The following is a 72,089-nucleotide window of genomic DNA, read 5'->3' as shown; positions in this document are numbered from 1 at the left end:
TTCTTCCCCCTTTTTTTCTCTTTATATATCATTATATATATGTCTACTTTTTATGCTTTTTCTTTTCTGACTTCTGTATATAATGTTCTTTTCTTACATTTTTTTCATAATATTAACCCTTCAAGTTCACCCCTGCATTATTATTCTCTCTATTATTCTCTATTCTTTGCTCTTGCTTTAACCACCGATTTCAGGTTGCCATACACAGTGGTGGAATCCTTTTCCTTGCGCGCGCGCAGAGCCGTCAGTAATACATTTGTTTTTGTACTCTTCGGCTTTTTCCCGGATCTATTCGTTAGCGCATGCGCACTTCCTTTAGCACTGCGTCTGCGCACTTTCTTTCTTTCTTCCCCCCTCTCGTTCGTTTCTTTCCGGCAGTACTCAGCTGCCTTGTATCACATGATGCACCCGGAAGTGAGCAGCGGACTAAGCGACTATGGCGCTTAAAAAGGGCTTCCTCCAGCACAGCGTGCACTTCTCATCACACCGGAACTGGTGCACATCACAATTGCCGATTCCCCTACTTACAGGTATAGTGGTTGGCAGTTTTCGTTATTATTTTATAGCTTTGCGATCTCTAGGATTAGTATTAGGGTTGTAGCCGATAGATTAATGTCACGCTTTATCATTACTCTCTGGCACCTGTCTCTGACGAGTGGTGTTTAGTCTTCTCCCCTGTCATTTGAAGAGATAATTTGTCATATCTTCCTTCTTTTCCTTTGGCCTGTTGGAAATCCTCTGTTAATGTACTGGCTTTTTAATGAGGATAAGTTTGTTTTTTTTACTTTAGGTGAATTCACAAGCAAGTATGTTATGTGTTTTTTTTCCATTGGTTTTTGCCGTATGTATAACATAATGATGTCATATTACTATCTGATGGATTTATATAATCTGCATATTTATGTTTTTATGTAGAAAAATACCCTTGAAAAAGGCCAGAAGTAGGTCGAAACGTTGGGAAAAGTTTTTTTCTGTTATTATTATTGGCTGTGAATTCTGTTAATAAAGAAATTCTTCACGGATGAGTGCTTAAGGTTACGTTTATGCAGATCACATACATAGCCAGCAGCTTCTGTTTTGGCTAAAAGATTTTTTTAAGCCACCACCACGACTAGGTAGACTCTTTTGGCCAGGTCCTACTCTACTCTAACCTATTAAATATTTGCTAAAATAGCCTGTACTCTTTTGAAGTATATTTTTATCAAGGGAATGAGTCACATGCAATATTTAAAATGAACAATAATACCATATATAATGGACAAATACTGTCACACCTGTCATGATTCCCAATGGCAGGGACTTAGGCAAAAAACGGACAAGCTCTAGGAAGGATGGTATCTTAGGTAACCGCGATACTGAACCTAACACGCAACTAAAAGTAGCCAGGGGGTGTGCCTACGTTGTCTCTAGACACCTCGCACCAGCCGGAGATCTAACTACCCCTATTAGAGGAATACACAGACCTGGCTTGCCTCCAGGGAAACCCCAAAGATTATAGTAGCCCCCCACATATAATAACGGTTAGGTAAGAGAAAAACACAAACGCAGTATGAATATAGATTCAGCAAAGCGAGGCCCTCTGACTAGATAGCGGAATATACAAAAGAGGACTTCGCGGTCACCTCAAAACCCTAAACAGCCATCCTGGAATTACCTTAACTCCGTTGTCAACTCATGACACGGGAGTGGCAATTCCAGATCACTAGAGCTTCCAGCAGCACAAGAAATGTAAATGCATGCTGGACAAAACAAACACAAAAGCCAAAGATTCAACTTAGCTGAATTGCAGACTTGGAGCAGGAAGCAAGCAACAAGGTGCTCTGATAACATTGATTGCCGGCACTACAATGACTGAGAAGCCAGACTAAATAGGAGACTCCCAGTTTCCTAATGGAAACAGGTGCACTGGAAAAAACAAGACACCAGTCAACCAGTACCACCAGTAACCACCAGAGGGAGCCCAAAAACAGAATTCACAACAGTACCCCCCCCCTTAAGGAGGGGGCACCGAACCCTCATGAGAACCACCAGGGCGATCTGGATGCGCCCTATGAAAGGCGCGAACCAAATCAGAGGCATGAACATCAGAGGCAGTCACCCAAGAATTATCCTCCTGACCGTATCCCTTCCATTTAACCAAATACTGAAGTCTCCGTCTGGAAATACGAGAGTCCAAAATCTTCTCCACAACATACTCCAATTCACCCTCCACCAGCACAGGAGCAGGAGGCTCAACAGAAGGAACAACCGGTACCTCGTACCTCCGCAACAACGACCGATGGAAGACATTATGAATGGTGAAAGATGCTGGTAGATCCAAACGAAAAGATACAGGATTAAGAATCTCCAATATCTTATAAGGACCTATAAACCGAGGCTTAAACTTAGGAGAGGAGACCTTCATAGGGACAAAACGAGAAGACAACCACACCAAGTCCCCAACACGGAGATGATGACCCACACGACGATGACGATTAGCAAACTGCTGAGTCTTCTCCTGAGACAGCTTCAAATTGTCCACCACATGACTCCAAATCTGGTGCAGTCTATCCACCACAGTGTCCACTCCAGGACAATCCGAAGATTCCACCTGGCCAGATGAAAAACGAGGGTGAAACCCTGAATTGCAAAAGAAAGGAGAAACCAGAGTGGCAGAACTGGCCCGATTATTGAGGGCAAACTCTGCCAACAGCAAAAAGGCGACCCAATCATCCTGATCAGCAGACACAAAACACCTCAAATAAGTCTCCAAGGTCTGATTAGTTCGCTCCATCTGGCCATTAGTCTGGGGATGGAACGCGGACGAAAAAGACAAATCAATGCCCATCCTGGCACAGAACGCTCGCCAGAACCTGGACACAAATTGAGATCCCCTGTCAGAAACGATGTTTTCCGGGATACCATGTAAACGAACCACATTCTGAAAAAACAAAGGAACCAACTCCGATGAAGAAGGCAATTTGGGCAAGGGTACCAAATGAACCATCTTAGAAAAACGGTCACACACCACCCAAATGACAGACATTTTCTGAGAAACCGGGAGATCCGAGATAAAGTCCATAGAGATGTGCGTCCACGGCCTCTTCGGAATAGGCAAGGACAACAACAATCCACTAGCCCGAGAACAGCAAGGCTTGGCCCGAGCACAAACATCACAAGACTGCACAAAGGTACGCACATCCCGAGACAGGGAAGGCCACCAGAAGGATCTGGCCACCAAATCTCTGGTACCAAAAATTCCAGGGTGGCCTGCCAACACAGAAGAATGAACCTCCGAGATGACTCTACTGGTCCACTCATCTGGAACGAACAATCTCCCAGGCGGACAACGATCAGGCCTATCAGTCTGAAACTCCTGCAAAGCACGCCGCGAATCTGGGGAGACAGCAGACAAAATCACTCCATCCTTAAGGATACCCGTAGGCTCAGAATCACCAGAGGAGTCAGGCTCAAAACTCCTAGAAAGAGCATCTGCCTTCACATTTTTGGAGCCCGGCAAGTATGAAACCACAAAATTAAACCGGGAGAAAAACAAAGACCAGCGCGCCTGTCTAGGATTCAGACGCCTGGCAGACTCAAGGTAAATCAGATTCTTGTGATCAGTCAAGACCACCACCTGATGTCTAGCACCCTCAAGCCAATGACGCCACTCCTCAAATGCCCACTTCATAGCCAAGAGCTCCCGATTACCGACATCATAATTTCGCTCGGCGGGCGAAAACTTTCGAGAGAAGAATGCACATGGTCTCATCACTGAGCAATCGGGACCTTTCTGCGACAAAACCGCCCCTGCTCCAATCTCGGAAGCATCAACCTCAACCTGAAAAGGGAGCGAAACATCAGGCTGACGCAACACAGGGGCAGAAGAAAAGCGGCGCTTAAGCTCCCGAAAGGCCTCCACAGCCGCAGAGGACCAATTGGCAACATCAGCACCCTTCTTAGTCAAATCAGTCAAAGGTCTAGCCACACTTGAAAACCCAGTTATAAATCGACGATAGAAATTAGCAAAGCCCAAGAACTTCTGAAGACTCTTCAGGGAAGTAGGCTGTGTCCAATCACAAATAGCCCGAACCTTGACAGGATCCATCTCAACAGAAGAAGGGGAAAAAATATACCCCAAAAAGGAGATCTTCTGAACCCCAAAAATGCACTTTGAACCCTTTACAAACAAAGAATTGGACCGCAAAACCTGAAAAACCTTCCTAACCTGTTGAACATGCGACTCCCAGTCATCCGAAAAAATCAAAATATCATCCAAATACACAATCATAAATTTATCCAGGTATTTACGGAAAATATCGTGCATAAAGGACTGAAAGACTGAAGGAGCATTAGAAAGACCAAAAGGCATTACCAAATACTCAAAATGGCCCTCGGGCGTATTAAATGCAGTTTTCCACTCATCACCCTGCTTAATCCGCACCAAATTATACGCACCCCGAAGATCAACCTTAGAGAACCACCTTGCCCCTTTAATACGAGCAAATAAATCAGTCAAAAGTGGCAAAGGATACTGATATTTGACTGTAATCTTATTCAACAAGCGATAATCAATACAGAGCCTCAGGGAGCCATCTTTTTTACCCACGAAAAAAAAACCTGCTCCTAAAGGGGATGAGGATGGACGGATATGTCCCTTTTCCAAGGACTCCTTAATATACTCTCACATAGCAGCATGCTCAGGCACAGACAGATTGAACAAACGACCCTTGGGAAACTTGCTGCCAGGAATCAATTCTATAGCGCAATCACACTCCCGGTGAGGGGGAAGAGAACCAAGTTTAGGCTCCTCAAAAACATCACAAAAATCAGACAAAAATGCCGGAATTTCAGAGGGAGTAGATGAAGCAATGGAAACCAAAGGAACTTCCCCATGAGCCCCCCGACATCCCCAGCTTAACACAGACATTGTTTTCCAGTCGAGGACTGGATTATGAGTTTGCAACCATGGCAATCCAAGCACTAAGACATCATGCAAGTTATGCAACACAAGGAAGCCAATCACCTCCCGATGGTCAGGAGTCATACACATAGTCACTTGTGCCCAGAATTGTGGTTTATTCCTAGCCAAAGGTGTGGAATCGATACCCTTCAGAGGGATAGGAACTTCCAAAGGCTCTAGGCTAAACCCACAGCGTCTGGCAAAGGACCAATCCATAAGACTCAAGGAAGCGCCAGAATCCACATAGGCATCCACAGTGATAGATGACAATGAACAAATCAAAGTTACAGACAAAATAAACTTAGATTGTAAGGTGCCAATTGAAAAAGACTTATCAACCTTTTTTGTGCGTTTAGAGCATGCTGATATAACATGAGCAGAATCACCACAGTAGAAGCACAACCCATTTTTGCGCCTATAATTCTGCCGTTCACCCCTGGACAGAATTCTATCACATTGCATAATCTCTGGTGCCTGCTCAAAAGACACCGCCAAATGGTGCACAGGTTTGCGCTCCCGTAAACGCCGATCAATCTGAATAGCCATAGTCATGGATTCATTCAGACCTGTGGGCGTAGGAAACCCCACCAAGACATCTTTAACGGCGTCAGAGAGACCTTCTCTGAAATTCGCCGCCAGGGCGCACTCATTCCACTGAGTAAGCACAGACCATTTTCGAAATTTTTGACAATATATTTCAGCTTCATCATGCCCTTGAGAGAGGGCTATCAAGGCCTTTTCAGCCTGAATCTCCAAATTAGGTTCCTCATAGAGCAACCCCAGTGCCAAAAAAAACGCATCCACACTGAGCAGCGCAGGATCCCCTGGTGCCAATGCAAATGCCCAATTCTGGGGGTCACCCCGCAACAAGGAAATAACAATTTTAACCTGCTGAGCGGAATCTCCAGCGGAGCGAGATCTCAGAGAAAGATATAATTTACAATTGTGCTTAAAATTCAAAAAACGAGATCTATCTCCAGAAAAGAACTCGGGTATAGGGATCTTGGGTTCAGACACAGGAGCATGCATAACATAGTCTTGGATATTTTGAACCTTAGAAGCGAGAGCATTTAGGTTAGAAGCTAAACTCTGGATATCCATTTTTCAATAGCAGAGATCTGAGCCATTCAGGGGTTAAGAGGAGAGAAAAAAAAAAAAAAAAAAAAAAAACAGCAGACTGCAATTATGGCTAGACAGAACTTCTGAGTAAAAAAAAAAAAAAAAAAAAAGTGTCAGAGACTTCCCTTTTCTCTCTTTCTTCAGCCAATACTCTTATTACATTAGGCCGGCAATACTGTCATGATTCCCAATGGCAGGGACTTAGGCAAAAAACGGACAAGCTCTAGGAAGGATGGTATCTTAGGTAACCGCGATACTGAACCTAACACGCAACTAAAAGTAGTCAGGGGGTGTGTCTACGTTGTCTCTAGACACCTCGCACCAGCCGGAGATCTAACTACCCCTATTAAAGGAATACACAGACCTGGCTTGCCTCCAGGGAAACCCCAAAGATTATAGTAGCCCCCCACATATAATAACGGTTAGGTAAGAGGAAAACACAAACGCAGTATGAATATAGATTCAGCAAAGCAAGGCCCTCTGACTAGATAGCGGAATATACAAAAGAGGACTTCGCGGTCACCTCAAAACCCTAAACAGCCATCCTGGAATTACCTTAACTCCGTTGTCAACTCATGACACCGGAGTGGCAATTCCAGATCACTAGAGCTTCCAGCAGCACAAGAAATGTAAATGCATGCTGGACAAAACAAACACAAAAGCCAAAGATTCAACTTAGCTGAATTGCAGACTTGGAGCAGGAAGCAAGCAACAAGGTGCTCTGATAACATTGATTGCCGGCACTACAATGACTGAGAAGCCAGACTAAATAGGAGACTCCCAGTTTCCTAATGGAAACAGGTGCACTGGAAAAAACAAGACACCAGTCAACCAGTACCACCAGTAACCACCAGAGGGAGCCCAAAAACAGAATTCACAACACACACCATGACCAGAGCACATATTACCACCACATAGTGACCCATAATACCACATGCAAGGCATAAATACCATCACACCATGGCCGGACCACATATTACCTGTCATGAAGTGATTGTCTTACTGTGACACGACCGACAAATGGACAGTCACCAAACGGCGAAACACACAAGGGTACACCAGGGACACTTTAACCCCTTCCCGACCTGTGACACAGCGTATGCATCATGAAAGTCGGTGCCAATCCGACATGTGATGCAAATGCTGTGTCACAGAATGATCGCGCTCCTGCAGATCGGGTGAAAGGGTTAACTGTAATTTCACCTGACCTGCAGGGACAGGGGGAGTGGTACTTCAGCCCAGGGGGGGTGGCTTTGCCCCCCCCGTGGCTACGATCGCTCTGATTGGCTGTTGAAAGTGACGTTTCACTTTCAATCAGAGCAATCGTAATATTTCACCAATGAAAATTGGTGAAATATTACAATCCAGCCATGGCGATGCTGCAATTGGCCATGGCTGGAGACCACGATCTGCCCCTGCCACCGATCCACCGCCCCCATCCTCCATCCTGTCTTCTGCTGTCCTTCGCTCCCCTCCGTCCTCCTGTCTGCTCCCCCCGCAACCCGATCTCACCCCCTGTGGTCTGATCCCACCCCCACATATTTACCGAGCTCCGGTGTCCCTCCCGGTGTCCGTCCGTCTTTTCTATGGGCACCTCCATCTTCCAAAATGGTGGGCACATGCACAGTGCGCCCGCCGAATCTGCTGGCCGGCAGATTAATTCCAGATACATTTTGATTGCTGTGATAGAACCTATCACAGTGATCAAAATAAAAATAAATAAATACCCCCCTTTATCACCCCCATAGGTGAGGAACAGAATAAAATAAAGAAAATATATTTGCTTTTAATTTTCCACTAGGGTTAGGGTTAGAACTAGGGTTAGGGTTAGAACTAGGGTAAGGGTTAGAACTAGGGTTAGGGTTGCAATTAGGGTTAGGGTTGCAATTAGGGTTGGGGTTGCAGTTAGGGTTAGGGTTGTAATTAGAATTAGGGTTAGAATTAGGGTTAGGGTTGCAATTAGGGTTAGAATTAGGGATAGAATTAGGCTATGTGCACACGGTGCGGATTTGGCTGCGGATCCGCAGCGGTTTGGCCACTGCGTTTTCATAGCAGTTTTCCATCACATCACATGTCAATTCTTTGTGCGGATTTTGCAGCGTTTTACACTTGTTCCTCAATAGAAATCCGCAAGTGAAATCTGCACAAAAAACACTGGAAATCCAAGGTAAATCCGCAGGTAAAACGCAGTGCATTTTACCTGCGGATTTTTCAAAAACTGTGTGGAAAAATCCTCACACGAATCTGCAACGTGGGCACATAGCCTTAGGGTTGGAATTAGAGTTAGGGTTGGAATTAGGGTTAGGGTTGGAAATAGGGTTAAAATTAGGGTTAGGGGTGCAATTAGGGTTGGGGTTGCAGTTAGGGTTAGGGTTGTAATTAGAATTAGGGTTAGAATTAGGGTTAGGGTTGCAATTAGGGTTAGAATTAGGGATAGAATTAGGCTATGTGCACACGGTGCGGATTTGGCTGCGGATCCGCAGCGGTTTGGCCACTGCGTTTTCATAGCAGTTTTCCATCACATTTACAGTACCATGTAAACCTATGGAAAACAAAATCCGCAGTGCCCATGGTGTGGAAAATACCGCGCAGAAATGCTGCGTTGTATTTTCCGCAGCATGTCAATTATTTGTGTGGATTTTACAGCGTTTTACACTTGTTCCTCAATAGAAATCCGCAAGTGAAATCTGCACAAAAAACACTGGAAATCCAAGGTAAATCCGCAGGTAAAACGCAGTGCATTTTACCTGCGGATTTTTCAAAAACTGTGTGGAAAAATCCTCACACGAATCTGCAACGTGGGCACATAGCCTTAGGGTTGGAAATAGAGTTAGGGTTGGAATTAGGGTTAGGGTTGGAAATAGGGTTAAAATTAGGGTTAGGGGTGCAATTAGGGTTGGGGTTGCAGTTAGGGTTAGGGTTGTAATTAGAATTAGGGTTAGAATTAGGGTTAGGGTTGCAATTAGGGTTAGAATTAGGGATAGAATTAGGCTATGTGCACACGGTGCGGATTTGGCTGCGGATCCGCAGCGGTTTGGCCACTGCGTTTTCATAGTAGTTTTCCATCACATTTACAGTACCATGTAAACCTATGGAAAACAAAATCCGCAGTGCCCATGGTGTGGAAAATACCGCGCAGAAATGCTGCGTTGTATTTTCCGCAGCATGTCAATTCTTTGTGCGGATTTTGCAGCGTTTTACACTTGTTCCTCAATAGAAATCCGCAAGTGAAATCTGCACAAAAAACACTGGAAATCCAAGGTAAATCCGCAGGTAAAACGCAGTGCATTTTACCTGCGGATTTTTCAAAAACTGTGTGGAAAAATCCTCACACGAATCTGCAACGTGGGCACATAGCCTTAGGGTTGGAATTAGAGTTAGGGTTGGAATTAGGGTTAGGGTTGGAAATAGGGTTAAAATTAGGGTTAGGGTTGTGTTGGGGTTAGGGTTAGGCTTGTGGTTAGGGTTATGGTTAGGGTTGGGATTAGGATTAGGGGTGTGTTGGGGTTAGGGTTGTGGTTAGGGTTAGGGGTGTGTTGGGGTTAGTGTTGTGGTTAGGGTTTTGTTGGGGTTAGGGTTGTGATTAGGGTTATGGCTAGAGTTGGGATTATGGTAGGGGTGTGTTGAGATTAGTGTTGGAGTTAGAATTGAGGGGTTTCCACTATTTAGGCACATCAGGGGTCTCCAAACTCAACATGGCGCCACCATTGATTCCAGCCCCAAATGGTGCTCCCTCCCTTCCGAGCCCCGACGTGCACCCAAACATGGTTTACCCAAACATATGGGTCATAAGCATACTCAGGAAAAATTGCACAACAATTTTGGGGACTAATTTCTCCTGTTACCTTTGGGAAAATAACAAAATGGGGGCTAAAAACTTATTTTTGTGGGAAATAATATGATTTTTTATTTTCACGGCTCTGTGTTATAAATTTCTGTGAAGCACTTGGGGGTTCAAAGTGCTCGTGGTCGATTCGTGGTGAATCTAGATAAGTTCCTTGGGGGGTCTAGTTTCCAAAATGGGGTCACTTGTCAGGGGTTTCTACTGTTTAGGCACATCAGGGGCTCTGCAAAGCAACGTGATGCCCGCAGACCATTCCATCAAAGTCTGCATTTCAAAACGGGTTTCAAAGTGCTCATCGCACATCTAGATTAGTTCCTTGGGGGGTCTAGTTTCCAAAATGGAGTCACTTGCGGGGGAGCTCAAATGTTTAGGCACACAGGGCTCTCCAAACGCGACATGGTGTCCGCTAACGATTGGAGTTAATTTTTCATTCAAAAGTCAAATGGCACTCCATTCCTTCCGAGCCCTGCTGTGCGCCCAAACAGTGGTTTCTGACCTTATATGAGGTATCGTTGTACTCAGGAAAAATTGCCCAAGAAATTTTAACATCCATTTTATCCTGTTGTCTATGTAAAAATGAAAAAATTGAGGCTAAAATAAATTTTTTGTGAAAAAAAAGTACTTTTTCATTTTTACGGATCAATTTGTGAACCACCTGGGGGTTCGAAGTGCTCACTATGCATCTAGATAAGTTCTTTGGGGGTCTAGTTTCCAAAATGGGGTCACTTGTGGGGGGAGCTCCAATATTTAGGCACACAGGAGCTCTCCAAACGCGACATGGTGTCCACTAAAGATTGGAGCCAATTTTTCATTCAAAAAATCAAATGGCGCTCCTTCCCTTCTGAGCTCTGTCGTGCGCCCAAACAGTGGTTCCCCCCCACATATGGGGGATCAGCGTACTCAGGACAAATTGGACAACAATTTTCGTGGTCAAGTTTCTCCTTTTACCGTTGGGAAAATAAAAAATTGTTGCTAAAAGTTCATTTTTGTGACTAAAAAGTGAAATGTTCATTTTTTCCATCCATGTTTCTTCTGCTGCTGTGAAGCACCTGAAGGCTTAATAAACTTCTTGAATGTGATTTAGAGCACCTTGAGGGGTGCAGTTTTTAGAATGGTGTCACTTTTGGGTATTTTCAGCCATATAGACCCCTCAAACTAACTTCAAATGTGAGGTGGTCCCTAAAAAAATGGTTTTGTAAATTTTGTTATAAAAGTGAGAAATCGCTGGTCAAATTTTAACCCTTATAACTTCCTAACAAAAAAAATTAGTTTCCAAAATTGTGCTGATGTAAAGTAGACATGTGGGTTATGTTATTTATTAACTATTTTGTGTCACATAACTCTCTGGTTTAACAGAATAAAAATTAAAAATTTGAAAATTGCGAAATTTTCAAAATTTTCTCCAAACTTCTGATTTTTTCACAAATAAACGCAAAAATTATCGACCTAAATTTACTAGTAACATGAAGCCCAATATGTCACGAAAAAACATCCGTTGAAGTTTTCCTGAGTTATTACCGCATAAAAGGACACTGGTCAGAATTGCAAAAAATGGCCAGGTCATTAAGGTCAAAATAGGCTGTGTCATGAAGGGGTTAACAATGGTGGGCCCTGCGATAGGGAATGGGGAAATGGACACCTCCTGCACTCTCCTAAGGATGTGCCCTGGTCTCCCTGGCATCCCTATACAGGTTTTTTCAACCTGTTGCTGAGCAGGATATCTAAGCCCTCGCTTGCCCTGCACCTATCCCTATGTAAGGAACTGGCAGGTGAGAGCACTGGTCCCACCACTGCACTAATACAACACAGGGGAAGATACAGACAAAAAAGTGGCAAAGAAACAATAACACCACACTTAGCTTTCTATGCTGCAATGCACCGCACAGCAGAGTAAGGCACCAGATAAAAATTCAGCTGAAGAACAACAGCACTCAGCAAGCTCCTTCTCCAGCCAGGTTGGTCTCCAAAAGGACCTGTATAACCAACAGAGAGCTGATGCATCAGGTGACCTTTTGAAGGATGGTGGGAGTGGTCACCACCTGCATCACCAGACTAGGCAGCAATGTAATTACACCAGCGGCCTCCAGGGGGAAAACTGAATTAACCCCCGATGACCTGAAAGGAAAAAGGTTTTAACCAAAAAACCAGATCTGCCACAGATCCCAACAAGGATCATGACAGTAACCCCCTTTCAATGAGGGGACTCTGGACACTCAACACCAGACCTCACCAGGTAGCAACCTACGGTAAGGATGCCTCAATCCACAGAGTTCATCTCGGCAGTCACCTGTCTTTCAAATTTATGCTAACGTGGCCTGATGAAAATGCCAACAACGTAGGCTCTGGAGGCGCCATAAATCTCCAGAGCGCCAACCTGGGGAATGAGTTGTGTACATGCATAACTGGGGGTGACTCCAACTGAAAAGTCCCTGGGCTGAGAATGGCCGACACCCGATATGGTCCAATCACCCTGGAATTCCAAGTCCCAGTTGCACACTTCCACCTGATGTTTTTGGTGGACACCCATACAAACTCATTTACACACAGGTCTGGATCTGAACGTTTATTTCCATGCAAACGTTTGCCACAAGACGGTGAATTCTTTGAGGAGTTGACAACAGAGGTGTCCCCCTGGGTCACCACACTCACACCCCCACAATGCTCAGGGGGAACCACCACCCTCCCCTGACCCCTCTTCCTAAGAAGACTCAGACACTCAAGGTTAGCATGTGGAGAGGGTTGAGTCCTGCCCCTACTCACTGACAGCACCTCTGCTGCCCCCACTGGAGAAGAAGGGGTAGGTTGTAGAAGGACGGCAGAGACAGTTGCCCCTGGGCAGCAGCCCTCACAGGCTGATCCCAGATGACCATTTCCCTTGACCGCCAATCTATGACCGGGTTTTGTTTTTTTTCAACCAAGGGAAGGGAGTCCTAAAACGATGGGTGTTGGTTCCCCCCAAGAAGTAGCATGACAGGGACTCCTCATGACAAGTCCCTATACGAAGGTGTATAACATCCACTATATGGGTCACCCACCCCTGGTTGAGTGGTACGGAGTCAATGGCCTGGACACTTAGAGGTTTAGTTAGTGTCCTACAACTCAGGCCATGGCAAACAGATATACACAAACAGCCACTGAAAAACAGCATAATTAATGTAAATTTAGATTATAGTTGTATATCCATAAACATGTATTCCATGGCCAGAATATGCGACTAGTAAAGGACCCACTGACATCAATATGAAAATCACCACAGACAAACTTTCAGTGGAAAAAAGTCCAAAACAAGATCATAACTATATGCAAAAAATATTTATTCATACCAAAAAGATCAATAGACAGAGGACATGGTTAAAAGGTGACCGGCAATACCGCACAAACATAGGCGGTGACCGACAGCATGATGTCCATGGCTGTTGAATAATACTGGTAATGGATCACCAAACAATAGTGACAACAACAGTTAATCAAAAAAGCATCCATAGCTATTCAATGGCACGGATAGTGGATCCATAAATAGTAATAACAGCAACGTCACAGTAAAGATAACATACATAGTGATATGTGGCAAGGACACATGCAATCTCCCGCCCTCCCCGACGCGCGTTTCGGAAGTCTTCCTTCCTCAGGGGCCATGGGTCTGGACAAAATGAGCATTCACCAGACTGACACCTGCTCCACTGTCCAAAAGCACTGGTATACACTCAGTTACCCTGCCTACCACTACTTCAGCTGACAGGGTACACTGAGGAGAAGAAATGGAGGAAATATACACTCCCTGGTCGCATCGCTCCACACATCCAGGGGGACACGGCTTCTTAGGTGGTACAGGTATTTTGGCGTGAGCTGGGCAGACACCGATAAAATGACCATCAGAGTCAAAACAAAAGAAAATCAAAACCGCACCCTTTCATATATAAATTGAAGGTCTCAGCAGACACAAGGGTGCACATCCAAAACCAGGGAGCCGATCCCGGACAGTACCAAGACCACAAAGAACAAAAAGACAGCGCCACAATGGATGGTGAAAAAATAGGAGTTTACATTTTTTCTGCCTCCTGTAGCGACGTTTCGGGCAACAGGCCTTTATCAAGCACGATGAAATGACCAGTCTGCCCACAGTAAAAACATGCCCCCACACCATGGCGAACTGCAGGCAACCCTGTTTGGGAACCAACTCCTCCCACCTGCATGGGTTTGTCCGCCTGCTCAGTTGTGTCCCCCTCCCTAGCAAGGACTACCGGGAGCATATCTGGTGTATGTCTCTCCCTCAAGCATCTATCTACCCGGATGGCAGGTGAAATTGTGGCCTCCAATGACCTGGGGGCGGCGTACTGCACAAGAGTATCCTGCCACCTTGGAGACAGACCCTGCCTAAAATGGCTCCTAAGGGCAGGGTCATTCCACTGTGTGCCAGTGGCCCACCTCCTGAACTGCGAGCAGTACTCCTCAGCCGGCCGACCCCCCTGCTTGATTTTACGCAGTCGGGATTCCGCTAGGGAGATGCCATCAGGATCCCCATATGCCGCAGAAAACTCGTCCACCGACCGTAAAGATGGAGAACCGTCTGGCAAGGAGAAAGCCCAGGAATGGGGATTACCCTTAAGAAGGGAGATTATAATCCCCACACGCTGTTCCTCACTCCCTGATGAACGAGGGCGGAGCCTGAAGTATATCTTGCAGGCCTCCTGAATAACCAAAAATGTATCTCTCCCTCCAGAGAACCTGTCAGGAAGAGATATCTTGGGTTCTGGTTGAACCTGCACCTGGGACGAAGCCCAAAACCCCACAAACGGCTGCAGCTGCTGCACCACCTCGCCACGCAGCACCTTAAACTCCTCGGTGAGGTTCTGAAGCGGTTGGGCAAAGGTCTGCTTTTTAGCCATGGCTCACCAGAAAAAATGGGTTGGTTGGTTATAATGTCACGAAGTGACTGTCCTAACGTGACACGACCTGACAAATGGACGGTCACCAAACGGCAAAATACACAATGGTACACCGGGGACACTTTAACAATGGTGGGCCCTGCGATAGGAAACAGGGAAATGGATACCTCCTGCACTCTCCAAAGGATGTGCCCTGATCTCCCTGGCATCCTTATACAGGTTTTTTCAACCTGTTGCCGAGAAGGATACCTAAGCACTCGCTTGCCCTGCACCTATCCCTAAGTAGAGAACTGGCAGGTGAGAGCACTGGTCCCATCGCTGCGCTAATACAACAGAGGGGAAGATACAGATAAAAAAGGGACAAAGAAACAACACCACACTTAGCTTTCTATGCTGTAATGCACCGCGCAGCATATAAGGCACCAGATAAAAATTCAGCTGAAGAACAACAGCACTCAGCAAGCTCCTTCTCCAGCCAGGTTGGTCTCCAAAAGGACCTGCATAACCAACCGTCAGTTGATGCATCAGGCGACCTTTTGAAGGATGGTGGGAGTGGTCTCCACCCGCATCAGCAGACTAGGCAGCAATGTAATTAAACCAGCGGCCACCAGGGGGGGGAAACTGCATTAACCCCTGATGACCTGAAAGGAAAAAGGTTTTAATCTGAGGGAAACCAGATCTGCCACAGATCCAAAAAAGGATTGTGACATTACCACCACATAGTTACCAAATAATGCCACATACAAGGGACAAATACGGCCACACCATGGCCGGATCACATATTACAACCACATAGTGACCGAATGCTACAATATTGATCATTAATTAAAAAAAACAACTAATTTTACCATAAATTTCATTATACACAGGAGCTTTGTATATAGTACACAGTGTTTAGTGTCAGTGTACACGTAATATAGTGGTCACCGGTGACATTATACACGGTAACTCTGTGTATAGTATATAGTGTACAGGTAATACTGTGATCACCGATGACATACACCGGAGCTCTGTATATAGTGTCAGTGTACAGGTAATGCATAGATCACCAGTGACATTATACACAGGAGCACTGTATATTGCATATACAAGTAATAAAATGTTCACCAATTACATTATACACAGGAGCTCTACATACAGTGTGGGGAAATAAGTATTTGATCCCTTGCTGATTTTGTAAGTTTGCCCACTGACAAAGACATGAACAATCTATCAATTTAAGGGTAGGTTAAATTTATCACTGAGAGATAGAATATCAAAAATCAAATCCAGAAAATCACATTATATAAACTATATAAATTTATTAGCTTTTTGCAGTGAGAAATAAGTATTTGATCCCCTACCAACCTTAAAGAGCTCTGGCTCCTACAGACCAGTTAGACGCTCCTAATTAACTCGTTATCTGCATTAAAGACAGCTGTCTTACATAGTCATCTTTATAAAAGACTCCTGTCCACAGACTCAATTAATCAGGCAGACTCTAACCTCTACAACATGGGCAAGACCAAATAGCTTTATAAGGATGTCAGGGACAAGATCAGACCTGCACAAAGCTGGAATGGGCTATAAAACCATAAGTAAGACACTGGGTGAGAAGGAGACAACTGTTGGTGCAATAGTAAGAAAATGGAAGAATTACAAAATGACTGTCAATCGACATCAGTCTGGGGCACCATGCAATATATAACCGAGTGGGGTATCCTTGACCATGAGGAAGGTGAGAGATCAGCCTAAAACTACACAGGGGGAACTTGCTAATGATCTCAAGGCAGCTGGAACCACATTCACCAAGAAAACCATTGGTATCACATTACACCATAAAGGTTTAAAATCCTGCAGTGCCCGCAAGGTCCCCCTGCTCAAGAAGGCACATGTGCAGGTCCATCTGAAGTTTGTCAATGAACACCTGGAAGATTCTGTGAGTTATTGGAAGAAGGTGTTGTGGTCAGATTTGACAAAAATTTAGGTCTTTGGCATTAACTCAACTTGCCATGTTTGGAGGAAGAGAAATGCTGCCTATGACCCAAAGAACACAGTCCCCACTGTCAAGCATGGAGGTGGAAACATTATATTTTGGGGGTGTTTCTATGCTAAGGGCAAAGGACTACTTCACCGCATCAATGGGAAAATGGATGGAGCCATGTACTGTAAAATCCTGAGTGACAACCTCCTTCCCTCTGCCAGGACATTAAAAATGGGTTGTGGCTAGGTCTTTCAGCAAGACAGTGACCCAAAACTTACAGCCAAGGCAACAAAGGAGTGACTCAATAAGAAGAACATTAAGGTCCTGGAGTGGCCTAAACAATTTCCAGACTTTAATCCCACAGAAAACTTATGGAGGGAGTTGAAGCTCTGAGTTGCCAAGCGACAGCCTCAAAATCTTAATGATTTAGAGATGATCTGCAAAGAGGAGTGAACCAAAAGTACTCCTGACATGTGTGTAAACCTCATCATCAACTACAAAAAAGTCTGACTGCTGTGCTTGCCAACAAAGGTTTTGCCACCAAGTGTTAAGTCTTGTTTGCCAGAGGGATCAAATACTTATTTCTCACTGTAAAATTCAAATCTAATATATAAAGCTGAATGTGTGTGTGTGTGTGTGTGTGTGTATGTGTGTGTGTATGTCCGGGATTGGCATCTGCACCGTCGCAGCTACAGCCACAAAATTTTGCACAGTCACATGTCTGGACCCCGAGAGTGTCACAGGCTATGTTGTGAGGCAAAATTTTAACCCCGCGCGTTCCAATTCACCAAACAATTTTGCCCCTATCTACATAATGGGGAAAAAGTGAAAGGAAAAGTGTTGGAGGCAAATTGACAGCTGCCAGATGTGAACAAGGGAGACTTAAAGAGTGAGAGCGATGGCGCCAAAGAGTATATACCGTACAGTTGCTAAGGTGGGGCCCCGACATGAGATACTCACCACACACGGGGATATGAACACACACACAAAATGCGCCACACACTACCACGTGCTTGAACACATATCACCCTCAGCACACATTTCACCACACATACACCAACCTCGCCACATAAAAGTCGAAACACAAAAGTCGCCGCTCAAAACTCGCCATGTGCAAAACTCACCACATGCAAAACTAGGCTCACGCAAAACTCGCCACACGTGCAAAACTCACCTCATGGAAAACTCGCCACACGCAAAACTTGCACACATGGAAAAATTGCCACATGCACAAAAGTTGCAACACATGCAAGAGTTGCCTCACACAAAACTTGCACATACTCAAAACGCACCACACATAAAACTCGCCATGCGCAAAACTCGCCATGCGCAAAACTTGCTGCACACAACTTGCTACACTAACCTGTCACATGCAACTCGACACACAAAAAGTTGCTACACGCATGTCGCCACACAAAACTCATCTCACAAAAGTCACTACATGCATGTAGCCACATGCAACTCAACACACACAACGTGACACATGAAACTCGCCCTAAAACACACACAAGTCTGGTATTATCCTTCAAAAATAAAAATCTGATTAATAAGCAGACAAACTACAAGAGCAACAAATGTACCATATAGGAAATACGGCAGCTGTCAGTCACATGACCTGTATATTATGTGTATGTGTGAGCTAATATATACTGCCAGGGGGAGGGCTTCCTCTTGGCTGGGGATTTATCAGGCTGCCAGTTTAGCTTACAAATACTGAGGTAAAAATACTGACCAAATAACGTGTGAACGAGGTCTAATACAGGAGGAGATGACACAGATATATACTATATACAGGGGAGATGACACATAGGTATATACTATATACAGGGGAGATGACACAAGTATATACTATATGCAGGAGGAGATGACACAGGTATATACTATATACAGGGGAGATGATACACAGGTATATACTATATACAGGAGGAGATGACACACGTATATACTGTATACAGGAGGAGATGACATACAGGTATATACTATATACAGGAGGAGATGACACACAGGTATATACTATATACAGGGGAGATGACACACAGGTATATACTATATACAGGGGAGATGACACACACGTATATACTATATACAGGAGGAGATGACACACGTATATACTATATACAGGAGATGACACACAGGTATATACTATATACAGGAGGAGATGACACACTGGTATATACTATATACAGGGGAGATGACATACAGGTACATACTATATACAGGGGAGATGACACACAGGTATATACTATATACAGGGGAGATGACATACAGGTATATACTATATACAGGGGAGATGACATACAGGTATATACTATATACAGGGGAGATGACACACAGGTATATACTATATATAGGGGAGATGACACACAGGTATATACTATATACAGGAGGAGATGACACACAGGTATATACTATATACAGGAGGAGATGAGACACAGGTACATATTAGATACAGGAGGAGATGACATACAGGTATATACTATATACAGGGGAGATGACACACAGATATATACTATACAGGAGGAGATGACACACAGGTATATACTATATACAGGGGAGATGACACACGTATATACTATATACAGGAGGAGATGACACACAGGTATATTCTATATACAGGAGGAGATGACACACAGGTACATATGAGATACAGGAGGAGATGACATACAGGTACATAATATATACAGGGGAGATGACACACAGATATATACTATACAGGAGGAGATGACACACAGGTATATACTATATACAGGGGAGATGACACACGTATATACTATATACAGGAGGAGATGACACACAGATATATACTATATACAGGAGCAGATGACACACAGGTATATACTATATACAGGAGGAGATGACTTACATGTATATACTATATACAGGAGGAGATGACACACGTATATACTATATACAGGAGGAGATGACATACAGGTATATACTATATAAAAGAGGAGATGACACAGGTATATATAGGAGGAGATGACATACAGCAGGTATATACTATATACAGGGGAGATGACATGCAAGTATATACTATATACAGGAGATGACATACAGGTATATACTATATATAGGAGGATATGACATACAGGTATATAGTATATACAGAAGAGATGACAAACAGGTATATACTATATACAGGAGCAGATGACACATAGGTATATACAATATTCAGGAGGAGATGACACAGCAGGTATATACTATTTACAGGGGAGATGACATACAGGTATATACTATATACAGGAGATGACATACAGGTGTATACTATATATAAGGGAGATGACAAACATGTATTTACTGAGGGGAAAATGAGAGGTGTGAGGTGAAAATGAGGGGTGTGAGGTGAAAATGAAAAGGTGTGAGTGCAAAATGAGAGGAGTGAGGGAAAATAGTGGAGTGATCGGAAAATGACAGATGTGAGGTCGAAATGACAAGTGTTAGGGGGGAATGAGAGGAGTGAGGGGGAAAATAAGAGGAGTGAGGGAGAAAATGAGAGATGTGAGGGGGAAAATGAGAGGCGTGATGGGAAAATAAGAAAAGCAAGGTGCTATAACTAACCACAGATATTTACTATGCCCAGGCAACGCCGGGCTCTTCAGCTAGTATATCTATATAATTTATACAATGTGATTTTCAGGATTTTGTTTTTGATATTCTATCTCTCAATGTTAAAATTAACCAACCCTTAAAATTATAGACTGTTTATGTCTTTGTCATTGGGCAAATTTACAAAATCAGCAAGGAATCAAATACTTATTTCCCCCACTGTAGTGTACAGATAATACAGTGCTCACCAGTGACATTATACACAGGAGCTCTGAATATAGTGTCAGTGTACAGGTAATACAATCTTTACCAATGACATTATAGAAGCTCTGTATATACAGTAGTGTCGGTGTACAGGAAATATACAGTGATCACCAGTGATATTATACACAGGAGGTCTGTATATATTGTCACTACACAGATAATGCAGTGATCACTGGTAACATTATACACAGGGCCTCGGTATATAGTATACAGTGTATAGTGTCAGTGTACAGTTAACACACTGAATCACCGGTGACGTCTCTAGTTGAAGTCCTTCATCTTCACTTTTCATCTTCATCCAGCGCACAGTGACATCACTTCCTCCAGCCAGGACTCGTCTCTGCAGAAAATAATACAGTTATCTAGAGCACATTCCCCAATTTTTCTCCAACCTCTACAATATGCCAGATGAAGAAAAAAAGTGATCGTGACAGCCTGCATAGTAACAGAACGTCCCCCCCCCACAGAAAACAGTATCCTCAAAAATAATATCCTTTAATTAGCCCCTACAGTAATAACATCCCACATTTTGGACCCCAGGTGTCCTCCCATTCTCCCTCATGTCTCTCCATATTGCTCCCATAGTCATTCATAATAGTATAATGCATCCCATAGTCATTTATAGTTGTATAATGCACCCCCATAGTAGTATAATGCACCCCCATAGTCATATATAGTAGTATAATGCACCCCCATAGTAGTATAATGCACCCCCATAGAAGTATAATACATCCCCAGTCATATACAGTACAATGCACCCCCATACCAGTATAATGCACCCCATAATAGAATTATGCCCCACCATAGCAGTGCAATGCGCCCCCATAGCAGTATAAGTCACCCCTATAGGAGTATAATGCAGCCCCATAGCAGTATAACGCACTCCCAATAGTAATATAATGCACCCCCATAATAATGTAATGCAGCCCCATAGCAGTATGATGCACCCTCATAGCTGTATAATACACCCCATAGTAGTATAATGCACCCCCATAGCATTATAATGCACCCCCATACCAGTATAATGCAGCTCCATACCAGAATAATGCACCCCTATAACAGTACAATGCACCCCCATACCAGTATAATGCAGCCTCATACCAGTATAATGCACCCCCATAGCAGTATAATGCAGCCCCATAGCAGTGTAATGCACCCCTGTAATAGTATAATGCACACTCATGCCAGTATAATGCAAGCCCATACCAGTATAATGCACCGGCATACCAGTATAATGGAAGCTTATACCAGTATAATACAGTCCCATAGCAGTATAATGCACCGCCATAATAGTATAATGTACCCCCATACCAGTATAATACAGCCCCATAGTAGCATAATGCACCCCCATACCAGTATAATGCACCCCCATACCAATATAATGCAGCCCTATACTGCGGCTTTACAAAAAAAAGGTTTCTCCTTACCTGGCTGAGGACCAGCGGTGTCCTCTGCTACGATTCAGCTTAGAATTGCACCGTCGTTACAGCTTATGACCATGATGTTATACGTCAGCGACATGCATGCTGATGTCATCTGCCGGCCTGTGATTGGCTGGCAGCTTTTAACTGTTGCCATGCGGAGGAATCTTAACTCATCATGCGTCTGAGGATGCACGATCAGTTACTGAAGCTGGGGCCTAGTGAGCAGAACAGAGGGGGCCCGCTTACCAGCTATTGGATCTCTACAGTATACACATATAGATGCTACTGCGCAGGCGTGGCGGGCGCCATTTTCAAATTGATTTTTTGTTATTTTTATAATTGAACATAACATCAAGAATACTTATTAACTGGACACTAAACATGCGACTATGCTGCAGCGCAGGTGACACGGCCGACTCCTGCCTGCAAAAGTGATTTTAGCTTTTTCTTCAGTACAGATATTCATCATGCAAACTAGGGGGCAGATCAGTGAGGGCTCAGTGACTTGCCAGCAGTCTGTATTATGAATACCTAATCTGAACACCACATGAAGACCCCCAGAGCACAGGCAATATCATTAATACAAAACTGAAAATAAAGATTAAACAACAACCACAAGACAGATTTCATCAACCAAGGTATCAGTTTAATCAGTATAACGGCGCCGACCTGACACTGTGTAAGGGGGACGATGAGACAGCAGGTACCTACGTGCCGGGTCCGGCACTACTGTAGAGAGGCTGCATCCACTGTTTCCAGGGGGAAGCTTTAGTAAGGTGGACCTTCCCCTGCTGCCTAAGGGAAGCGCTAGTGAGGGGCACCTTCCTGCTGACCGAGGGGGAGGAGAAAGAGAAAAAAGAAAAGCGCGCAGCAGAGATATTTGATGCGAACAGAGGGCTCCCAGTTCCGACACAGAGTACTGGCGCTGTGACAGGCCGTACTGTAGCAGACCAGAAGGACAGGGACTACTGCATGGAGGGAAGCAGTGTGCCCAGTAGCAATCAAGAGATAGGGACCGCTGCAGAGTGCGCAGAGCCAGGTGTGTGCAGAGCCAGGTGTGTGCAGCAGCAGCCAGGAAGAGAAGTGCTCTGTCCCAGGAGCATCAGCATTACACAGGCCTGCGTCCATACAGCAGCCCCACCACCAGCAGCGGGGACCAGAGAGAGAGAGGGACGTGCAGTGTGTGCCCGGTGGCTAATCAGGAGAAAGGCACCACACGCTAAATGTCCGTGAGCAGGGCCGCCATCAGGGCATGACAGCCATTACTGCTGTATGGGGCCCGGTCAGCAGCAGTGCACAGAGGGGCCCGCAGATCCGGGGCCCCACTGTTGTGGTTCTACTGATCGGGCCCCATCGTGCACTAAAATACTGTGCACTGCGGCGCACATGTCGGTGCTGGGGCCCGGGAGCCGTCTTGGAGCTGTGCACGGCCGTCTTATAGTCGGCTGCGCAGCTCCTGCTCGGCTGTAGCTAGAATGTATGGGCTCCCTGCAGGTCCTGACTACAGCCCATCCATTCTAGCCAGTAGCGTAGGGGGGGGGGGCATCGCCCCGGGCCCTGTCACATGAAGGGGCCCACGGGGAGCCAGGGCAGGGCCACTTCTGTGACTTCTGTGACGAGGCAGAACACATAGGAGCAGAGCAGTATAACGTCTGCTCCCGTCTGACAAGCTGCACGCTGGCTACTAGCACAGTGGCCGGCTGCAGAGTCTCCCCCCTGCAGTGAATGGTTTCGCCCGTCTGACCTGATCATGAAGCTTTTCCTGGCTGCAGTTTTCTTCACTTTGTGTGTGCACGCTGGGATTGGCTCAGGCACGCTGGGTCCTAGTGCCCACCCTGCATTTCACTCACACTTCCTGGTCCTGCAGTGCAAACGTTATCAGTAAGTGCTGGGGATGGGACATTTTAGGTTTATTAAATTCAGGTATGTCACTAGTAGACCGTTGGCGTATTGTGGGGGCTGAAAGTGAGTGAGGGGGGACAGGGTACTGGGGGGTGAATGTGAGCCCATGGGGGTATTGTGGGGGAGGGGAGACAGGGCACTGGGGGGTGAATGTGAGACCATGGGGGTGTTGTGGGGGCTGAAGGTGGGTGAGGTGGGACAGGGCACTGAGGGGTGGATGTGAGACGATGGGGGTATTGTGGGGGAGGGGGACAGGTCACTGGGGGCTGAATATTATGTTATGTTATGATAGTATATGTACGGGGAGGCTGGAGATGGGGGGTAGGGGGCCTTTGATACGTACCACCTGGATATTTTATGAGTGTTAGTATAAGGAGCCCCCATACAGTAACCTAGAGCTGCATCACATTTACAGCACCACTTCCAGGTGCTGACAATCCCCGTCCCCTGCCCCCTGTCTGATACTCACCTTCTGGCGCTTTCATCTGTTTTTGTCTCTGCTCGGCTCCGTCTCCTGCAGTTTGTGACCTGTCCGAGGCTCCAGTGTTTCATGGAGCAGCGCACAGGTCACTAATCAGTGTGAGTCTATGGGAGCCTCATTCTGGCCTCATTCTCACTCTCACGCTATGTGCACACGGTGCGGATTGGCCGCTGCGGATCTGCAGCAGTTTTCCATCTGGTTTACAGTACCATTTAAACCTATGGAAAACCAAATCCACAGTGCACATGGTGCGGAAACGCTGCATTGTATTTTCTGCAGCATGTCAGTTCTATTTGCAGATTCCGCAGCATTTTACACCTGCTCCTGTATAGGATTCCGCAGGTGGTAAAACGCAGGTGAAATCTGCACAAAAAACACAGGAAATCCGCAGTAAATCCGCAACAAAGTGCACATAGCCTCATAGTCTTACATTGGGCGCTTGTGACATAGCTTCTCACTTCTGGCCAGTCAGAAGCTGCGCTCACAAGTTTGAGCAGCGGCACTGCAGCAGTGCCACAAAATACTGAATACGCCGGAGGATGAGTAAATGTCCATCATACTGTGTATACGGGAGCTGCAGGTCCATCATACTGTGTATAGAGGAGCTGCAGGCCCATCACACTGTGTATAAGGGAGCTGTGGTCCCATCATACTGTGTATACAGGAGCTGCGGCCCTATCATACTGTGTATAAGGGAGCTGGGGGTCCATCATACTGTGTATACGGGAGCTGTGAATCCATCATACTATGTATACGGGAGCTGCGGGCCCATCATACTATGTATAAGGGAGCTGTGGGCCCATCATACTGTGTATAAGGGAGCTGGGGGTCAATCATACTGTGTATACGGCCCGGAGCTGCGGGCCCATCATACTCTGTATAAGGGAGCTGGGGTCCATCATACTGTGTATACGGGAGCTGCGGGCCCATCATACTGTGTATAAGGGAGCTGTGGGCCCATCTTACTGTGTATATGGGAGCTGCGGGTCCATCATACTGTGTATACGGGAGCTGCGGGTCCATCATACTGTGTATACGGGAGCTGCGGGCCCATCATACTGTGTATAAGGAAGCTGTGGGCCCATCATACTGTGTATAAGGGAGCTGCGGGCCCATCATACTGTATATATGGGAGCTGCGGGCCCATCATACTACATATAAGGGAGCTGTGGGCCCATCATACTGTGTATAAGGGAGCTGCGGGCCCATCATACTGTATATATGGGAGCTGCGGGCCCATCATACTACATATAAGGGAGCTGTGGGCCCATCATACTGTGTATACGGGAGCTGCGGGCCCATCATACTGTGTATAAGGAAGCTGTGGGCCCATCATACTGTGTATAAGGAAGCTGTGGGCCCATCATACTGTGTACAGGAGAACTGTGAGGGACATCATACTGTTTGACGGGAGCTGCCGGCCCATCATACTGGGTATAGGAAACTGTGAAGGCATATTGTGCATATGGGAGCTGTTGGCCCATTACACTGTATATAGGGGAGCTCTGGGGGGCATTCTGCTTTCTATAGTGGAGTTCTGTCAGCATTATACTGTGTATAGGGGAGCATTGGGCTCATTATCTATAGGGGAGCAGTGGGAACATCATACTGTGTAAATAGGGGAGAAGTGAGAACATCATACGGTGTATGGGGGAGTTATAGAATCATTATACTGTGTATAGGGGAGCTGTGGGGGCCTTATACAGTGTATATGGAAGCTTTAAGCTCACCATACTGTGTATAATGGAGCAGTACAAGGGGGAACTTAGGGGACATTATTAAATGTTAAGTGGGCACTTAAGCATCATTGTTATAGGGGCACTCGGAGTATTGTGACCATCAAAGTTGCATATTATCACAATATGGCGGTAAAATCAATGTTCGTTTTTGTATAGAGATTTATTTTCAATAACAGTAGGGTCATATTCTGAGGTTCCCCTATATTCACAATAAGTGCTCAACCGTAGCTGTAATCAGGGTTAGCTGGTTAGGGGCCCACTCAGATGTTTCGCCCCCCCCTAAGTTGAAACCCTAGCTACGCCTCTGATTCTAGCAGTCTCAGTAGTGAATGTGCTAGAATGTAGGGGCTCCTCCTGTCAGGTCCTCTCAGCAGCCCATACATTCTAGCTGCTGCTTCACTGCTGGAAACACTAGACGCCCCGGAACGACTGAGGTAAGTATAAAAAACATTTTTATTTTTGTTTTTTTAAATGGGTGAGGTGGGGGGAGAGTGAGACTGCAGATGATGAAGTGTGTTTGAGGGGGTACTGCACATGATGAAATGATAGGGGGCTGCAGATGATGAAGTGTGTTTGAGGGGGTACTGCACATGATGAAATGATAGGGGGCTGCAGATGATGAAGTGTGGTTGAGGGGGCACTGCTCATGATCAAATGATAGGGGGCTGCAGATGATGAAGTGTGTTTGAGGGGGCACTGTGCATGATGAAATGATAGGGAGCTGCAGATGATGAAGTGTGTTTGAGGGGGCACTGCGCATGATGAAATGATAGGGGGCTTCAGATGATGAAGTGTGTTTGAGGGGGCACTGCGCAAGATGAAATGATAGGGGGCTGCAGATGATGAAGTGTGGTTGAGGGGGCTCTGCACATGATGAAATGATAGGGGGCTGCAGATGATGAAGTGTGCTTGAGGGGGCACTGCGCATGATGAAATTATAGTGGGCTGCAGATGATGAAGTGTGTTTAAGGGGGCACTGCGCATGATGAAATGATAGGGGGCTGCAAATGATGAAGTGTGGTTGACGGGGCACTGCACATGATGAAATGATAGGGGGCTGCAGATGATGAAGTGTGTTTGAGGGGGTACTGCACATAATGAAATGATAGAGGGCTGCAAATGATGAAGTGGGGGTGATGGGGACTGCAGATGATGAAGTGGGGGTGATGGGGACTGGAAATGATGAATTGTGTTTGAGGGGGTACTGCACATGATGAAATGATAGGGGGCTGCAGATGATGAAGTGTGCTTGAGGGGGCACTGCGCATGATGAAATTATAGTGGGCTGCAGATGATGAAGTGTGTTTAAGGGGGCACTGCGCATGATGAAATGATAGGGGGCTGCAAATGATGAAGTGTGGTTGACGGGGCACTGCACATGATGAAATGATAGGGGGCTGCAGATGATGAAGTGTGTTTGAGGGGGTACTGCACATAATGAAATGATAGAGGGCTGCAAATGATGAAGTGGGGGTGATGGGGACTGCAGATGATGAAGTGGGGGTGATGGGGACTGGAAATGATGAATTGTGTTTGAGGGGGTACTGCACATGATGAAATGATAGGGGGCTGCAAATGATAAAGTAAGGGTGATGGGGACTGCATGCACATCAAGTGAGTGTGAGGGACGGTGGACAGCAATTGATTTGTAGGTGGGGGTGGGGAGAGCCAATGGTATATTGAAGGTAGGGAGAGCAAATAATGAATTTTGAGGGTGGGGAAGAGCAGTTGATAATGAATAGAGGGTGGGAGAGAGAGAAGACATGACAATGAATTGAGGCAGAAGGGGCATGTAACTATAATGAATCGGAGTTAGGGTTAGAGCGGGAGGTGCATAGTGGGATCGTTGAGGATAAAGTGACTGGAAATAAATTGGGAGAAAGAGTACAGGTGCTAATTAATTTATATATTAAATGGGGAAAGTGGCTATGTATAGCTAGAAGGGGCTCAGTGGCGTATTATAATTTATATTTGGAATGGTGGGTTGCATAATAACCAATTACAGTATATATTAATGGTGGGTGAATGTCTGTATTCAGATGGGTAGTGTAGAAGAAAGGAAAAAAGTGGGGAATGTGCTCTGAAAGCGGTGCTCTAGATAACTGTGTTATTTTATGCAGAGACGAGTCCTGGCTGAAAGAAGTGATGGCGGTCTGCGCTGGATTAAAAAGAAACGCAAAGATGAAGGACTTCAGCTAGAGACATCACTGGTGAGTCAGTATGTTACCTGTACACTGACACCATACGCTATATACTGTATACAGAGCTCCTGTGTATCATGTCACTAGTGATCCCTGTATTACCTATACACTGACACCATATACTGTATACAGAGCTCCTGTGTATAATGTCACTGGTGATCACTATATTATCTGTACACTAAACACTATATACAGAGCTCCTGTGTATAATGTCACTAGTGATCACTGTATTACATGTACACTGACACTATATATAGAGCTCCTGTGTATAATGTCACTGGTGATCCCTGTATTACCTGTACACTGACACTATATATAGAGCTCCTGTGTATAATGGCATCGGTGACCACTGTATTACCTGTACACAGACACTGCATACTAAGTACAGATCTCCTATGTATAATAGCACTTATGGTGATAGTATTTTTTTTTTATTAATGATCAGTATTGTACTATTCAGTCACAATGTGGTGGTAATATGTTGTCCGGCCATGGTATGGCGGTATTTGTTCCTTGTATGTGCTATTATTTGGTCACTATTTGGTGGTAATATGTGGTCTGGTCATGGTGTGGTGAAAATTTGTTCCTTGTACGTGCTATTATTCGGTCACCGTGTGGTGGTAATATGTGGTCTGGTCATGTTGTGTTGGTATTTGTTCCTTGTATGTAGTTGGTCACCATGTGGTGGTAATATGTGGTCTGTACATGCTGCTTTGGTATTTGTCCCTTGTATGCGATATTGTTCGGTCACTGTGGTGGTAATATGTGGTCTGCACATGGTGTGGCAGTATTTATTCCTTGTAGATAGTATTATAGGTCACTATGTGGTGATAATGTGGTGTCTGGTCATGGTGTTGTGTTATTTGTCCCTTGTATGTGGAATTATTGGTCATTTGAAAAATTGAAAAATAAATAAAAATATACCTAAATTGTATTGCATATTTTAACAAATGTTTAATAAGTTAGAGTAGAGTAGGGCCCGGCCAAAAGAGTCTACCTTGTCATCGTGGCAGATTAAAAAAACCTTTTGGCCAAAACAAAATCTGCTGGCTATGTGTGTGATCTGGTGATGGGAACTGTTAATGTGTGATTGGTGAGAAGTGTAGTTTTTCCAAGAGTCAGCGGTGGTGCTGTAGACAGTTCGAGGGTTGGAGGCGGGGCTGGGGTGGAGCCTGGGCGGAGTCTTAAGGGGGCCCCGAAAATGTTGCCAGTATGGGGCCCTGAAATTTCTAGTGGCAGCCCTGTCCGTGAGTACTGCACATGCGCCAAATAAGAGGAACCGCATACAAGACTGACACTTGCGCCCTGACTTTGATAGATTTGCCCAGACACTTGTGACTTGACGTCACCTGGAATATAGTTGTAGAGCCACGTTCGGCTCGTACAGTATTGTAGCTCGTACCCTTGTTAGCCACTGCAGCATGTGGACTAGGGGCAGTGGAAGGTACCGGAGACCGACCATTATCGCCAGAAGACGGAGCATTGATGCCCCCAGGACTTTTCTGGAAAAGACACTGCACCCGCCGTTGCCGCCACCATTGAGTTCTCAGCAGCAGTTACAGTTGGTGGAATTCCTGACACAAGTGCTTCACATGAACTTCCGTTATCTGAACCGTCGTTCTTCTACTTACAATATCCTTTGCCATAGAAACTGTTGAATCCCCTGTTTAACCCTTTACCTCCCAACATCCTTTTCCCATTATACTGTTCAACCCTTTACCTCCCTGCGTGGAGTATTCCCCTGTTATTAAACTTGCTAACTCTTGCTCTACCTCCTGTCGATCACTGCATCCAGCGTTCCTGCAATTCTTACACTTGGCGTAGTCGGCAGGATGGAGTCTACGGACGCAAAGGTGGCAGACCAAGCGGTCGGGAGTGCCCAAGGGCCAGTATATCATTGGGGATAATATTGGGTAACCTCCCTAAGCAATATTCTGCTGTGGAGCTGGACTGAGCGAGTCAGGGGAATGTTAAGGATGTACTCAGTTACTCTCATAATGGAGGCAGAGATTGCCCTGATGGCTCTGGATGGAGAGGCGAGGACCTCTGTTATGTTACGGCCTCCCCATAAGAGCGACACCTTTAGCAAGGTGCTACAGATTCTAGATGAGATGCACGGGGACCCCACAGAAGTTGGAGCCTTGCGTATGTGTTTTTTTCTGCCGTGTCGAAAAGGAGGAGGAGTCTGTGACACCCCAGGGTCTGGTCGTCACAGTGGCATTGCTTTCCTCACGGGGAGAGTGATGTCACGATTGGGAAGCAAAGAAATATCTCTTTTATCAGGTAACCACAATACACACAATATGTTTACCCTCCAGGCCAGAAGGGGGAGCTCTGAACCCAGATTAAGGGGAACTTCCCTATATTCTGGTCTGGAGGGAAAGGAAGGCAGTCTGTCAGAGGACAGAGAAGAGAGCAGTCAGACATTGAGTGACAGAAGGACTGAAGGAGCCGTGTAGCCTGAGTTGCTACAGCTCCTAGAGAAAGAGAGAGAATACGAAAGGAAGAATATTGTTTAGTGAGCGTGCAGGAAAGCCAAGCACAGGAGAGTGACATTTGGGGAGGACAGCTGCGAGTGAGCTATCTCCCTGTGAAGCGCAGATTACCGGTAGCCGGAAGACCGAGGTTGTGAGGGACTCTAAGACAGCAGAAACTGGCAGGACAGCTGGATTACACATCACCTGTCTGCCCGAATACCCAGAAGGCACAGTGGCACATAGAGCCCGGGTCATGATAGAGACCCTGTAAAAAGGCTCACGTCACCTGTCATACGGGTTTGTGTCCCACCTTTATGGAGGACAGAGAGAACTGTGAGGACCTTATCAGAAGCCATAGGCAGTAAGGGACTACAACACCACCGCGCTATGAGGAAGGCTTTTAACTCTACCTGGTAAAGGGGACTCTGAATTCGCTTCCAAGCCGGCCAGACACTGCTTGTACCTGTGATCCGGTGCCCTGGACTGTGGCTGTCTGAAGTCTTCAGTAAACCAGGTAAAGAGACAGCAAACCTGTGTCCTCTGTTCTTTACTGCACCACCCATCATCCTCATCTATACACCGGGAGCCCTGGGGACCTACTTCACCTGTGGGAAATTATACCATCTAGCTGCCATAACATCACTCCAGAGGACCCCTTTAAGCAGCGTCGGTCCCCACTAACCGAATACCACAGGTGGCGTCATGAATTCAAACTTTATTCAAACCCCTTTTAGGACATTCCCTTTAACATGGGCGCCCAGGGCCACAGCCCGGATCGACGCCACCGTGACATCCCCATGTGAATACCGGACCCGGTTCCGCACTGGCGGGCTTTCCAAGTCTGTGACCCAATGCATGAATGCGGAGCAGGAGATCCACGCAGCGATGATTAAGCAGGATGGAATAAGCGTAGGACCCCTGACATAGTGCTGCGAGACCAGCTAGTGACAGGCTTTAGAGATGCGCTGCTTATGCAAGCACTGCATGAGCGCCTGTGAACTAACCCACGCATGACTCTTTCAGAAGTGGGGGCAGAAGTGCACAAAAGAGAACAGGAGCAGGGGACTGCAACCTTAATAGGTATGATCCGGAGCTGCGAGATATCCTCCCCGAACAAGGAAGAGCCAAAGTGGTCCCGCGAATTACGGCAGGGAATAAAGAAAATATGGGATGAAATTGGGAGCCTGAAGGAAGCCCTTACTGCTGTCTTGGAGTCCAATGCCATACCCAGAGGTAGCCCACAACAAAAGATGAAGGAAATTAGAGGAGAGGTGCAGAGCATGAAAGAAGTTTCAGCAGCAGCTCCAGAATTTAACGCCGGATTCTGGGGTGAAGAGCATATGCCGAAGAGGTATGCTTCCCGGAGAGGACGGCGATCCATACTGAAGCGCCCACCAGACAGAAATGGCTGTTGGATGTGTGAAAGACTGGGACACCAGTCCAGAAGGTGCCCTACACAAGACAGTCGATGGCGAAGACCCACTCACCCCTCTGAAGGTCCTGCTAATTTGAGAAAACACCGCCCCTGGGAGAAATGAAATGGCGAGAAAAGGAGAACCCCACCCAGGGCCAGACAGAGTCACGATGTCGGACGCTGAGAAGAGATGGAAAAAGTGTCAACTGTCTACGGTGAGGTTACTGCGCTGCCCAGACGTGTGGAGGCGAATCTGGTGAAATTCCAAATTGAATCCGAAGGTCCCATCTGTGAAGAACAACCCGAAGGGGAAGAAGGAACACCTACCCAAGTAGTCCACAGAAGTATATCGCTACCTCACCTGCCATAAGTTTCTGACGGAGAGGAGAAAGTGACTAGTGTTCCTGAAATGCCCGCTCCCATGGTTCCAGATTGTGAGGAGGAAGAACCACTTACTTTGTTCCCTGGACTGGACAGTTTACTGCCCACCAGCCCAAGGGATCCTGACCAGATGGAAGAGATGCAAAGTGTATCTGAGACATTTCCTCCTGCAGCTGTGGAAGATAAAGAGGAAGAATTTCTTGATCTGCCACATGATGATCAGAAGAGGAACAGGCTCCAAAGATTGCTGCTCCATGGAACCCGGATGGACTCCCGCTCTCTACCACTCAATCTGAAGTTTGGAGTACCCCTAACTGTTTTGGAACTGCAACACAGAACTAGGATAGAAGGGGGAAAACTGACCCTGCACTGAGACTAGGCTGATACCCTACGATGGAGTGGGCGACCCATTCCTTGCGAATAGACCCACTGACGATCCTAGGTTAATCTCGGCAAAGACCTATAGATAGGGGGAAGGAGATCCCTGAAAGATCTAAGGACTGGGTATAAAAACAGGTCACCTCCTAATAGAAACACAGAGAAGGCTGCAGATACCAACTGAAAACAGAAACTAAAGATAGCAGAACCAGAGTTCCCAGAACTGCACAATATCAAAAACAGAACGCTATCAAAGCACCTAGCCAGAACTCTAGCAGATTAACACTGTTGTCCAGCAAGGAATGGGAGGCAGGTGCGGGGTAATAAAGGGTGATACAATCACCTGACCTAAGGCAACCCAGCACCAGGGGAAAAAGACCATCAGCCAGAAAACCGCAACAAGATGGCGGATGGTCAAAAAACAAAACAGATTCTAACACTAACGAGCCTTACTGGCAGAATGCGGTGCAAGGGAGGCAGCAGTGGATGCGAAAATGGTGGGCATCTGTCCCCCCTCAGAAGAGCATAGTGGAGTACAAAGAGTTCTCGCCTGTGGAATGGCGAGCTAAAGGAGAGAGGGAGTGAAAAGGGGACAACGAGACAGCAGGTACCTACGTGCCGGGTCCGGAACTAGAGAGGCTGCATCCACTGTTCCCGGGGGTAAGCATTAGTAAAGCAGACCTTCCCCTGCTGCCTGAGGGAAGCGCTAGTGAGAAGCACCTTACTGCTGACCGAGGGGGGGCAGAGAAAGAGGAAAGAGAAGCGTGTGCAGCAGTGGAATTTGGCACAAACTGAGGGCAGCGCGCAGTCAGGTGAGCAGTGCGCTCCGCTCCCCTCCCGACATAGAGTACCGGTGCTGCAACAGGCTGTGCTGCAGCAGACCAGAAGGACAGGGACTACTGCGTGGAGGGAAGCAGTGTGCCCAGCAGCAATCAAGAGATAGGGACCGCTGCAGAGTGTGCAGAGCCAGGTGTGCGCTGCAGCAGCCAGGAAGAGAAGTGCCCCGTCCCGAGAGCATCAGCATTGCACAGGCCTGCGTCCATACAGCAGCCCCGCCGCGAGCAGCGGGGACCAGAGAGCGAGAGGGGCGTGCAGTGTGTGCATGGTGGCCAATCAGGAGAAAGGCATCACACGCTAAGTGTCCGCATACAAGATTGACACTTGCGCCCTGACTTTGATAGCAAATATTTGCCCAGACACTTGTGACCTGACTTCACCTGGAATATAGTTACAGAGCCACGTTGGGCTGATACAGTATTGTGGCTTGTACCCTTGTTAGTCACTGCAGCATGTGGACTAGGGGCAGTGGAAGGTACCGGAGACCAACAACTGTCGCCAGAAGACGGGGCATTGATGCCTGCAGGACTTTTCTGGAAAAGACACTACACCAGCCGTTGCCGCCACCATTGAGTTCTCAGCAGGAGTTACAGTTGGCGGAACTCCTGACACAAGTGCTTCACAAGAACTGCCGTTATCTGAACCGTTGTTCTTCTACTTACAATATCCTTTGCCATCTAAACTGTTAAATCCCGTTTAACTCTTTACCTCCCAACATCCTTTTCCCATTATGCTGTTCAACCCTTTACCTTCCTGCGTGGAGTATTCCCGTTATTAAACTTGTCACCCCTTGCTCTGCCTCCTGTCTGTCACTGCATCCCACGTTCCTGCGATTCCTACACCACCACCTCCTCATGCAGTCTATTCAAAGTGTGCTCCAACATGTAAATGACTGGAATAGTGATGCTGATGATAGCAATGTAGAAATCAGCAAAAAGCGCAGTCTGTCTGACAAACTTACATGTCCTCTTTAGATTAATATTCAAACTAGACAGGAGAGACAAAGTAAACTAAAACATAAATTTTAATGTGTGTTTTAAAAAACAATGGATAAATCAAGACAAACAAACCAAAAGTGATAAAGTGCAAAGTGCTAAATGTTACAGTGCTCGATAATAAATGGTTTTGATCTCACCAGAACTGTAGTCCTTTTCTGCAGGTTGCAGGAGCCCATAAGATGGCTATATATCCCGGAGGGGAAAATGGGAGTTTCTAATATCCTGTCGTGCTCCTGCCCTTACGAGGATAGTCCCCAAGAAAGGCTTCTAAATTGTACCCACCAAGTCATGTATATTCTCCCTATGCATTTCCTCCCCCATTCGGAAGATTCATCAGGGGAGAGAAAAATTATAGATGTGGGAGTTTAAGAATTCCTGCATTGGCAGGCAATTCACATATCGAGTCCCACCAGTTTAAGTTAGGACTCCTTTTCCTATAAAGCCTGGTATTTAATTTCAAAACTGGGCATAATGGTGCAGAGGTCCTTCATCTGTGCCCACTCAGCAAGCATGATTTGCACCAATGTCTGTACTGCGTTGGCCCAGGCTATGCACAAGGACATACTGCACCAGTGCTCGTCGCTGCTGCCACTGTCGCTGAAACATGTGCAGAGTGGAATTCCAGCATGTCGGAGCATCTGAAATTAAACAATTAACCGGTAGGCTGAAAGACCTCTGCAGCGATGCAAGTCGATGACCTGCGGGGTGCAATCATCAGAAATGAGAACACAGCAACTGTGCTTTCTGCAACTGCGCATCCAGGCTGGGATAGTGGTGGAGAAATCGCTGTACCATCAGGTTGAGACGTGAGCAATGGAAGGCACGTGTGTGAGGTTGCCCCGGCATAGAGACATGGCCTTCCCTGTCTCCAGGTTCAGTGGAGACAGCCATTGCTCAAACTCGGCCTGGATAGCTGTCCATAACTCTTTAGCTATCTGACTGCAATCTCCAAGGCATATTAATTTAAACACTGCCCGATTGCGGTCAGCCATGGCTGCGCAGTACGGAAGTGGGGGGGGGGGGGGTTGATTCTCTCTGCACTGTTGGAACGTGTATCCAATTAAAGGGAACCTGTCACCCCGTTTTTTCAGATGTGAACTCGGCTTCAGGAAAATGGCCGCCGCGATCTCCATCTGTGCACGCGCGGCATCCCGCGGCCATTTTCCGGAAGCCCCGGGCAGCAGAGCACTCCATCTGCGCACGTGCGGCCTCAGGAAGATGGCCGCCGCCACGGAAAAGCCGGTGAATAGCGCAGATCGCGCTCTTTGTCTGCCGCTGCGCAGTGCATTCGGCAGTTGCGCATGCACAGAACACTACACCAACGCCGGGAAGATAAGCAAGAGGTGGGGGAGAAAAAGCCATTTCACCACGCCCTTTTTACCAGACCAGCGTGATTGACAGGCGAAAACGGCAACTTTGGTAAGGTATTTCAGCAGCATAGGTGGGGAATCAGGGGACAAAAAAATATACTATTGTAAAGCTCAGCTCAGGCCCTATTTAACGGTATTTTTATCTCATACTGAAAAAACGGGGTGACGGGTTCCCTTTAAGGGGGATGTTGAGGGCGCAGGTGGAGGCGCCAGAAGCAGTGGAGGAAGTGTTAGATACACAGGTTTCACAAGCCTTGTGGATTCCAAGACTTGGTGTCTTGTGACACAATGGTGTCTAGTGGTTAAGTTCACCATCCCTTGGTGTGTAGTGGTTTAGTTCTCCAACCCTAGGTGTTTAGTAGTTTAGTTCTCCAACCCATGTTGTCTAGTTAAAGGGAACCTGTCACCCACAAAATCGATGGTGAGGTAAGCTCACCTTCATCAGGGGCTTATCTACAGCATTCTGTAATGCTGTAGATAAGCCCCCGATGTTACCTGAAAGAGGAGAAAAAGACGTTAGATTATACTCACCCAGGGGCGGTCCTGCTGCGGTCCGGGTCCGATGCGGGGCCTTTCATCTTCATTCCATGACATCCTCTTCTGGTCTTCACGCCGCGGCGCACTGTGTCTGCCCTGTTGAGGGCAAAGCAAAGTACTGCAGTGAGCAGGCTCTGGGCCTCTCTGACCTGTTCCGGCGCCTGCGCACTGCAGTACTTTGCTCTGCCCTCAACAGGGCAAAGTACGCCTGCGCCGCAGCCACGGCGTGAAGACCAGAAGAGGACGTCATGGAATGAAGATGGGAGGCTCCGGACCGGACCTGAGACACCCATCGGATCCGGACTACAGCGGAACCGCCCCTGGGTGAGTATAATCTAACGTCTTTTTCTCCTCTTTCAGGTAACATTGGGGGCTTATCTACCACATTACAGAATGCTGTAGATAAGCCCCTGATGACGGTGAGCTTACCTCACCATCGATTTTGGGGGTGACAGGTTCCCTTTAAGTTCTTCATCTTCTGGTGTGTAGTGGTTTGGTTACCCAACCCTAGGTGTTTAGTAGTTTAGTTCTCCAACCTGTTATCTAGTAGTTTAGTTCTCCATCCTCTAGTGTGCACTGTTTTAGTTCTCCACCCCCAAGTGCCCTGCAAGTCTTGCGGATTCCAAGACTTGTGAAGCAGACCCTCCCCCACCAGCCCCCACAACAATCCAGTGGCCAGTCACCAAGATATAATGCCCCGGCCATGTTTGCTCATACAGGTGTGAGTGGTGCAATGCATCCTGACAATTTTTTTCAAGGAACGGGTGGTGTTGTCTGCGACATGCTTGTGTAACAGGCACAACTTTCTTGGAGAAGTAATGGCAACTGGTACTGGGGGACTGTGACGGTCATCAGCTTTTGGAAAGCGCATTTCTGTGGCCAAAAATTGGAGATGAAGTTCAAGCTCTTAGCTTTGCCATGTGTAGGAGGAAACAATCTTTTACGTGACCACAACTATGTGACCAAGGACTAGCTTCTGTGCTGTGTGATGGTAGAGTAGGGTGAACACAACAAACTGCTGGACTGTGAATGAGGCGTAGGCAGAGATGTTATGGTCAATTGAGAAAGATGTGATGTGCTGTGCTTGGTGTCTGAGATCTGTCAAAAACAGCAAGCTTGTCTGCTTCCATAACAGCTGATGGGCTCTCACTCACCCTGACTGTAGCGGGTAAACAAGTGGAGGTTCTGCTGCCAGAGTCCTGTGTGAAAACACTTGCCACAGTGAGGGAGGAGGAAGCAGCAGATGATGAGGCGTCCAGTGGTTGGCGAGGCCCACAAGGCCGCAATTTATCGCTGTGAGATTCCCAGACTAACGCATGTTGATCGCGCAGGTACCGTTTGATGCATGTAGTAGTCAAATTATTGGAATTTTTGCCTCTACGGAGTGTTTTTTTTACAATGCTGGCAGATAAAGAGTTGGGTCATCCATTTCAGTGTGGAAAAAGGCTCAGGCTAGACAACCTTTGACGCCCATGTGAACTACAGACCCGTGATCGCTGCTGGCAACAGCCAGAGTTGGGGTGGTTGCATCACTCCATGTTTGTATCACTATGTTTGCGCTGCCGCAACGTAACCTCCTCTTCTGCTGAGCTACTCAGCTACGTGACTCTGGTTTCACAAGTGGGTTCTACAACTTCGTCACCCTCCACCTCTGACTTCACAGAACAGTCCGCGTGTGCCTCAGGTATCTGACTCTCATGAGGATCACCTCCACCCCGTGGGTTAAAATATTTGCTATCGGTGCAGATGCTTTCCTCCTCTTGAGTCTGTCAATCCTTCAACCTCTACAATACCTCAACAATTTATTGTATCACTGTGGTGTTCCTATTAAAGTTCTCTCTTCTATGACGCAAATCTACAATTTGAGTGCGGTTGTTTTCTTCTAATCCTTGGAGCAGACCTAATGCCCAAAGAATAGAATGTGTGAACATTAGTGATGAGCGAATATACTCGTTAGTCGGGATTTCCCGAGCACGCTCGGGTGACCGAGTATTTTTTAGTGCTCGGAGATTTAGTTTTCATCGCCGCAGCTGAATGATTTACATCTGGTAGCCAGCATAAGTACATGTGGGGGTTGCCTGGGTGCTAGGGAATCCCCATATGTAATCAAGCTGGCTAAGAGATGTAAATCATTCAGCTGCGGTGAGGAAAACTAAATCTTCGAGCACTAAAAAATACTCGGGAGGACACCCTAGCATGCTCGAGAAATCTCGAGTAACGAGTATATTCGCTCATCTGTGGTTCTCTACAGTCAGTTGGGCGGTTGGAGAGTTGTGACGCGTTGGGAAAACAAGGTTAATTGGGGTGCCACCTCTGAGAACTGTACTGTGTAATGTTAAGGTGGAGAAAGAGGAGGAGAGGCCACTTGATTCAGAGCTTTCATCCACTAGAGCACATGGTCTTTCTGGCCCTCATTGACAAGCCTGGATTCTGATCTCTCTTTCAAAACCATTATCCATGCCCTTTCCACTTCCTGACAACTATAACTCAAAAATATTTCCCGAACCCGTACATTCCTTAATCAAGAATCTGCAAAAACCCTAGTCATGCACTCATCTCCCGCTTCGACTACTGCAAGCTCTTGCTTTATGGCCTCCCTTCTAAGGCCATGTTCACACTTTGCGGGTTTTACCGCGGATCCGCAGCTTTTCTGCAGCTGCGGGTCTGCAGCAGTTTCCATTGCGTTTACATTTACATGTAAACCCTATGGAAACCGCAATCTGCTGTGCACATGCTGCGGGAAAAACCGCACAGAAACGCAGCGGTTTACATTCCGCAGCATGTCACTTCTTTGTGCAGAATCGCAGCGATTCTGCACACATAGAAATGCATTGATCCGCTTACTTCCCGCATGGGGCTGTGCCCACGATGCGGGAAGTAAGTGGATAATGTGCGGTTGCTACCCGGGGTGGAGGAGAGGAAACTCTCCTCCAGGCCCTGGTAACCATATTTGTGGTAAAAAAAAAAAAAGAATTAAAATAAAAAATAATGCTATACTCACCTCTCAGCGCTGCACGCGGCCATCCGGTCTCAGGTTTGCTGTGCGAGCAGGACCTGTGGTGACGTCGCGGTCACATGACCGTGACGTCGCGGTCACATGACCGTGACGTCACAAAGGTCCTTCTCGCCAAGCATCTTTGGAAACGGACCGCCGCGTGCAACGCCGAGGAGATCGGGATGTCAGAGGGTGAGTATAAACCTTTTTTTTTTATTTTTAACATTACTATTGATGCTGCATATGCAGCATCAATAGTAAAACCAAAACCCGCAGCGGAAACCGCAAGACAAAACGTGATAAATCTGCAGGGATAACCGCAGCGGTTTTGCCCTGCAGATTTATCAAATCCGCTGCGGGAGAACCCGCAGGGACCCCAACCTACATGTGCACATGGCCTTACAGTCTTGCAACACTCCAATCTATCCTAAACTCTGCTGCACAATTAATCCACCTATCTCCCTCCCCCCCACTATTCCCCAGCCTCTCCTTTGTTAATTCCTTCACTGGCTCCCCATTACTCAGAGACTCCAGTTCAAAACCCTAACCATGGCATACAAAGCCATCCACAGCCTGTCTCCTCCACACATCTATGACCTAGTCTCCCGATACTTAACTGCAATCTCTGATCCTCACAAGATCTTCTTCTCTACTCACCTCTTCCCACAATCGTGTAGTAAATTTCTCCCGAGCATCAACTCTACTCTGGAACTCTCTATGCCAACCTATCATACTGTTGCCTACCATGGGAACCTTCAAAAGGAAACTGACTAACCACCTCTTCTGGTAAGCCTACAGTAACCATCACCATACTGCTGCACAAGCAGCTCTACCCTAAAGGCCCCGTCACACATAGCGACGCTGCAGCGATACAGACGATGCCGATCGCTGCAGCGTCGCTGTTTAGTCGCTGTGTGGTCGCTGGAGAGCTGTCACACAGACCGCTCTCCAGCGACCAACGATGCCGAGGTCCCCGGGTAACCAGGGTAAACATCGGGTTGCTAAGCGCAGGGCCACGCTTAGTAACCCGATGTTTACCCTGGTTACCAGTGTAAAATAACAAACAGTACATACTCACCTTCGCGTCCCCCGGCGTCCGCTTCCTGCACTGACTGAGCGCCGGCCCTAACAGCAGAGCGGTGACGTCACCGCTGTGCTGTACTTTCACTTTACGGCCGGCAGTCAGTCAGTGCGGGAAGCGGGCGGCAAGGGACCTGATGGACACCGGAATGAGAGTATGTACTGTTTTTTTTTTTACATTTACGATGTTAACCAGGGTAAACATCGAGTTACTAAGCGCGGCCCTGCGCTTAGTAACCCGATGTTTACCCTGGTTACCAGTGAAGACATCGCTGAATCCGTGTCACACACACCGATTCAGCGATGTCAGCGGGACCTCAACGACCAAAAAAAGGTCCAGGCCATTCCGACACGACCAGCGATCTCACAGCAGGGGCCAGGTCGCTGGTACGTGTCAAACATAGCGAGATCGCTACTGAGGTCGCTGTTGCGTCACAAAACTTGTGACTCAGCAGCGATCTCGCTATGTGAGACGGGGCCTTAACTTATTGTATCCTCACCAATCCCTTGTAGACTGTGAGCCATCACGGGCAAGGTCCTTTCTCCTCCAGTACCAGTCAGTGACTTGTATTGTTTAAGATTATTGTACTTGTTTTTATTATATATACCCCTTTTCACATGTAAAGTGCCATGGAATGGCTCTATAACAATAAATAATAATACCGCTGTGCGGTTGCCAAAGTGAGGGAGTACAGTAGCCCATCCAGTAACAGAAGTTGCCAAAATACTGCGCAACTATACTATTTCTACTCTAATGCGAGTATAATAAAACTTATTTTTATCATCTTTCAGGTTGGATCGGGGGCTTATCTACAGCATTATAGAATGCTGTAGACAAGCCCTGAAAGGCAGTGGCCGTATCTTATATTGGCCAAACCTGATGAACGGTTAGCTTTAAATTTAATGCTCTAAATGCTAGCCCAGACCCTGATACCTCATGCATGGACCATGGATGACTGCTGCTGTGCCATTATACAATTTCTACTGTGTGTCAATTGATGACACTTTTCCTGTTGTCTACCCCTAATTTTTGGAAATGTTTGGACTCCAAGTTGGGTCTCCTTCATATGTTTTGTCTGATTTTGGCAGGGCTCTCAGAACACCAGGTCTAAACCCATCACTCATCCACCAGTTACTGATCAATGTTTCAGCTAGAAATGCTGGTCCAAGCACTGTCCCATGCTGCGCAATTACACTATTTGTACTCTGAGTCAATTGATATCACTTTTCCTGGTGTCTGTCCCTAATTTGAGCTGTTTGGGAAGCTTTTTGGCCTATGCGTTTGGTTTCGCCTTACATTGAATTCAATAGGGTTCGTGGACGTTTGCCAAACCTTGAAAAGTTGGCTCATCTCTACTTACAATATAATTTTATTATACATGAAAAAAAGCTCAAGATTTCCCCTACCCCAATTCAAATGTTATCACAAATTTTCTATATAGCTACAGGGCAGCAAGAGTTAAACGTATGGCCTTTCTGGGTAGGGGCATGCGTTTAATTTTAAATACAGAATGGTCAAACCTATGAAGTAAATAGGGTGTATAAAGCATAATTTGTATAGAAATGGCCTAGCAGGTAACTAAGGTCATGGACTCACTTTTGTGATACGTATACACGCACAATCAATATGCCAGGGAGTATAATTATTGAGCGCTCAGTACTGTATAGATAGCAGTCGGTAGAAGCAAGCAGATGCAGAAATATAACTTATTTTCTCCCTGTAGCTGCTGCTCCTGTAAGCCAGGCAGACATGCATTACATGCGATTTACCTGCAGATTACAACTAGAACTGTAGGTAAATGGTGTTTCTGGAAGTGACAGGTTCATGGTGACTGCTGGGGAGCTCAGGATGTCGATCTCACAAATGTAAAATGTTATCAAGCGGTTCTAACGTTTGTTTAGAAACTTTCTAAAAGGCTAACAACTCTCATCCATTAAAGCAGTATTACCATCTACTGCTCTCATCAAAGAATACCTGATCACAGCTTTGATCTGAAGGATGTTTGCCAGGGCAGGCAGCTCACACACCCATTCACAGACATCCACAATGGTTTAAAAAGGGATTTCCCAATATTTCACATATACCTTCTTTTCCATCCCACTGATGCCGATCTCGATCATGCCATTCTAACTGTGGCTTGCGACAATAACCATCATAGTCATGTGATGTGACGCTCCTGCGTATATCATGTCATCAAAGGGATTGCAAACAGGGCTCTTACACAGCGCCTCAAGAGACCCAAGACTCCAATGATGACCGAGGGGGAGGAAAATTCAGTAAAGTAAATTACAACAGTTACTATTCCTAGAAATCAGGATTATTGAAGAATGTAATAAAGTTATTATTGCAGGATTTTAATACAAAGTGCAAGCAGTAATGAACATATTTGGTCACATTAAAAACTAGGCATAATGGGTCAAAAATGTAATAAATGAAAAAATACTTTATTATAAGCAAAGTGCTAAATACTTTCATTTATTTACCCTCATCTTGTCAGGGGGGCAAGAAAGAAAAGCACAAGATCTTGTTTTAGGCCTTATCAATTTATGATGCAATTTTTTTCAATTATTAATTTTCTTTCCCAGAGAAAACCTATAACAAGAATCAAGGTTTGGGATCCAAACTACGCTCTGTACCAAACACCCCCACACTGTGTGACAAACCATTTCTATTGTCCCACTGATGCAAATGTAATGTACAGCTGAGGCTGGATCCCATTTATTGAGCACCACCGACAGACACGTCGCACACTGACCGTCCCGTGAGAGCTCCGTCACTGCGTAGCACGATCCATCATATACAGCAGGTTAACAGTCTACATATATACAGGAAAAGATTCTAATGTGCAATACAAAATGTAAAGTCATTATATTCCCCAAGGACGGGGAAATGTATTCTATGGTTATGATAGGGACAACCAACAAATATAGATTTTTATTGAAAAGGAAAATGAATAAGATATTTCTTAACCTATGAACTTATTCTATATATGTACAGATCTATATTTATTGCATGTTCTGTGTCGAAAATCCAAATTCATAGTCTTATGTGCCAGGGTGGATTGATTTAAATCACGCCGATTTAAATCATGATTTAAATCACGATTTAAATCAAAAGATTTTTTTCTATTTAAATCGGATCGATTTAAATCATGATTTTAATCATGATTTAAATCACTGATTTATATCAAAAGGTTTTTTTTAATATAAATCACGATTAAAATGAGAAGTGAGAGCAGTGCGCATGTGCGCCCATAGTTACACGGACGAAACTAGGGGCAACGATCTAACGCCAGGGTGAGGGGGGGACCCCAAAGTAAGTAAAAATCTTTTTTGTTTTACTATATGGCAATAGGTAGGTGTTTAAAAGCAGCATGTCTTAATTGTATAAACTATTAATAGCCTCCACATTTTGTTCATACTGCCCCTTTAATTCCACACTTCTAGCTTGGTTTCACTTTTGGTTTAGTTTCTTTTTCCATTCAGTTGACATGCCCAAACTTGTTGGATAGTCAGCATCCTACAGAAACCTCTGGAAGAGCATGGCATTGTGAATGTTACACATATACAGCCTTTATTCTACTGAGTTAAACAACTCAGCTTTATCTCATGATGGAAGAACCTTTGGATGGTAAAATATTTTCCTCAAAAAGCAGTTTATTGAAAAAAATCCGATTTAAATCAAAAAAATCCGATTTAAATCAAAAAAATCCGATTTTTTTGATTTTTTTAAAAAAACATTGATTTTTATCCACCCTGTTATGTGCACATCATCTAAGATGTGGCCTCGAGATTTACGTCTTACATCACTAATATAAAGGTATAAAGTGAGGAAAGAAAACTATGAAAATGAGATGTAAAAGGAAAGGTGTCAAGGTCTCACGTCTTTGGAGTCTCAGCTGCTCTTTAACCAGCTTTCTATGGGAACATAAATGACTGCAAGTGAAGTTAGAAAACTTCCAGCAGTATCCAAGTTAGGTTACTATCCCTACAATAATAAATATATGTCAATATCCTCTAATACTGGAGTCATTTATTGATACCGGCCCCGGGGACCTCTAGGCAAAGAGGGCTGGCCTGTAACAGGGTACTGAGAATTAGGGAGCAGACTTGATGAGACAGTGTTCCTGGAGGTATAGAAGCAATAACATGCCGTCTTAATTTGTCTTCTTGTCATCTGTAGGTGCATAGGGAGGAGGCCGATCCTAAAAAGGTAAAAAAAAAAAAAAATACAATCAGTAAACATATTCACAAAATTACAATATAAGGGATCATCTACAACATGGTTGATGAATTAAGAGAAAATTGTATATACAAAGATACAAAGTCAATGAGGGTCTATCTGTCATATTGTGGAGGCCTCAGATGTGGTCCATAACTGAATCCAAAGGCCCCATACAATGGGCAGGGTTCTGGGTCTTAGGTCTGCAGCGAGAGGGGATTATGTACATCCATTGTACTATATGGCAGATAGAGCAGTTTCCGTGAGAGTGCATTCAGAGTAACTAGCAATAACAAGAAGGGCCCGCGCCCTCGTTTTCTGGGAAAGTTTGGATGTTCCAGATGAAATCTAACTGATATGTCCAGTCAATATGCTATAAATGCATATAGTGGGAAATATGTACGGGCAGCACGGTGGCGCAGTGGATAACACAGCAGCCTTGCAGCGCTGGAGTCCTGGGTTCTATTCCCACCTTGGACAACATCTGCAAAGAGTTTGTATGTTCTCCCCGTGTTTGCGTGGGTTTCCTCCGGGTACTCCGGTTTCCTCCCACATTCTAAAGACATACTGATAGGGAATTTAGATTGTGAGCACCATCGGGGACAGAGATGATAATGTGTGCAAACTGTAAAGCGCTGCGTAATATGTTAGCGCTATATAAAAATAAAGATTATTATTATTATTATTATTATTATTATTATTAGGGTTAAAGAGAGCCTGTAAGCTTCCCCAGGACCCCCACATCACCACCAGGTATTTATTGATCCATGTATACCCAAATATGCCCCTTTTAGTGTCTTATTAAAAGGGATCCGTCACCAGGTTTTTGATCCCCCATCTGGGAGCAACATGATGTAGGGGCAAGACCCCGATTTCAGTGATGTGTCACTTACTGGGCTGCTTTCTGTCATTTTGATAAAACTAATTGTATCAGCTGCATATCTAGCAGTTCTCTGCCGAGCTCTGTATGACCCCCGCTCCCTACCAGTGATGGTTCATGGGCTGAAAGCTGCCTGTGCACATGGAAGGCTGGCACTCAGCGGTGGGGAGTAGGTTATGCAGGAGTCACGAATGTGCTTGACTACGTGGCAGCAGGTTTACTAGTCCTCTAATGATAAAAGTACAGTTTTATTAGTAGAGGTGGTCTCTGTATCTACATTATGCTGCTCTCAGATTAGGTGACAAAACCCTGGTGGCAGATTCCCTTTAATTTTTGTATAAACTCAAAAATCAACTTTATAACTGCTGAGGCAATAAGCCAATTAGTAGGTGACCGGTCAGACTAATCCTCCCACTAATCATGTTATCACACCCTTGTGATCGCGACACATTTTCAAGAGCGGAGTCAATACCGACTCTTTCCTCCCTGACTATGTGCAGTAAGCTGGGTGTATGCACCCCAGGGTCATCAGTGACCGGTACATGTCCAGGGAGGCAGCGGTGACACATAGCACTCCCGTGCGATCGGTGGGCATGTCAAAACGACGCATACAACGTATATCCCTGCGTACCCAATGTTAAAGATAGGTACGCAGGATGCATGCAAGAGTAGGTGGAGCTTAAGGGAAGAAGCCCGGAAGTAGGCGGAGCTTAAGGGAGGAAGAACGCAGTGCTACGCACACTATCCAAACACAAGTGTGAAACAGGCCTAAAACATTAAAACCACCTGCCTGAAACCTAAAATAGTTCTGATCTGTCAATCTGTCAAGGTGTGCAGTACTCCAGAAGACCTATGAAGATGCCTGTGGTATGTGTATAGAAGACCTTAACAGCAGGTCCTTTTTGTCTGGCCATCAGCATTAACTTTAATAGCAAAATGAGCTCCAGTAGCATTTCTATAAGATCCAACAAGATTGGCTAGTCTTCACTCCCCATATGCTTCAATAAGCCTTAGTCCATGACTAGTCATCTTCTGGTCATCACAATCTGGGACATGTTCAAGTCACTCAGATCCTTTCCCATTAATTCATGACCTTCATTCAGTTGCTGCCATATATAACTCCTTGATCGGTGTCACAAGATGATCAATGGCAATCAAAACACCTGTCAGTAGCTTTTTAACATTAACACTTGAGATGGAAGAAACGATTTTCAGGACTCGGGCCATCTGCACGCCTGTAACCTGTGACCTCTGGACGAGAGGCAATATAAATCTCCTTACCTCCAGGTATCTCCAGCTTCTTGATTACCTGGGCTGGTGTGACGTTGTGCGTGTGTCTCGCCGAAATGATAACGTCACAGCAGCCCAGCAATTCAAACCAGAAGCCATGGATACCAAAGATTTGCATGGCATGGATCCAATGGTCACAGATTACTGACCTGATTGATGGACCCGAGTCCTGCAAATCGATTCACCCATTTCTAGTGAATATGGATCAGTGTACAGGTCACAGAGATGAAAACTGAAGGCAGCTTGGAGCCAGGGTCAGCTTGCTGTTCATGCCTGTGCTAAGCTCAGATACTGCACTTAATTAGTTATTAAATGCAGGATATATGGCTATTTCTATTACATTTACGTGAGGAGGAGGGTGAATCAGATCTACATTTGGAAACCGTAATTTATCTAGTCTATTGTAGATTTCAGGAACACAACAAACAAGCTTTAATATGAAGTGTGCTTAAACAAGTAACAGATGCGTTTATCCACTTTACACAGGAACATTTGCCATTCAAAATAACTTGTGTATTCCCATGCAAATATTGTACATGCAATTAAGAAATATGTCAAATACTTACCATGGGCATGTAGACATTGTGAGGATCTGCGGGGTTGTAATATGCACTTGAAGCAGCTTCTGCAGCTTTGCCACCTCCTAAAAAGATTTTAAAAAAGACCGGTCAATCGAACTTCACCAATAAATCAGAGGAAGGCAAACACCTAATGAGGCAGACACTAATGGCTCCACATTAGGGGAAAAATTCCTTCCTGACTCCACATACCGGAACCAGACTAGTTACTTGGATCAACGTCCCACGGCAGAATCTAGTGCTCATAAGCTGTAATACTGCTTTTGCTTTCCTACATATTGGTCCCATTCTTACCTGGCATTCCTGGTTCTGCCCAAGCTGAGGGAACAGTGGGGGCAGGGGCTCCAGAATATGGCGGCCCTGGGTAAGGTGGTGGAGGTGCCATGTACATAGGATTTATTTCAGGTGGAAACATCCCAGGACCTAGATTACAGAGTAAATAGGGATGAATCAAATCCTTTGTAAAATTGTGGTAGTGTAATAAAAGGATAAAGTAAAAACTACATTTTAAACAAAGAAAAACATTTTTTTTCATACTGAAGATTAAAGGCCAAATATAACTGGTATGAATATCACTGCAACCTACTAAAGACACTATTAAAGGGAGTGTCACCCTTGCGACATATACGACCTATTAATATGGGCATAGAAATGTTACACTAGTCCTACCTGTCTGTCTCATATTAATGGTCTTGTTGAGAAATCCTATATTCTTTCCTTATTTTAATGATTTTTTCCAGGATGCGGTGCTGTAAGAAATCGCTGCCTCCCGTCTTCATTATAATACAATCAGTTCTGGCGCCAGAATCCCAGCGCTGCAGTTAGTTATCTTCTTGATACAGGAGAATAACTAACGGCTCGTTTAGACGTCCTGATAACCAGGAACAAGTGTTCCTGTGACAGCTTGTTTCCAAATCTCTTCTCATCTAAATAGGCCGGCCATAATGTAACAAACAAGCAGAAGGCTCATTTGTCGAAAACGATAATTTTTAAGCAATTATTGCTCTCAGAAGCACATTACCGATGTAAACTTGGCAGTGTGCTGCTGATGGAGAGATGATCTCTGCGACTGTGCTAACGACCATCCTGTGCACAGAAGGTTTCTCGGACTGTCTAAGCAAGCCATTATACAACCGCAGACCGACTAGCACTGATTATAGGTAGTATAAAAGCCCCGATCGGCACATGAAAATGTGCCCTAACAAGCAAGTCTGACATCCAGTGACCTACAGCTATAAAGACCATCGCTTACCCAAATCACTAAAGATAAGCATCTCACTAGGATGTTGCGATTTACTGATTTTTTCCAACCCCAAATATATACAGGTCCTTCTCAAAAAATTAGCATATAGTGTTAAATTTCATTATTTACCATAATGTAATGATTACAATTAAACTTTCATATACTATAGATTCATTATCCACCAACTGAAATTTGTCAGGTCTTTTATTGTTTTAATACTGATGATTTTGGCATACAACTCCTGATAACCCAAAAAACCTGTCTCAATAAATTAGCATATCAAGAAAAGGTTCTCTAAACGACCTATTACCCTAATCTTCTGAATCAACTAATTAACTCTAAACACATGCAAAAGATACCTGAGGCTTTTAAAAACTCCCTGCCTGGTTCATTACTCAAAACCCCCATCATGGGTAAGACTAGCGACCTGACAGATGTCAAGAAGGCCATCATTGACACCCTCAAGAGCAAGAGGGTAAGACCCAGAAAGAAATTTCTCAACAAATAGGCTGTTCCCAGAGTGCTGTATCAAGGCACCTCAATGGTAAGTCTGTTGGAAGGAAACAATGTGGCAGAAAACGCTGTACAACGAGAAGAGGTGACCGGACCCTGAGGAAGATTGTGGAGAAGGACCGATTCCAGACCTTGGGGAACCTGAGGAAGCAGTGGACTGAGTCTGGTGTGGAAACATCCAGAGCCACCGTGCACAGGCGTGTGCAGGAAATGGGCTACAGGTGCCGCATTTCCCAGGTAAAGCCACTTTTTTTCTACAGAGAAGCAGCACTGGACTGTTGCTAAGTGGTCCCAAGTACTTTTTTCTGATGAAAGCAAATTTTGCATGTCATTCGGAAATCAAGGTGCCAGAGTCTGGAGGAAGACTGGGGAGAAGGAAATGCCAAAATGCCTGAAGTCCAGTGTCAAGTACCCACAGTCAGTGATGGTGTGGGGTGCCATGTCAGCTGCTGGTGTTGGTCCACTGTGTTTCATCAAGGGCAGGGTCAATGCAGCTAGCTATCAGGAGATTTTGGAGCACTTCATGCTTCCATCGGCTGAAATGCTTTATGGAGATGAAGATTTCATTTTTCAGCACGACCTGGCACCTGCTCACAGTGCCAAAACCACTGGTAAATGGTTTACTGACCATGGTATTACTGTGCTCAATTGGCCTGCCAACTCTCCTGACCTGAACTCCATAGAGAATCTGTGGGATATTGTGAAGAGAAAGTTGAGAGACGCAAGACCCAACACTCTGGATGAGCTTAAGGCCGCTATTGAAGCATCCTGGGCCTCCATAACATCTCAGCAGTGTCACAGGCTGATTGCCTCCATGCCACGCCGCATTGAAGCAGTCATTTCTGCCAAAGGATTCCCGACAAAGTATTGAGTGCATAACTGAACATTATTATTTGATGGTTTTTTTGTTTGTTATTAAAAAACACTTTTATTTGATTGGACGGGTGAAATATGCTAATTTATTGAGACAGGTTTTTTGGGTTATCAGGAGTTGTAGGCCAAAATCATCAGTATTAAAACAATAAAAGACCTGAAAAATTTCAGTTGGTGGATAATGAATCTATAATATATGAAAGTTTAATTGTAATCATTACATTATGGTAAATAATGAAATTTAACACTATATGCTAATTTTTTGAGAAGGACCTGTAGGTGACTCGAAACAGAAAGAATCAAATACAACACATCCAGGCACCTTCATTTTACATCCTTTTCAAAATAGTTATATAGTTAATAGTGAAGGTGTTAAATTTTATCCAGGCCTATGTAAATAAGGCTCCACAAAGCAATCAGCCAGAATCTGAGCCAAAACAAAGTGTAAAGGAACCGTACAGGTGTAGCTAGCTGAGGACCAGATGGAGAGGAGATATTGGAGTCACGGTTAACATTGACCATGGCGTTCGGGTATTGAGTTTACAAGGTACATATGTAAAAGGCAGGGCTGTGGAGTCGGAGTCATGGAATAGGAGTCTGAGCCCATTTTGGTGGAGTCAGAGTCGGTGTCATGGAAATTGAGGAGTCGGAGTTGGAGGTTTGGCTTACAGACTCCACAGCCCTGGTATGAGGGAGTCGGAGTCATGGAGATTGAGGAGTTGGAGGTTTGTATTACCGACTTCACAGCCCCCTGGTAATAGGTTCCCGACTGCTCCTATGGTGGTATACATCATACATTCTTTATTCTGACATGGTATTTTCACAATTTTGCTGTTTTACTCAGATGCTCAGCAGGGCGTCTCTTTACCCTGACAAGTCCTACCTGGGATCCTCCAATCACAGCTCGTGATGGCCAGCTTTCATGCTATACCAATAATCATGGCAGGTCTGCCCATACATCTCGTGACTGCAATAACGCATCAATACAAGAATAATGCTTGGCCACGTATTAAACGAAGTCCAAAATATCCTAGTGGAGATCATTTATAACTATTTTTTTGCCTAAGCTTTTAAGGTGCCACAGACGACTAAATAATGGTGCAGAATTCCACATAAATATTTCTCAAAAGGCATAAGTCCTTTATTAATACAACTAGATGGCAGCCCGATTCTAAAGAATCGGGAGTCTAGAATCCATATATACTTACTTTATTCAAATGTAAGAATAATACAATTAATAAATAATAGTAAGAAAGAACAAAAAATGGCTGCACTCACCAGCTCTTGACAATTCTTGACAGTACGGCACATTTCTGATTGGTCGCTCGCGGCAGGCGGCAACCAATCAGAAAAGTGCCGCGCACCACGAAGGCATATATCTTTGTCCACCCTGAGCGGGTGTAGGACGCTGGTGACGTCACTTATCTCCGGACATTATCTCCGGACAAAGCCACGGAAGTTGGCACAAATTGCCGGAAGTAGTATTCTAGGCAATTATATATTAGATTTTAATGTTATCAGTGTTTACCTTTGAACGTTTATATTGTATTGTCCTGTCACCAGCCATGTGTACGATTATCGGCCGAAAGCCTCTCTGGAACCAATAATCACCCCATGTAAAGGTATCTTTATAAGTTAAAGATTCAGAATACTATGACTTTTATCATATCCTGAACAGTCAAGTTTTTTATGAACCGTTAAGGTTTTCTGGTTGAAGTAAACAAAACTCTGAGTGTTTACAGTTTGAAACCATAAAATGTTGAAAAATTATGTCATTCTTGAGTATATCACTCAATGGTGCTCATAAACGTGTCAAATTTGATCTATAATATACTTTAATATACGTTACTTTAATCTTTAATATACTTAAGAACAGGGCCCCAGACATCACACAGGGGGTCTGAAACACCGCACAGTGGTCCAAAATATCGCTGTGCTCTGCCTGGGACCCCATATGCTGCCTGGGGCCCCTGTGCTCTGCCTGGGGCCCCATATGCTGCCTGGGGCCCCTGTGCTCTGCCTGGGGCCCCATGTTCTGCCTGGGGCCCCTGTGCTCTGCCTGGGGCCCCATATGCTGCCTGGGGCCCCTGTGCTCTGCCTGGGGCCCCTGTGCTCTGCCTGGGGCCACTGTGCTCTGCCTGGGGCCCCATATGCTGCCTGGGGCCCCATGTTCTGCCTGGGGCCCCTGTGCTCTGCCTGGGGCCCCATAGGCTGCCTGGGGCCCCTGTGCTCTGCCTGGGACCACTGTGCTCTGCCTGGGGCCCCATATGCTGCCTGGGGCCACTGCGCTCTGCCTGGGGCCCCATATGCTCTGCCTGGGGCCCCTGTGCTCTGCCTGGGGCCCCTGTGCTCTGCCTGGGGCCCCTGTGCTCTGCCTGGGGCCCCTGTGCTCTGCCTGGGGCCCCTGTGCTCTGCCTGGGGCCCCTGTGCTCTGCCTGGGGCCCCTGTGCTCTGCCTGGGGCCCCTGTGCTCTGCCTGGGGCCCCTGTGTTCTGCCTGGGGCCCCATAAGCTGCCTGGGGCCCCATAAGCTGCCTGGGGCCCCTGTGCTCTGCCTGGGGCCCCATATGCTGCCTGGGGCCCCTGTGCTCTGCCTGGGGCCACTGTGCTCTGCCTGGGGCCCCATATGCTGCCTGGGGCCACTGTGCTCTGCCTGGGGCCCCATATGCTGCCTGGGGCCCCTGTGCTCTGCCTGGGGCCCCATATGCTGCCTGGGGCCCCTGTGCTCTGCCCGGTGCCCCATATGCTGCCTGGGGCCCCTGTGCTCTGCCTGGGGCCACTGTGCTCTGCCTGGGGCCCCATATGCTGCCTGGGGCCCCTGTGCTCTGCCTGGGGCCCCATATGCTGCCTGGGGCCCCTGTGCTCTGCCTGGGGCCCCTGTGCTCTGCCTGGGGCCCCATATGCTGCCTGGGGCCACTGTGCTCTGCCTGGGGCCCCATATGCTGCCTGGGGCCCCTGTGCTCTGCCTGGGGCCCCATATGCTGCCTGGGGCCCCTGTGCTCTGCCTGGGGCCCCATATGCTGCCTGGGGCCCCTGTGCTCTGCCTGGGGCCACTGTGCTCTGCCTGGGGCCCCATATGCTGCCTGGGGCCCCTGTGCTCTGCCTGGGTGTAGGACACTGGTGACGTCACTTATCTCCGGACATTAGCTCCGGACATTAGCTCCGGACAAAGCCACGGAAGTTGGCACAAATTGCAGGAAGTAGTATTCTAGGCAATTATATATTAGATGGGCATTTCCTGAAGGAAATACATGGTGCTTGAACAGCGCTACCAGCTTTACAGCAGCACTTTTCACACACGGGACTGGGGGGCGCGCTTACTTTTGCACCCGGGGCCGGGGGCGCGCTTAGGCTACGTTCACATTTGCGGTCCTCGCCGCAGCGTCGGGCGCCGCAGCGGCGCCGCATGCGTCATGCGCCCCTATATTTAACATGGGGGCGCATGGACATGCGTTGTGCTGCGTTGTGCGCCGTATGGCCGCAAGCGTTGGACGCAAGAAACGCATCAAGTTGCATTTTTTTTGCGTCCAACTTTCGGCCAAAAAGGACGCATGCGGCGCAAAACGCAGCGTTTTGCCGCGTTTTTGTTTGCGTTGTGCGCTGCGGCGCCGATGCTGCGGCGCACAACGCAAATGTGAACGTAGCCTTACTTTTGCACCCGGGGGCGCGCTTACTTTTGCACCCGGGGGCGCGCTTACTTTTGCACCCGGGGCCGCACTTACTTTTGGGGCCGCACTTACTTTTGGGGCCGCACTTACTTTTGGGGCCGCACTTACTTTTGGGGCCGCACTTACTTTTGGGGCCGCACTTACTTTTGGGGCCGCACTTACTTTTGGGGCCGCACTTACTTTTGGGGCCGCACTTACTTTTGGGGCCGCACTTACTTTTGGGGCCGCACTTACTTTTGGGGCCGCACTTACTTTTGGGGCCGCACTTACTTTTGGGGCCGCACTTACTTTTGGGGCCGCACTTACTTTTGGTGGGCGGGGCTCCTCGGCCTCCGATTTGGTTGGTGGGGCCCCTCGGCCTCCGATTTGGTGGGCGGGGCCCCTTATCCTCCGATTTGGTGGGCGGAGACTCTCGGCCTCCGATTTGGTGGGCGGGGCCGCTCGGCCTCCGATTTGGTGGGCGGGGCTCCTCGGCCTCTGATTTGGTGGGCGGGGCCCCTCGGCCTCCGATTTGGTGGGCGGGGCCCCTCGGCCTCCGATTTGGTGTGTGCTCTGCCTGGGGCCACTGTTCTCTGCCTGGGGCCCCATATGCTGCCTGGGGCCCCTGTGCTCTGCCTGGGGCCCCATGTTCTGCCTGGGGCCCCTGTGCTCTGCCTGGGGCCACTGTGCTCTGCCTGGGTGTAGGACACTGGTGACGTCACTTAGCTCCGGACATTAGCTCCGGACATTAGCTCCGGACATTAGCTCCGGACAAAGCCACGGAAGTTGGCACAAATTGCAGGAAGTAGTATTCTAGGCAATTATATATTAGATATTACGAGAAACTATAGCACGTCCTTATCAAGAATAGTCACTTGCTTAAAACTATCAGTATGTCCCAGAAAATAAACAGCATCTAAAATAATTTTGACAGTTGACCGAACACCTCGGCTCCTTCATTATGAAGGTCAGTGATGGAAACGGTAACTGGACCCCCAAAAATCAAAGCTGTCTCTATGACGTGTCAATGGCTTACATATTAAGGAAGCACAGAAATTCTGACTATCCGGCTCACAAAGGGCTACGCATGAGCAGGAAGTCGCATTTACAATGAAAGTCTATGGAGCTCTACAGGCTTTCATTGCAAAACAGACATCAGGGTGACGCAGAACACAGCCAGTCTACATGGTGGTGATGTCACTGAGAAGAACGGCGCTGGACACCGGAGACAGAACGGTGGATGACCATAATAATAGTACACCCACACTTCATTACATGCGAATACACACATTTAACGAATAAAAAAGGTTACTGGAAGAGCTTCATTAACTTCTCTATCATTTTAATACCTGTTGGTGCGGCGTATGGATAACCCATGGGCTGAGGTGCTGGACCATATCCATTCATAGCTGGCACATAGGGGTAGGGTCCCGCAGGAGGGGCTGGAGCATATCCTCCAGGAGCAGGGGGGTATCCTCCAGGACCATAAACTCCAGGAACAGGAGTGTACCCATAGCCAGGATTAGGAACATGTGGTGGTCTAGAAGCTAAACAAAAGAGTTAACCAATATTAATGAAGACTAAAACATTCAGTTTGCAGATCTTGATAAATCAGCGCCATAGTGACTCAATCCACAGTAAAAAATAATCTGGGTTATTAAATGTGAGGCAGAATTAACTATGTGTCTGCAGTATCCAGTGAGCTTAAGTGCTAAAAAAGCTCCCATCACATGCGCCAAACTTACCCATTCACCCAATGGAAGGCAAAATGATCGTCTTTTAGACCACCTTACAGGGGTATACCCTTTTATTTTCCCAGTTATGCTATTTGATACATAATCCTTCTGCAAACATAGGAAAAACCAATGCCAGTGCCGGTCAGAAAATCCTCCTAATGTATACGTGTATACCACAGAGCCTCAATTTGTTCTATAACATCAAGAATTAAACTGCTGTCTGATCAAAACAAAGATTAAAACAAGAAAAAAAACAAAACAAAAAAAAACAAAACATACCATTGGTTGCCAACTTAAACATTTGCTGCCCAAATTCAATAGCTCCACCACTGTTAAAGGTAAACTTAAATGACGCCTGTCCTTCCCAACCACCTGGAAATGAAGGAAACATTTAGAGCAATTACAGTGTGGCATTAGTATAATTAACTTGTCACAGACAGAGATGGGGGCATTGTTTGGGGGGCATACATGTATAGCACTTGGATGGATGAGGTTTAGTAAGGTCATTCATCAATTTAAGTAATGTATGAACTCTCCAGTATGCCATGGCAGTGCTGTCTCATGACAGCACCACTGGATGCAGACATATTAGTAGTGAAATTTCAGGTTGTGAAGTAACAAAACACAAAAAATCCATGAAGACCCCCCCAGCCGCCCCAGAGCACGAGAATCTCATTAACTCAAAACTGAAAATAAAAACTAAACAACAACCACAAGACGGATTTCATCACCAGGTATCATTGTAATCCGTATAATGGCGCCGATCTGACACGGTCTGTAGGTTACTGTGCACAATCCTGCTGACAGGTTCCCTTTAAATACCACTGTCAATCTCAACAGCAATATTTAAAATGAACCTGTCCGCAGGATTGTGCTGAGTAACCTACAGACACTGTCAGATTGACACCGTTATACTGATTACAATGATACTTTGGTTCATGAGATTCGTCTTGTGGTTGTTGTGTAATCTTTATTTTCAGTTTTGTGTTAATGATATGCCCGTGCTCCGGGGGCGGCATGTGGGGGTCTTCATGTGGTGCTCTGATTAGATATTCATCTGTATGGCTTCTGACAGGTCACTGATCCCTAGTTTACAAACTGAATTATTTTATTTAGTGATATACATTTATTCTGGAAAAAAAAAAGCTGGCGCCATTATGAGAAATATTTTTTTTTTCAGAATAAATGTATATCATTAAATAAAATAACTGAATGCATATTATAGATGCAATCATGCTACAGCGCAGGCACTTGCCGGCTCAATGATTTTTTTGGTTTATTATTTTCCAATACATATTATATTCAGTATGTAATATAGGGGGCAGGTCAGTGAGGGATCAGGGACCTGTCGTAAGCCATACAGATGAATAACTAATCAGTTCCTAATAGGACTCATGTGGTAAAAAAAAATAAAACAGTTATAGCTCTCGGAATATGATTGTGCAAATACAAATTCGTTTTTGTAAAATATTGTTTTTATTCTGTAAAAAGAGCAAAGCATACAAAACACAATATAAATCTGGTATCACTGTAATCGCACCGACCCGAAGAATAGATCCGCCTTATCGCTTACAACACACGGTAAACCGCACAAAAATAAAAATAAGAACTATTCTTGTACTGCTGTCTATTTGTTCATTCTACCTCTAAACTGGAATAAGGCTTGGCTCACATTTATCTTGTGCTCTGCACTGAGCGCTTATGTCGGGGTTTCCTGTATATTTAGAGCACAAGTGTGGGCGATCACAGATCTGTGCATGCCTAAAATGATCTATATCACCGATAGGTTAGGTTCACATCGCTTTAGGACAATCCGTTTAACGGATCCGTTTCAAAGCGGCACTAACGCTTTGTAATGGATCCATTAACGTGCCCATAGACTTCAATTAGCATAACGCATCCTAATGCATGTCAAAATCGTCATGCATTAGCGATGGTCCATTACGTTGCGACACCATTGAACGCGGACTACCGCGTTTTCGGGTCCGTTATGGCTAACGCACACTGAACGGAAGCGTTCGCTGTGCATTGAACTCTGTTGCTAACGCATGCCGATGCATTGCAACCATGCGTTAGCGCAATCGCAAAATTAAAGAATTTGGGACACATCGGTAGATCATCTGTTTAACGGAATGCCCTGACACAATGTGAACCTAGCCATACAGATGCTAAACGGGTTACAAAGTGTGTAAATCTGCCTCAAGGATTGAGGTCTATGTAATGCATTTATATGCCATGGTTGCAGTGAGGAAGGGTGCCCTGAGCATTATTTCCTTACCGCTCCTTGGACTTTGGTAAGTAAGCGCCTGGACAAAGAAAGGTGCAGGATTTTTTGATTGAGCACACATGTGGTGGTTTGCAGCTGTACCAAGTGCCAAAATGTAATGGTTTTGTGAATGAAAATCTCTGCATAAAATTAGACATTAAAAGACTATGGGGCAATTTAATATTCTTGTGCAATATGCAGAGAATGAAAACTTAGACAAATGTTCCTAAAGATGCAGCAGATTTATCACCCAGCACATGAATGCTGTCCAGTCTAACTTCATACCGCTTCTTGGTTCATTTACTTTGTGCCTCAGTTTTGAAACTATTGAAAATACAATTCGCCTTATTCAGTATTGAACTTACCATTTGCTTCAGAACTGACATTTCCTTTGATGTAGTTTGCAGAGAACACTGGTTGTTCTATGGAGCATCCCTTCACAAGGTAGAACGGCATCATAAAGGACATCATCGCATCCTTCCCCTTACTAAGAAAAATCACCTGGAAGAGCATGAAATCAACACCACGGTCACCTTTCGCTGTCACCACTGCCTACTGTGGGTACATTTAAGGAGGACCTGTCACATGCAGTCCTGTCTGTGGGCAGCACAATGGTACAGAGCTGGAGGAGCAGAACAGATTGATTTATAGATTGGTGGAAAGATTCAGTATAACTTCTTTCTCATTCATCTAAATCCCTCTGTGGCTAGGAGTCCAGTAGGGGGTCCTACTTAGTGACTGACAGTACTACTCACTACTTGCTTGCCTTTGACAAGCGATAAGCGAGTGTTCCATATCTGCATTCTGTGTTACAGTTTAAGGCCATGTGCACACGTTAAGTATTTTTCGCGTTTTTTTCGCGTTTTTTCGCTATAAAAACGTGATAAAAACGCGAAAAAAACGCTTACATATGCCTATTATTTTAAGTGTATTCCGCATTTTTTGTGCAAATGTAGCCTTTTTTTCCGCGAAAAAATCACATCGCGGAAAAAAAAGCAACATGTTCATTAAAATGCGGAATTGCAGGGGATTCCGCACACCTAGGGGTCCATTGATCTGCTTACTTCCCGCACGGGGCTGTGCCCACGATGCGGGAAGTAAGCAGATTATGTGCGGTTGGTACCCAGAGTGGAGGAGAGGAGACTCTCCTCCACGCACTGGGCACCATATAAGTGGTCAAAAAATAAGAATTAAAATAAAAAATAGTCCTATACTCACCCTCGATGTCTTCCCGCCTCCACTGCACGCTGTCGCTTCGGTTCCTGTAGCTGATGTGCGGTGAAGGACCCTGCCGATGACGTCACTGTCCTGTGATTGGTCGTGAGCGGTCATGTGACCGCTCACGTGACCGTGACGTCACGGAAGGTCCTGTGCGCACACACCAGCTATAGGAAGAGGAACGGACGCCGGTGAGGAGATGTCTGGGTGAGTATAAGCATTTTTTTAATTTTTTTTTATTATTTTTAAACATTCTATCTTTTACTATAGATGCTGCATAAGCTGCATCTATAGTAAAAAGTTGGTCACACTTGTCAAACGCTATGTTTGATAAGTGTGACCAACCTGTCAGTCAGTTTTCCAAGCGATGCTACAGATCGCTTGGAAAACTTTAGCATTCTGCAAGCTAATTACGCTTGCAGAATGCTAAAAAAACGCAAAAAAAAAAAATGCGGATTTCTTGCAGAAAATTTCCGGTTTTCTTCAGGAAATTTCTGCAAGAAATCCGCAACGTGTGCACATACCCTTACACTATAAAATCTGATGTGGGTACACAAGGTTTTGATCCAAGGTGAAGGAAAAGCAGTGGCCGGAGGCTATGGTCAGGATTACATAGTTATGAAGCGAATCACCAATATGTTGTATCAAAAAATTTCCTTAGCAGATAACAGCACAGAGGTTCCAATGTCTAGTTGTTTTAATATAGTACTCTATACCCAAACATGGCAAGCAAACAGTCTAGACCAACATGCTGCTATGCAATTCCTACTGTGGAGTGACATAGGTTTTTTTGGTGTGCGGTATATATATAAATTGGATTAGGGAAAATATAAGGTTAATTACCCATTGAATGAGGGATCCTACCAAGACTGCAGCCACATACCCCGATGCGCGTTTCGCGTGGATGTCGCTTCTTCAGGAGCAGTTTGTTTTTTTTTTATACAACATACTGGTGATTTGCTTCATAACTATGTAATCTTGACCATAGCCTCCGGCCACTGCTTTCCCTTCACCTTGGATCAAATCCTTGTGTACATGTGTATCCTTGACAAATTATTTTTTTGTATTAATAAAACCTTTATATTGTTATGTAAAATGACTCGGATCCTCCTTTCTAAGTAAATTGAATTTGATTTATATAAATCCCCTTTCTCTCATTGTGTAAAAGTCCAGTAGGTGGTCCTAGCAATCATTGACCACCATTTCCATGTTCTTTTCCACAGATTCAAGGAAGACTGCCAATTGCTATGCATGACCACCCACTGGACACCTGAGGACTAAAAGATCAGGGATTTAAATGAAGAAAATATATAAGTTATACCATGTTCAGCATGACAAATCCCCTATAACAAAAATAAGCATTATACAGGACAGCAGTGTTCGAGATTTTAAGAAGTCTTGTGTACATGCTGAGTAAATTGTCAAGAGCTGCATGATGCATTAGAAAAGGTGAAAGTGTACCTCCTCAGTAATTTTTCACAGGATAGATCAATCTCATAATAACTTAAGGGGAAAACCTGCAGTGCAATTCAACATCCCTCCACATCCGCGCTGGATCCACATGTGGTATATGCTGGCCGTAGTATACAGCAGGCATCTGTAGGTATCAGCTGTGACCAGAGCGAGCACTCATCACTACTTTTTAGAGGAAAGCTCTGCCTCCTGGCTTCATTATCATACTGTGACGTGCAGTAATCCTGCTCCCTGCACTCGCGCTATTACTCGAAACTTATCCGCCCTGCTATGGGCAGGGTCTTCATCCTTCTTCTGCGCAGGCTCCGGCGAGTCACCGCTACTGAGCAGAAGAAGGATGAAGACACTGCCCATAGCAGGGCAGATAAGGTTTGGTATGGGTGGTATGATCATGAAGCCAGGAGACATTTCTTTCAGGAACCGTGAGCCCCAGAGCATGGAAGAAATCATTAACTTAAAAGAATAAAATGCAATTTCTCAACAACTAGACCGCAGCTATGAGGCACACAGGTAAGACTATTTCAACCATTCTATTACCTGTATGCCCATAGTAATAGCATCCCCAGGGGTGACAGATTCCCTCCCTTTGATGAGATCCCTGGCTGATGGCCCGATTCTAACGCATAGGGTATTCTAGAATGCACATCCCACGCAGTATATAACATAGCCCACGCAGTATATAACATAGCCCACGCAGTATATAACATAGCCCACACAGTATATAGCAATGTGGGCACCATATCCCTGTTAAAAAAATAATTAAAATAAAAAATAGTTATATACTCACCTTCCGTCGGCCCCCGGATCGAGCCGAGGCCTTTACCAATGCTCCACGCGCTCCGGTCCTAAGAATGCATTGTGCTAATGAGTTGAGATCATGTAGTGGTCTCGCGAGACCGCCATGTCATCATCTCGTGAGACCGCTACAATGCATTCTTGGGACCGGAGCGCGAGGAGCGGGTAAGGCTGCGGCAGACTTCGGAGGGTGAGAATATGTTTTTGTTTTTTTTAAATTATTTTTAACATTTATGTTTTTACTAGGAACGGAAGCTGGCGGCAGCATCGCCCGCATCGGTGGACGTCGGAAGGTGAGAATAGCTCTTTTTTTTTTTTCATTATTCTTAACATTATATCTTTTTACTATTGCTGCTGCATAGGCAGAATCAATAGTAAAAAGTTGGTCACACAGGGTTAATAACGGAGTGCGTTACACCGCGGCATAACAATGCCATTAACCCTGTGTGAGCGCTGACTGGAGGGGAGCATGGAGCGGGCAGTGACTGGACGGAAGTAGGGAGGGGCGAATTCGCGGCCGGACTGCACCTGTCGCTGATTGGTCGTGGCCGGCAGGCCGCGACCAATCAGCGACGCGGGATTTGCGTTACAGACAGACAGACAGACAGAAGTACCCCTTAGACCAGTGATGGGCAACCTTTTGAGCTTGGTGTGTCAAAATTCGCCAAAAAAACGAACATAACTTGGGTGGTGTGTCACCTTGATAAAAAATCCATAATTTTGCGACATGTATAGTTTAAATAACAAATATGTATAATTATAATTAACTTACTTGCTTAGTGACTTCTTTGTTCATCTGTCAGTTGGTTTCTTTTGTTGGTCTTGCTATTATTTAACTTGTGTGGGGTGCCGTGAACTAAGATGATGGGTCTCCTCTGTACACTAATGCTGGGGTGCAGGGCAGATGATGGGTCCCTCCTGACTGATGCTGGGGTGCAGGGCAGATGTTGGGTCCCACCTGTACACTGATGCTGGGGTGCAGGGCAGATGTTGGGTCCCACCTGTACACTGATGCTGGGGTGCAGGGCAGATGTTGGGTCCCACCTGTACACTGATGCTGGGGTGCAGGGCAGATGTTGGGTCCCACCTGTACACTGATGCTGGCGTGCAGGGCAGATGATGGGTCCCTCCTGTACACGGATGCTGGGGTGCAGGGCAGATGTTGGGTCCCTCCTGTACACTGATGCTGGGGTGCAGGGCAGATGTTGGGTCCCACCTGTACACTGATGCTGGGGTGCAGGGCAGATGTTGGGTCCCACCTGTACACTGATGCTGGGGTGCAGGGCAGATGTTGGGTCCCACCTGTACACTGATGCTGGGGTGCAGGGCAGATGTTGGGTCCCACCTGTACACTGATGCTGGGGTGCAGGGCAGATGATGGGTCCCTCCTGTACACTGATGCTGGGGTGCAGGGCAGATGATGGGTCCCTCCTGTACACTGATGCTGGGGTGCAGGGCAGATGTTGGGTCCCACCTGTACACTGATGCTGGGGTGCAGTGCAGATGATGGGTCCCTCCTGTACACTGATGCTGGGGTGCAGGGCAGATGATGGGTCCCTCCTGTACACTGATGCTGGGGTGCAGGGCAGATGCTAATCACTAGCTTATAATTAGAAGTGTCCTGTGACTGTCCAGGACATTAGTGAAAGTCCTTTGCTTTTCTCCCTCCGGCCCTTGGTGTACTCTACAATACCCCCAGTCATTCTAGTGGCGGCACCAGGGGCAGTGTGCGACAATGGCAGGCGCCCTCCATACATAGCGTGTGATGAGCTCCTCTGAGGATTTTTGTTCACTTCCTTTCCTCTGAACTGGCCTGGGATCGCTTCCTCGGAGCACACGTAGCTCCGTCAATAATGGCTCAAGTGTGTGTGTGTGTGTGTTTCCCCCCCGGGAGGGGGTTGGGAGCGTGAGCCGTGGCCAGAGTCCGCCTGCTTCCTCCTGCCGCTGGGAGGCCATGCATTGCTGGCTGCGGTGACGGAGAGTGAAGCGCGATGAGCAGCTCTCCGCGGCTCCGCTCCGTGCTCTCCGCCGGCCGTGCTCTGCAGCAGGCTGCCCCCTCCGCTGTGCAGCCAGCCTGCCTGTGCCGCCGCCGACCTCCTGCTCACTGGCGCTGACTTTCTGCTTCTAGGGTGGATCCATGCCGTGTACACTCCAGCAGACTCCCTGGTGTTCGGGGGGGAACATACTATGCCTGGGACTTCCGGTAGGCCCGAACTTCCGGCCGGCCCAGCAGGGAGCAGCGCAACGCCGCCCAAACAACAGAGCTCCGGCGCAGAGCGTCTAGGCCTGGGACTTCCGGGAGCTGCGCCGGGTCTACCGGAAGTCCCAGGCCTAGACGCTCTGCGCCGGAGCTCTGTTGTTTCGGCCTACAGGCCTCCTGCATGGCATCCGATCCGATAAAAAAATCGGAACGGCTCGCCATGCAATTTAAGGATGCAATTTCTATGGGGCCGCGGCCGGCGGCCACTGAAAATGACTACGCGTGTCAGCACTGACACGCGTGTCATAGGTTCGCCATCACTGCCTTAGACAATTATATAGATAGATGGGAAGCACTAACCCTGTGAGAACTCTACACCTCATGACTGTGGCTGCACTGCCCTGTAATTAGCCAACCTGTGCTTTTGAATTTTAAACAAAACAATTCAGATGCAGTTGAAGTTCAGACTTTCAACTTTCATTTGAGGGTATCCACATTAAAATTGGATGAAGGGTTTAGGAGTTTCAGCTCCTTAACATGTGCCACTGTTTTTAAAGGGGCAAAAGTAATTGGACAATTGACTCCAAGGCTATTTCATGGACAGGTGTGGGCAATCCCTTCGTTATGTCATTCTCAATTAAGCAGATAAAAGGCCCGGAGTTGATTTGAGGTGTGGTGCTTGCATTTGGAAGGTTTTGCTGTGAAGTAAACATGTGGTCAAAGGAGCTCTCCATGCAGGTGAAACAAGCCATCCTTAAAGGGAACCTGTCACCCCCCCAGGTGGTTTTAACTAAAAGCCACCTTGTGCAGCAGTAATGCTGCATTCTGACAAGGTGGCTCTTTTAGTTCTGTGTGCTGTAACTGCCGAAATAATCAGTTTTATAATTTGTCCAGAATACCTTGTCTTCCGTCAAGGAGGCAGGCCTTTCCCCCCTGCTTTAGACGCCACACACAGCTGTCACTCACATCTTCTTGGCGCCGCCTCCTCACCACCGCTGTTTTGAAATGATGCGGCGCCTGCGCTCTTTTCTCCTGCCTTGGGCAGGCGCAGTGAGCGCTGCCCGTCTATCCTCTATGCGTACGTACGCCCTGCCTGTGAATCCCAGCCCCACAGTGTCTTATGATTTATTCATACTACGGGACTGGGATTCTTGGGCATGCGCATTGCGTGTCTAAAGGTACCGTCACACTCAGCAACTTTGCAACGAGAACAACAACAATCCGTGACGTTGCAGCATCCTGGATAGCGATCTTGTTGTGTTTGACAAGCAGCAGCGATCTGGATCCCGCAGTGCCATCGCTGGTCGGAGCTAGAAGTCCAGAACTTTATTTCGTCGCTAGGTCGGCGTGTATCGTCATGTTTTACATCAAAAGCAACGACGCCAGCAATGCCAGACATGGAGCTATCAACCAGCGAGAACGATAAGCGAGTCGCCGTTACGTCACTGGATCGCTCCTGCATCGTTCTGGAGTTGCTGTGTTTGACGTCTCTACAGCGACCTAAACAGCGACGCTCCAGCGATCCAGTTTAGGTCGGCTCGTTGTCTAGATCGCCGCAGCGTCGCTGAGTGTGACGGCACCTTAAGCCTCTCACCCTCTCCCACCGCCTGCTACAGCGTGTGCATCCTCAGGTGATCCCTCCTCCGTGCAATCGCCTGGAACCTTGCCAAATCCTCACAGCTGGTGTGTGTGTGTGTGTGTGTGTGTGTGTGTGTGTGTGTGTAGCAGGCGGTGGGAGAGGGTGAGAGGCTTAGACACACAATGCGCATGCCCAGGAATCCCAGCCTCGTAGTATGAATAAATCATAAGACACTGGGGGGCTGGGATTCACAGGCAGGGCGTACGTACGCATAGAAAACAGACGGCCAGCGCTCACTGCGCCTGCCCAAGGCTTCAGAAAAATGGCCACCGCGATCTCCATCTGCGCACGCGCGGCATCCCGCAGCCATTTTCCTGAAGCCCCGGGTCAGCAGAGCGCTCCATCTGCGCACGCGCGGCCTCAGGAAGATGGCCGACCCCACCGATAACAAGGGGAATAGCGCTGATCGCGCTCTTTTTCTTCACCTGCGCTGTGGATTCGGCAGTTGGACATGCGCAAACCACTACGCCACCAACGGAAAAATAAGCAAGATCTGGGGGAAGAAACAGCGATGTCACCACGCCCATTTGACCTGACCACCTGGATTGACAGGCGAAAACGGCGACTTTGGTAAGGTATTTCGGCAGCATAGGTGGGGAATCAGGGTACACAAAATACACTATTGTAACGCACAGCTCAGGCCCTATTTAACGGTATTTTTATCTCATACTGAAAAAACGGGGTGACAGGTTCCCTTTAAAGACTAAACTTCAGACAGAAAGGCCCACAAACAAACAGCAAATGAAAATCACAGTAGTGAAGGCCTGGCAGAGCATCAAAAAGGAGGAAACACAGCGTCTGGTGATGTTCATGAGTTCAAGACTTCAGGCAGTAATTGTCAACAAATTACTATGCCTATGCAGCATCAAAAGTAAAAAGATAATGTTAAAAATAATAATTAAAAAAAAAAAATTGTGCTATTCTCACCTTCCGACGTCCACCGATGCGCGCGATGCTGCCGCCAGCTTCCGTTCCTAGAGACGCATTGCGAAATTACCCAGATGACTTGGCGGTCTCGCAAGACCGCTAAGTCATCTGGGTAATTTCGCAATGCATAACTGGGAACGGAAGCTGGCGGCAGCATCGAGCGCATCGGCACAGCTTCGCTGGACGCCGGAGGGTGAGTATATAACTATTTTTTTATTTTAATTATTATTATTACTTTTTATTTATTTATTTTTTTTAACAGGGATATGGTGCCAACGCTGCTATATACTCCGTGGCTGTCTGTGTTACATACTCTGTGGCTGTGTGTTACGTGGGCTGTGCTATATACTATGTGGCTGCTATATACATACATACATATTCTAGAATACACGATGCGTTAGAATCGGGCCACCATCTAGTTAGTAAATATTCAGGCTGTGTGGCGGGTTCAGTACTCCTGAATATTTACTCTAAAGGCTGACCCTGTGTTGTCATGGAGTGCTAATCTAGAAAACTATGGAGCCTCCCATCCCAGGTCAGGAAGGTAAACTCAACAGGTTCTCACCCTCCCAGGGTCCAGTGCCCGCTCAATGCCACTGTCCTGGCAGCAGCAGTGCCATCACGTTACCGCTCTTTTTAATCACTGCAATAGGCGGCTAGGCCGCAGTTGACATCAAACGCTGCTGCACTTAGTGATTGGCTTATTGGTAACACACATTGCTTACATGACGTCACTGCTGCTGCCAAAACACTGAGACCGGAAGAGCGGCGGGTAGCCGTAGCTGGATCTATGAAGCGAAGGGGAGGGGGGGGGGGGGGGGGATGTACCTGCTCAGTTTGTTATTTTACAAAGTCTGTTTCCCAAGGTCCTGAAAGACGAAAACCCCTTTAAGGCCATCATACACATTAGATAAAATTGTCTAAACCAGCTAATTTTAGTGAGATCCACCAACCATCTAATGTAAGGGGGTCTCATGACTGTGGGGGGACATAATCTATTAGAAATCAAGAGGATCAGGGTATACATGGAATTGACCGATCATTTTGTTCAGCTGAGCTATGTACTGCTATGTACGGGGGAGTTGGAAGAGATTGCTGCTGGGTGAAAAGGGTTGTTCGGCCTCCAGTTCTCTAATGCTCGGCCATTTGCCTTGCTTCCAGTACATAAACCTCGAGCACTTGATACCAGATGTGTCATCCATGGTCAGGAGCTGTCCTACATTATTCTCTTCCCCAGGTGTTAATGCTACACTGGAGCAGCATACTGTGTATAAATATATTTTTCCCATCTAATTAAAGGAAACATTTGACACTTCAGCTTCACCTACCCTGTATGGGGTGAGGTACAGCAAGCCCTTTTTCGTGCCCTTGAAGGCTTCGGTCTTGAGGGCCATGTCACTGAAGGAAAGCTCCACATCTTTACACATTTTCAGGACGCTAGAAACAAAAGAGTGAGTAACATTAGTAAGAGGCAGCGGAGCGTTTTCTGCTAATCTCTCCTATCAGCCATTCCCTAATCGCCCTGGTTGTTTGCCCTCCCTCCGCTCACGTGGAGTCATGTGACAGCGATCTGCTGATTTCTCACTTCAGCACTAGAGACGTATGACCGGGTGTCACTGCTGTCGGCCATTGTACGGCACCCGAGCTGGTGTCCACAGATTAGGCAGCAGATCACACTGGATCTGATGTGTCCGACACATTTCTGAGTTTTGGTAGAACACAAACTATCAAACATTTTGGATTTATCACTAATCTAAGTCCCATGCCCCACGTAATATACTCACCAGCTGCCATCTTCACCTCTGCTCCCGCTGGTCTTCTGCAGGTTGTGACCTGTCGGATGGCTCCGGTGTTTGCTGTAAGAGCCAGAGGTCACTACTCAAGGTAAGTCTATGAGAGCCAGGACAAGGGTCTCATAGTCTTACACCGAGAGGTGGTGACCGTTATCTCTGATTTCCGGTCAGTCAGAGGTTGCAGTCACAAAATAGTGTCGTGGGACCAGAGCAGCGCCAGGAAGAGCGGACGACGGTGGCTGGCGAGTATAAGACTAGGAGTAGGGAACTTACATTACCAGCACCACTCAGGATTGGAAAAAACACAAAATATGCTGGAGTGGTGCTGTAAATGATTCCTGCCAGGTGCACTCAAACCGGAGAGCAGGGGGAAGATGTTCCTCGCTTTGGTAGCACAGATGAAACTTTCTTTTTAGAGAGGCTGCTGAAGTTCTGCCATCACAGAAGTGCACAGACCTGTAGTAATGCATGGCCTTGTTGCCTTCATCCCATACAATAAGCTGAAACTGCTTTTGATACACAGTTGTACAATTGTTCCAGGAACTGTCACCATCAGCATTCTCACAGTACTATAACTACCGAAACTTCCCTAATACACACTGAGCCTCTCACGGCCTCCAGATGAAAGCCCGGACCACCTCCTGTAAAGCATCTCAGGGTCTCTGCTGTCAGAGATAGATTACACAATGGAGAGCAAGGGAGATAGCTGGTGGCTGCACTTTTTTCAGGGGAGAGACAATTTAATAAAACGATTTGCAGATTGTACATTTTTAAATGAGATCACGTTTTCTGAAAGTACAATAAGTCACATCACGGCCACTGAATTATGACACGCAGCGCTGAACATAAATCACAAATACTGTAGAGAACCTGTCAGCAGCATTTAACCCTATAAAGACATGGCTATAATGGCGCTGTGATTAATATGATACTGATGTGAAGGGATCTGCTCAGTGGCTGCTGAATACTCACCTTGTGAAGTTTTCAGAAAATGACTGTGCTTTGGGCAAGACATGGGGGTAGGGTCTTCTTCTGGTTCTCTATCCCCCCCACCAGCCTCCTCTGCTTCTTGTACAGGTCACCGATTCAGTGATATGCCTACTTTCTAAAATCCTGGGCCGCCATCATTTGTGGACCGCACCTGCGCAGTGCGAGTCTGCATCCTATGTGCATGACTTCAACACCTCTGGCGCCATTTTATTGAAGCCCTGCACACATGATGCAGACTGACACTGCGCAGGTGCCGTCCACAAATGATAGCGACGGTGGAGCGCCATTTTAAAAAGGAGGCAACTCACTGATTCAGGGACCTGTACAAGAAGGGGGATGAAGAATTAGAAGACCCACGTACCACCCCAAAGCACACGAGACATCATTTTATGAAAACTTAACAAAGTGAGTATTCAGCAGCCACTGAGCGGATCCCTACACATCAGGTATCATATTAATCGGAATCACAGCGCCATTACAGCCATACCTTTAATTTATAGGACTAAGGCTATGTGCACACGTTGCGGATTAGGCATTTCTGGTGCGGATTCTGTCTCTCCTGGCAGAAAACGCACCTGCGGTTTGTTGTGCGTTTTTGCTGCGGTTTTCCTGCGGTTTTTACCCCTGCGGTTTTGTATAATGGAATGGGTACAAAACCGCTGCAGATTCACAAAAAAGAAATGACATGCTACTTCTTTTAAACTGCAGCGTTTCCGCAGCGGATTTTCCGCAAAGTGTGCACAGCATTTTTTTTTTCTCATTGATTTACATTGTACTGTAAATCAATTGCGGATCTGCAGCGTTTCTGCACTGCAAAAAACGCTGCGGATCCGCAGAGAGTCCACAACGTGTGCACATACCCTAAATCCTGCTGACAGGTTGTCTAACTAGCGATCAGTGGAATTTAAAATACAACATGAAAGTGAAGCTCCTATTTTCCCAATAATTTAAAAAAAAAAACAAACAGATGTCACTTTCGGTGGCAGGGCTGATCTCTGATTGCCGTGTTCCCTCCTTACAATGCGCACTGACAGTGCACCTCTCTTCCAGTCATAACTGGCGAGGGAGAGCACTGTCACTGTGCACTAAAAAGGAATATCACTCAGCAGAGCAGGGATTAGCTGATGACATTTGTTTCAGGGTGGGGGCGGAGGCTGTGGCAATGACCACAACCTCTGCCCCCTGATGACGAGTCGTTTGACTATCACAGCATGAAGTGAGGATTTTTAAACAAAACATCAAAACAGAAGTAGGCAAACAAATTATAAATTAATTAAAAGCAGTTAAAGTAGTGAAGAACTGTGGCCACTTTTTAATTAAAGTAAAACAGGAATGATTAGATTATGACATTAAATAGACATTTAGGATTAAAACCAATGTTATAAAAGGGGTGGCCCAAAAGTTGGTCAAGCAAAGTGTTTGTGGTCACATGAAAACTCATGCTGACTTTGTGCTTAAAGACGCTGCAGAACTGTCTGGAGTTTTGTGCCTACAATTGCATGTACATGAGGTAATTGAGTTTAAATTCAGAGTATTTAAAGGGAACCTGCCATTTACATTAAGATATAGGGTTACTCTGCAGCTACCTAGTTACACTACTGCCCGGCAGCCTTACCGGAATCGCAGCTACAGGGAGAAAATAAACGTACTTCTTCCCAGGAGCCACCAGCTTTCAGTCATGGGGACCTGCTCAGAGCGGCTCCAGTCACCACTCACTGAGCGACGGAGGTAAGCAGGTCCCAGCACACACAGGCAAAATGCTCTGCAGCATCCGTGGGTACAGCCAGCTGTCAAAGTGATGGGGGGAGGGGAAAGGGTTAGCCGCCACTCTCTGCCCCCCATGACTGAAAGCTGGCAGCTCCAAGGAGGAAAGAAGTTCATTTTCTCCCGGAAGTCCCATAGGAAGGCATGCAGTGTAACGCTGCACATTAACCCTGTATCTGCAGATGAATAGCACTTTCTGAGGCGACCGGTCCCCTTTACAAGAACTCTGCACTAGAAACACACAAAGATATAAAGGGGAAACTGCAATAACCTGAGAATAAACCGCAGTATTTCTGCAGGTGTGAACATGCTCTTACAGGAGAACAACAACTGCTCACTCCCCTCTCCTGCCACTCTACGGCCCGCTGCCATCCATCAGTCATGTGACTGCTGCAGCGATGATGGGGACAGTACAGTGTGTGGCGGCGGCAGGGGACTGGTGACGGACGGGGCAGCCGGACTGCCGGCCACTGGTGACGGACGGGGCAGCCGGACTGCCGGCCACTGGTGACGGACGGGGCAGCCGGACTGCCGGCCACTGGTGACGGACGGGGCAGCCGGACTGCCGGCCACTGGTGACGGACGGGGCAGCCGGACTACCTTGGTAGAATGGGGGACAGAACATCTCAGAGCCTCCTGCGGGACACTGAGACTACGGCTCCCACCTGCACAGAAGGGAGGACGCTGGGAGTAGTTGTGCCTCTATCCTGACAGCTCCCGTGTACATCAGCTCCGCAGCCTTTTTATTCCCTAAGAGAACTGATGACCTTCTGGGGCTTGTAGTTCCACAGCAACTGACACACTCACCTCTCGCCATTGTTGACGATGACGCCGCCGTTCTGAGAATGGTTCTTATTCAGCGCCATATCTCTGGGCCGCGCCGACTCCACCGACACAACGGACTGAGGAAGTCGTTAGGGGGCGGGGCCGGGCACGTCACTGCACGTTGTGAAACGCGTGAGTCATAAGTCAGCTGACGGCGGCACAGTGAGAAATCAGCTGACTGCGCCATCTGCGGGGAGTGTGAGGCAGATCCTGTCAGAGACAGGCGGGGAGTCCTGCACTTACACTGAGGAGAGGGGCTACACTGAGGAGAGGGGCTCACACTGAGGAGACGGGCTACACTGAGGACAGGGGCTCACACTGAGGAGACGGGCTACACTGAGGAAAGGGGCTACACTGAGGAGACGGGCTACACTGAGGACAGGAGCTCACACTGAGGAGACGGGCTACACTGAGGAGAGGGGCTCACACTGTGAGGAGACG

The 72,089-nt window shown here is 46.5% G+C and overlaps 1 protein-coding gene across 2 annotated transcripts; it reads right to left on the bottom strand.

Annotated features, from left to right (window-relative positions):
• Positions 1-43,112: 43,112 nt before the first annotated feature.
• WBP2NL (WBP2 N-terminal like) lies at positions 43,113-71,863 on the bottom strand. Of its 2 annotated transcripts, XR_013218535.1 has the most exons (9): positions 71,631-71,863; positions 67,605-67,713; positions 58,390-58,525; positions 56,038-56,130; positions 55,372-55,569; positions 48,043-48,171; positions 47,737-47,813; positions 44,534-44,983; positions 43,113-43,822 (listed from the first exon to the last, which is right to left on the bottom strand). XR_013218535.1 is itself a non-coding variant. In XM_077277364.1 (8 exons), exons 1-8 carry the CDS (start codon positions 71,687-71,689, stop codon positions 44,936-44,938), a joined length of 849 nt encoding a protein of 282 aa, XP_077133479.1. In that variant the 5' UTR covers positions 71,690-71,787; the 3' UTR covers positions 43,113-44,935. The 2 variants fall into 2 exon arrangements, 1 of the variants encoding a protein (XP_077133479.1); XM_077277364.1 differs by having other exon boundaries at positions 43,113-44,983; positions 71,631-71,787.
• Between the last annotated feature and the right edge of the window lie 226 nt (positions 71,864-72,089).

The sequence above is a fragment of the Ranitomeya variabilis genome, chromosome 8 (assembly GCF_051348905.1).
Source record: "Ranitomeya variabilis isolate aRanVar5 chromosome 8, aRanVar5.hap1, whole genome shotgun sequence".
In the NCBI taxonomy this organism is placed as follows: domain Eukaryota; kingdom Metazoa; phylum Chordata; class Amphibia; order Anura; family Dendrobatidae; genus Ranitomeya; species Ranitomeya variabilis.
The sequence above is the reverse complement of the archived record's forward strand: the minus strand, read 5'-3'. Positions and strand labels throughout refer to the sequence as shown.

Coding starts and splice junctions, on each gene's coding strand:
- WBP2NL (XM_077277364.1), bottom strand. CDS start 71,689: ATGGCGCTGAATAAGAACCATTCTCAGAACGGCGGCGTCATCGTCAAC. Junction 56,131..58,389: donor TGTCAGTTCTGAAGCAAATG/GTAAGTTCAATA, acceptor CTTCATTTCCAG/GTGGTTGGGAAGGACAGGCG. Junction 47,814..48,042: donor GGCAGAACCAGGAATGCCAG/GTAAGAATGGGA, acceptor AAATCTTTTTAG/GAGGTGGCAAAGCTGCAGAA.